The sequence below is a fragment of the Nothobranchius furzeri genome, chromosome 10 (assembly GCF_043380555.1).
Source record: "Nothobranchius furzeri strain GRZ-AD chromosome 10, NfurGRZ-RIMD1, whole genome shotgun sequence".
Lineage (NCBI taxonomy): Eukaryota > Metazoa > Chordata > Actinopteri > Cyprinodontiformes > Nothobranchiidae > Nothobranchius > Nothobranchius furzeri.
Window position 1 is genome coordinate 54,137,988 of NC_091750.1, and position 57,106 is coordinate 54,195,093.

Here is a 57,106-nt window from a genome sequence, read left to right on the forward strand (position 1 = left end):
AAGCAAACAGAGGAGAAATGAGCGGCAACTTCAAAAGCAAGTGCCACCCCGACATCAAACACTCTGATTCTGACCCGATCCTCCCTTTCACTGTCGCATGAGCCTGCATGGAAGCTGTCAGGCCTCGTTAACGTAGAAACGCCTACCGCCAGCCTTTCTGCCGTCCCAACCGTCTGACTGTCTGTCGGTTGGTGCAGCAGCTTTTCTGCGTGACATCTCAAATCTCTGTCTGAATGTCTGTCGCCAGCTCCCTGTTTGTTTGCTCCTTATCCCAAAACAGCTCCCAGAGCCTTCAGAGCAGTGGGGCAAAAGACGCAGATGGGTGTTCCGGACAGGGAGGGCAGAGGGGCAAATAAAAGGGTGAGACAGACAACTGGTCTTGTTGTTTATTTAAAGAGCAGGTTCACTGAAAAACAGTTTATATATATATAATCAGTCACTCTGAACAAGAAAATTGTCTTCTACCCCTATTTCCTGCATTAGCGTCTGATAGAAAATAGACAGGAAAACACTTGGTTCAGGAAAGTCTGACAGATCTACATCACACTGTCAATTAACCTTCATGGGGGGGGGGTTCCACAAAAATAAACAATCAATGATGAACAAGAGTCTGCTTCTAGACCTGCAAAAGGAGAGAAAAAAAGAAAAACAATACACAACAATATAGCAGGAGCAAACAATCACTGTGTCAACCTGATGGGGAAATATAATAATAATAATAATAATAATAATAATAATAATGCATTGAACTTATATAGCACTTTTCTAGACCCCCAAAGACGCTTTCACACACTCTCACATTCACACACTGCTAGTGATGGTAAGCTACTTGTAGCCACAGCCGCCCTGGGGAGGTCTGACAGAGGCGAGGCTGCCATTTGGCACCGTCGGCCCCTCTGACCACCACTAACACAGGCAAGTTGGGTGAAGTGTCTTACCCAAGGACACAACAGCAGGATAACCCTGGTGGGAGCTGGAATTGAACCCATGACCCTCCGATCATGAGGCAACCCGCTCTACCACCTGAGCTACTGCTGCCCCTATAAAATCAACATTGTTTTACTGAACAATCAAACGACAATAAATCACAGTGCATTAAGTGCCAACCACAGCCTTAAGACACGTGTTGAACGTATCCAAGTCCATACTTATGAGAGCACCATGTGAGCACCTGTGTGTAAGGTTTCGCTATAGGAGAGTCCAATAGAGAGTGTGAGGGGCCACAGATCTGCCCCCCAAAGATGTGTAGGAGATGGAAAGAGCTCCAAGTCTCAGAGATCCAGGAGCTGCCCCCGAGCGCAGGGACCCCAGGGAGAATGCAACCAGAAAAGCCCCTGCTCCCCCTCAAGAGGCGCAGAGGATCGCCCCGGGCGGTCACAACCAGCAGCCAGCAGTCCCGGGGATATCAGCGGCAAGTCCACAGGCCTGCCCGCAGCCTCCCACCCCCAAGTCGGCTGAGCCCAGAACTCCGTGACTCGGGACCCAGAGGTGACCAGCCCCGCCGGATACCCAACAGAGCCCAGGGACCCAGATCCCACCAGGCAGCCACCGAGAATAATCAGGCAGACGTCAAAAATATAAAACTTCCTGACCCGGGAGCCGCGAACACTCAGGCAGACCAAGGCACCACACTCCACACCTAGTGTGGCGGGGGAGAGGAGGCGAAGATGTGTAGCAGCAAACAAAAAAAAAAGTCCCAGGAGAGGGGAGGAGTCAAAGGCCCCACCTGACATATACAGACATACACAAACACAGTCACACACTCCCTCCCTCATGCTCTCACATACACATACAACCTAAGACATACAAAAATGCACGCCAGACACCCACTTATGCTACCCATACACACACTATTCACTCTGGTCCCGGTACGGCTGCACAAAGGGTACAAACATCACCGGTTCCCAGAGTTTGACCCTTCCTGCTGAAGTGCTGATGAGCAGGCTCCCCCACCTAACGCCGAGCAAAGCGACCCACCACCTCAGACCCCAGCCATGAGATGTATTCATGGCTGTGGTGAGCGGGCAGTGCAGGTATCGTCTGGTCTACGACAGCTGATGCCACCACACCACCCCTCTTCCACCCACAGTCCTCTGTGTCTAAGTGCAGTTTAAAATTGGAAGTGGGCACCGGCACCTGGGATGAGGCTGAAAGATCCCCTTACCAAATGCCTTTGAATGTGCTCACTCCCAAGGCCCTAAGTGTTTGTTTGCGTGGAATGTTGTTGGTGGAAGTGTTTGATGTGCCAATAAAATTGGGGGGCAGTCTGCCACAGGAATGCAGAAATGGGGTCCATACCCGCACCCCCTGACTTGTCCACCCCCCACGGTCCTATGTGCATGTTTGTGCGATGATGTGAGGGAGCAGGAGGAGAAAATGTGTGTGGGGATGGGAAGGAATGGCTGGTTGGCCTAAGCCATCCAGGGAGCCAGCTCCCCCACTGGCCCCAATAGGCACCTCTTTTGCCAAAATGCCACCCAGGGGATGGAGACCCCAGCCCATCTTGCCAGGGCCCAAAGCAGCAGCATCGCAGACCTCCCCGGAGTCCGAGGGAACCAACGCAGCCCGACCCCAGCAGGTTATCTACTCCCATCCCTGCATTTGCACAGCTTCCAGACCATATAAGACATAGGACATCCAGGTAAGGTTGGGTCCTACCCCTCCTGGACATCCCCTTCCCCGTGATGGGACAGCAGAGGAACCAAGGTCTACCTGAGGCCCCTGAGCCCGGGCCAGGCACTGCCGCATGTTCCCACCTTCTTCCCGGCAGCATACATGTCAGGGCCCGACCGCCAAGGCCCCGCCCAGATCCCCACATGGGGCCGGCCACCCCCACGCCCCGAGCCATGAGCCCCACTCAGACCCACTCAGGGGCAATGCAGCTGCCAGGCAGCAACCCATGGCCGCCGCTAAGACCCCCAAGGGGCCCTACTCACAACCGCCAGTAGTCCACCCCCCAAGGCAACCCAAGCACCTCCAGAGGGGGGCAACGGCCCCCCAGCCCCAGATACCCCCAGTGAACCCACCTCCAGGGAATGTCCGGATACTCCAAACTCAGGCCCTCCACCCCATCACCCACATCATCCCACAGGACAATATCAATGGCCCCCCATCATCGCTATATGATGGAACCAATCAAAAGAGCCCAAAGAGATTGACTTGAAGTGGAAGCAGAGGCTGTATCAAGTGCAATATGATCTAACAAAATATTTCTATACTGGTTAATGCAACGAGTATCTCTATTTTTCCAATTCATGAGGATAGTTTTCTTAGCGATGCATATGTCAGTCAGAACCATGTGAACCAAAGATGTTTTAATCGAGACGTCGTCCAGGTTTCCCAGCAAACTAAGAGAGGGTGAAGTTGGGATATGATATTTCAGACACTTTGACAGGTCTTCACATACTCTACCCCAAAATTCCTGGACAGGTGGACATGACCACAGTGCGTGCATGTAATTGTCAGGAATGTTGTATGTGCAGTGTGTACAGGTGTCAGCCGACACAAACCGCATCCTGAGCATCCAATGACCTGTATAGTGTACTCTGTGTAGAATTTTGTACTGAATTAATTGTAAATTGGGGTGTCTGATCATTTAAAAAGTTTTTAAACAAGTTTGAGACCAGAAGTTCTGGTCATAGTCGACTGATAGATCCACCTCCCATTTCTCACTAGGGAATGCTATTCTATCGTCTATTTTGGACAGTGTCTTATAAATTTTAGACAGTAGTTTGGGGGGTTTCAGATTATAGAAGTCTAATACCCTTGGTGGTGTTTTTAATTCTACTTTATTGAGCTTAAATTTTTGTTTAACTACAGATTTAATTTGGTGATATTCTAAAAAGCTATTCTTATCTATTCCAAATTGGGAGACTATTCTGTTAAATGGGATGAAGTCCAATCCTTCATATATGTGTTCCAGGTATAGGATGCCTTTACGTTTCCAGTCCGAAAGGTTCATCATTTTGTTAGTTTGAAAAATATCAGGATTATTCCAGATAGGTGTGCATCTGCATGGTATTAGTGAAGACTGTCATTTTTAAATACTCCTACCATGCTGCCAGAGAGGTGCTGATATTAATACTTTTGAATCCTTTATGTATTCTTATGCTTGAGCTTATAAATGGTAAGTCTGAAAGCTCTATCGTATTGCAAAGTGTCTGTTCTATTCCTAACCAGGACTCATCTAGTGGGTTATCTTGCAACCATCTTGGTATATATTGCAGCCGGTTGGCTAAAGCCGGGCGTACACTGTGCGACTTTTTCACTTTTTTGAGCTGATTTTCCACTCGTGCGAGAATCCACAACATTGGGGCGAGTTTTGCGCTGAGCGTCGTGTAGTATACAGGGGGTTACGAGAGGCGATTAACACCACGTGGCCAGCAACCGATCAGCAATCGTGAGCTCGCACGGACTTCTGGCATGTTTGATATTTTGCTCGTCCCTCGTGAGGGCATCGCACTGTTGAAGCGGCGCTGCAAGCAGCTGTGACCCAAAAAGTTTCAGAACTGCTCACGGCGCATGCGCAATCATGCATCAACACCACTCACCCGCTATTTCCCTAATAACACACGTTGTTCGTTTTTATTTCTACACGTTTTTTTACTCACAAAGATTGTCAAGAAAGTGTGTTTGTCATGTTCTTGTCAAATTGAACTGATCACAAAACACAGATTTACTTTCTTTATTTCGTTTTCCTCATCCAACCCCCATAAATCCCTGTGTGTCCCCCTGCAGCACTCCCAAAGGACAACAGGCAAGACAAAAAAGTCTGACGTGTTGTGCAAAAACTGCTATTTTTATCAAATTTTTAGGTCCGACGTGTTGCTACCAGACGTACAGTGTGAGCAGTCAGGTCGCATGCAAGAACTGGGTCGTACAGTGTGAGCACATGGCTCGTGAGATCTGCCCTGCGAGGAAGTCGTACAGTTTGAGCTGAAGCTGAGTGCTACGAGTGAAAAAGTCGCACAGTGTCCGCCCAACATAAGAAATAATGATAAAAGTTGGGTAGATACAGTCCTCCTCTATCTTTGGTCTTCTGAAGTGTTTTTAAGCTAATTCGTGGAGGTGTATTATGTCAAAGGAATTATTTATTGATTGAGGAGTCAAGCGATCTAAACCAGTCAGCTGGTGGCTTTTTGGGATCATTGAAAATAAGTAATTTATTCTGGGTAAGACCATCATTTTAATTGTAGCAACCCTCCCCATGAGTGATTTTGGTAAGGATTTCCATCTGGCAAGATCATCTTCCACTTCCTTTAAAAGTGGGATGTAATTTAGTTTGGTTAGATCTGCCAACTTGGGAGAGACATTAATTCCCAGGTGTGTGATATTCCCTGACTCCAATTGTATATTAAGCAAATTGACAAAAGAAAAATTAATTGGTAGAACTGTGGATCTTAACCAGTTTATTGAGTAATTTGAAACTCTTGAAAAAGAGTTTATCAGTTCTATTGAATGGGAGACAGAGGACTGAGAATTCTGGAGAAAGAGTAAAACATCATCTGCATAAAGACTAATCTTATGTTCTATTTTCTTACACTTTATGCTTTTAATACCTGTTGTTTGCCTAATTGCTGCTGCTAGTGGTTTGATAAAGATAGCAAACAGTGAGGGGGAGACTGGGTATCCCTGCCTGGTCCCCCTCTGAAGACAGAAGTTAGATGATATTTGGTCTGTCACGGTCTGCCTTAAACATTCTAACGAGACCGGGCAGCCTCCAGTTTTCTGTTTACAGGTCGGCGTGGCAACGAGCTCCAGCTGATCCTGATCTCACTAATCAGAGGGCCAGGGGATTTAAGGAGTGGTGTGACACAACTCAAGCGCCGGTTGATACTCTCACCAAGGGTAGCTTCCAGCCCAGTATCTTTTCTGAATTCCTGCGAACTTGTCCTGTGAAATCCTGTGTGTTTTTGTCTCTAGTTATCTCGCCTTGCATCTTTAACCACGCCTGGAGTTGTATTCAACGTCCCATCATTCAGGATCCTCTGGCCTCCACTCTCCATCGCCCGCCTGCCTGCTTATCTACACCCTAGATTCTTACCACCATCTCCTGGCTGTCTCCACCTCAACCATCGTTCCTGTCGCCTCCCCTCTACTGGACTTCACCCAGTTCACCACCGTTAAAACCTGGTCTATGACCGTAAGAACTATTTTCCCCAAATAAGATTATTCTCTTGGTTGTCTGGTTCTGGCACATATTCACGATTGCTTATTCTCTTGTTTTAGATTCCGGCTCCTTCCTGTTTTGTTGAGCAGCGCCTTTGGTTTCCCTTATCCTCATTTAATAAATTTTATTATTTTACTTACCTGGTGTTAGCGTGTGGTTCTTCATGTCCTGGGTTAAACAGCTTGCCCACATTATGACATGGCCATTTGTCCTGACACGTGCTGTTGGTGAATTGAATAATGTTTGTAGCCAAATGATGAAGAAGTTCCCAAAACCAAATTTATGTAAAGTTGCAAACAAGAACTTCCAGTTAACTCTGTCAAAGGCCTTTTCTGCATCCAGAGATAATATACTAGTTTCTACTTCAAATTAAGTAATCTACGTGAGTTTGTGGATGACTGTCTACCCTTAATGAAACCAGTTTGGCCAGGGTGTACAATGAAGGGGGTTACATTCCCTAATCTTTTTGCCAGGGCTTTACAAATTTTGAGATCAACATTAATAAGAGAAATTGGGCGATAGCTGGTAGGAAATACAGGGTCTTTGCCTGGTTTTAATAAAAGATTAATATTGGCTGAATTCATGTTTGGCTGTAATCTGCCACTCTCTTCAATTTCCTTCAACATTCTGAAGAATGTTGAAGCCAGAATGATCAAGAATTCTTTGTAGAACTCTGCTGGGAACCTGTCTGGACCTGGAGCTTTCCTATTAGGCATGGATTTAAGGGCTTCCTGGAGCTCAGCTGATGCTAGTAGTGAGTCCAGGACTGTAGCTTGGCTGTTTGTTAATTCAGGAAGAGTTATCCTGCCAAGGAACTCATTGATCTCGTTATCTGATGGGTTTATCTGTGGTGAGTACAAAGTTTGGTAAAAATCTCAAGTGTTTATTCTTTCAGGATCATAAACTATATTCCCAGTTGAATCTTTAACAGCAGATATGGTAGTTTTCTCTTTATTTATTTTTAACTGGTTAGCTAAAAATTTACCTGATTTATTGCAATGTTCAAAGTTTTCTATTTGTAGTCTTTGTGCTAAAAATTGTGTCTTTTTGTCAATAATTCCATGAAGTTCTAATTTAGCTTTACGCAATTTGCTCAGTAACTCTTCTTCTGTGGATGTCTCTAACTCTTCTAACTCCTGAATATGTCTATTTTCAGTTTTTTTTTCTTATGTGATGAGAAAGAGATTATTTTACCTCTCATCACTGCCTTTCCTGCCTCTGAGAGAACAGTTGCTGATGTTTCAGGCAGGTCATTATGTTCTAAATATAAAGCCCACTGCTTTATAAAAAAATCTATGAAACTTTTGTCTTTAAGCAGTGATGTATTAAACCTCCAGTTTTGCTTGGTGGGATTATATTCTTGTTTACTAGAGTTAAAGAAACCAGAGCATGGTCGCTGACAACTGTGGGGTGTATCTCAGTGTCTGAAATGTCAGCCAACAATGAGCTGCTGACTAGAAAATAATCCAAACATGAATGAGAGTGATGGATGTGTGAGAAAAAAGTATACTCTCTATGGTTAGGATGAAGAGATCGCCATGCATCACAAAGTCCATAATCACTCATGTACTGTTTAACTATGTTAGTGGATTGCCAGTTGTGCTGAGTACCAGTTATACTGAACCTGTCAGTTAAAGTATCCATCCAAAAATTTTAATCGCCTCCAAGTGTAAGTGGACAGTCCAAGTGTTCGGAGAGTACAGAGAACAACCTGGCTCTCTTCTTACCCTGATGCACCATCACTCAGGGACAGGGTCCATCTGGACTCATAAGACTAGCTTTTAATCATGTGTTGGACAGTTCTTACCCAATTTGAGTCATTTCTGCAATCTCCTTAGATATTTTCTCTGCTTGATGCATGCAAATGATCTGACCCTTCTCAAACAGACTAATTGTAATTATTTCTAATTGCCTGTTTTTCCTGCTGACACCACTAGGAGGGTTGTGGCCTCCTTACGAGCAGAACATTTAGATTTCCATTCTCCTTCTTGCTATTCGCTCAATCACACCTTTAACTTCCTTCTAGCAGGGAAATGTAAACCTCTTATCCACACAGTGCAGAGAAACTCAAACTATTAAATATGTAGGGGTTTTAAGCTATGTGTCTGATATCCAAAAAGAGAGACACTTTTTAGAACCAAGACAGATTTTTTAAATTTTACTAACCAACTTATCTGTTCACAAAGTGGATTCATTTAGGGTTCACCTTTTTATTTCTAGGTCTGGGGTTTCTTCTTGAATCTTTGCAGAAATAAAAGGTTTAGAAAGCAAAAATACCAGTGAGGCTGAAAAGACCGGAGTAGCTTTCTCCTCTCAGAGTCTAATTCCAGGCTTACAGGTGGCTCAGTCTCACCCCAGGGAGGTGAAAACTCTCCCTCTGAGCATAAGAAGGTGGACAGAGGAGGTTTTTGTCCTGAAGGGAAATGAGAGAAGCTACCGATTATCAGCACCAAAAGCAAAGTATCCCTCCGTTCTTAAAACCCTCCAGCAAGGATCTGAAGCCTAATATGCTCCTTTATCCCTCCTGATTTGAAACACAAAAGCTCTTCATGAGTGTGACTCTGAGGTAGAGCTAAAGATGTGGAGAATAATCTGGAATAGAAAAAACCTAATTACCCTGAATACAGTAATGTAAAGTCCCTTTGTTTATTTAGAGAGGATAAAAGATAAATTCCTGTTGAATCGGAAATAAAGAAACTACGAAGAGCGATTATTATTTACATTCATTCATTGAATAGATTTCAAATTAACTAACTAAAACGAATAACGACAAATTACTTTACACAGTCTGTAAAAGTCTTGAGTTGAATTTTGTGTTTAGAAAAAAATACTTTTTGAACGTTTATTAAAAGGATTTTGAACTTTTTATAAGCCTGTTTTAAGTTTGTCTTTATACTTTTGCTCACTTTTAAACGAGGACCTGAACATTTTTAGAATAATTAGACATTCAAGCTTAAAAGTCTCCTTTGGTGAAATTGTATTTATTGAGAAAAACTTTCAGATTTTAAAGTAACACTAGATAGTTTTTTTTTTTACTTGATAGCTTTGACGTTGAGCTCAGTGATTGTTGCGTTAGAAACTCAATCAGTTTCTGAAGCTGTTTTTATAGGACCATACCGATTTCAAAATGGGATTTGCCGCAGCACACTGGGGAGGATTTTGGCATTTATAGTAGCAAAGCTGAAGCTTGAATATACTGCCATCAGACACCTCTCCAAGCAAAACGGGATATAGGGAGGTCACTGGGTGATGTACAGGGCCGCGCATTCAGCGTCAGACGGAAGACACGTCAGACTGATGAAATTTCTTTTTCAGGACCTTTAGCTTTGATGTGACTTGCTTTTTGTCCCACTTGACGCCCCGCTCAGCCAGTGTTTTCACCACTCTGTCGAACAGCTGGCTATCTCTCACCGTACCCGTGAAAAGGTGACTAATCTGTTCGTCTGCTCGCACGGCCAAAAGCTCCATGGTTTCCGCGTCCGTCCAGCCGGCTTTCCTTCTGGCTGGTACCCGGCGCGCAGTACACATGACTAACGCGACCACCCTCTTTTGCGGGGGGGCCTCCCACAGTCGCTCTAAAGGGATTCGCGGGGCTGACATGCGTTTAGCCGTCAGAGGCGAGGGGCTGATGTGGCAATTTTACTACCAAGCGAGGTGGAACGAATGCCGCAATATTCATGGCGCGTTTATAGACATACCATTGTGATAATATTACGTCGATATGCCTGCATGGTGTGTCCTATAAAAGCACCTATATTTAACTCCACTCTGCAGCCCTCTGCTGTCCAAAAACCACAGTAGATGATTTTGTGGAGCTGGTAGGTCTCCTAGGGGGAGCTCTTTACCTGCTTTATGGCTGTTAGCTGTAATGCTAGTTGTTAGCATTTTCAGTTTGCTGATCGTCAATAAACAGCACAATGAGAAGAAAAAGAATTGTCCTTATCCTGTTGGCGTTAGGGCTGAGCCTGGAAGGTAAAAGAGTAATGTCTATGGAAATGAAGCAAGAAGCTATAACTGGAGTAAACAGCGGTGCAGCCTACACTAGTTTGATGGAGCTAACGGTTAGCGTTTTCAGCTCATTGATCATCAAAAAAAGCACAAGAAGAAGAAAAGGAAGTTTGCTCTTTCTGTTGGCATCATAGTGGAGCCTAGAAGTTAAAGAAAGACAAGTGAAGCAAAGAGCAAAAACTGGAGTAAATAAAGTCATGGCCTACACGTTTTTGAGGGAGCTAAAGGGGGCTACGAAGTCATGGGCTGATGGTGACCTGGCTTTGTTGCTACTGCACTTGCAGGTAATAATATTTTTTGTCCAACAGTTTGGAATTTTTTTACTTCATGGTTTATTTTAGTATTATTTGGCTGGTGTCAGTGTTAGCACATTGTTAGTGCTAGCAGCAGCATGATTGTTTACAAGAGTTGTAATTCCACTTTCAACCATTATGTTTATGTATATGTATTTAGCAGTTGCTTTTGTCCAAAGTGACTTACAAGTAATAATCAGCATGTTGCCCTTGAGGCTAACAACAACAACTTGACATCAGTCATGGAGAGGAGGGAACAAGGAGTGGACAGTAGAGAGGGGGGACAGGTGCAGCGAGGGTGCTAGTTTAGAAGATGCTCTCTGAAGAGCAGGGTCTTCAGGAGTTTCTTGAAAATTGAAAAGGAAGCCCCTGTTCTGGTAGTGCTTGGTAGGTCATTCCACATTTGTGGAACGATGCATGAGAAGAGTCTGGATTGTCCTGAGCGTGGTGAAGGCACTGCTAGCCGACGATCCTGTGATGACCGGAGTGGCCAGGCCAAGACGTAAGCCTTTGCAAGAGGATTCAGGTAGATGGGAGCCGTACCATCTCAGACTTTGTATGCAAGTGTTAGCAATTTGAATTTGATGCATGCTGCTAGCGGTAACCAGTGGAGCTCAATGAACAGAGGGGTGAGGTGTGCTCCTTTTGATTGATTGAAGACCAGACGCGCCACTGCGTTCTGGACCATTTGAAGAGGTCTCACAGTACAGCCTGGAAGACCAGTTAGAAGGGCATTGCAGTAATCGAGGCGGGAGATGACAGTAGATTGCACCAGGAGCTGGGTGGCATGTTGTGTTAAGTATGGTCTGATCTTTCGTATGTTATACAGCACAAAGCGGCATGAACGAGCAACAGAGGCAACATGATCTTTAAAGGTCAGGTGTTCATCAATCACAACACCCAGATTTTGAACTGCCTTTGAAGGAGCCAGAGATAGAAATTCATTTTGGATGGAGATACTCTGCTGTATGGATGGTTTTGCTGGGATGACAAGTAGTTCAGTTTTAGAGAGGTGGAGTTGGAGATGGTGGGATTTCGTCCATTTTGATATGTCAGAGAGACAGTTTGATATTCGTGCAGAGACAGTGTGGTCGTCCGGTGGAAATGACAGATAGAGCTGGGTGTCGTCTGCATAGCAGTGGTAGGAGAAGCCATGTGATTGAATGATCTCACCCAGTGAGGTGGTGTATATGGCGAAGAGAAGAGATCCTAGTACAGAGCCCTAGGGGACTCCTGAGGCAAGATGGTGCAGGTAGAGGATTATCCAAGCCAAGATACACCAAATGATCATCCTGTGAGGTACGATTCAAACCAGGCATGTGCTTTCTCTGTGATGCCCATGCTAGAGTGTGGACAGAAGGAAGCCATGATTGACAGTGTCAAATGCAGCCGATAAGTCGAGCAGGATAAGCACTGAGGATTTGGCAGCCGCTCTAGCTTCTTTTAAGGATTCCGTCACTGCTAACAGAGCAGTTTCAGTGGAGTGGCCCTTTTTGAACCCAGATTGGTAAGGGTCAAGCAGACAGTTTTGTGAGAGGTATTCTGTGATCTGCATGAAAGCCACCCTTTCAATGATTTTGGACAGAAAAGGGAGGAGAGAGACAGGTCGGTAGTACTCCACATGATTTGGAGGAAGAGATGGGGTTTTTTTAGCAGCAGTTTAACCTGAGCATGCTTTGAGAGAGGTGGGAAATGTACCAGATGTCAGAGAAGCGTTGATCACATGTGTGACTGCTGCGGCTACTGTAGGAGTAATAGCTTGGAACAGCTTAGTCGGAACGGGGTCAAGTGGGCATGTAGTAGGGCGGCTGCATGTGAGAAGCTTGGACACACAGTTCTCAGTGAGAGGGGAAAAAGAGGAAAATGAAGCAGTAGGGCTTGAGATGGTTGGGCTAGAAGGAGTTTGTGGTAGCGAATGTTCGGGAGTGGCCAGTTGAGTAAACTGTTTGCTTATAGCTGCCATTAGGTTGGAGGAGTAGGAAACTGCTCACTGTTATTTTAATTGGCCTACCTTTAATTTATTTTTGCAAATTTCATATGTTTCATAAGCAAACTCAACGCAATGTGCCATGATCAGACAGGCAGAAAATCAATAATTAAATCAGACTGTGTAAATTTAAAAAAACACATTTAAATTATTTATTATTATTTTTGCACAACTAACCACGTCCAAAATATCAAGACACACAGAAGAACATTCTTAGATGACATTTATAGTTCCTACTCTCATTTTTATTTCACACACCTGATCACAGAAAAGTGAGGCAGACTAAGAATTTAAAAAGGCATTTTTTTCTATCTTGAAATAATAATAACAAAATATTGTAGTGTTTTTTTTATTTATTTGACGACTTTTGAGTGTTTGAGTCAGGCTTTGTATCTTGGGTGTTTTTCAATTTGGGAAATTATGAAATCTCTTTTCTTGGAACACATCCTCCACCCCCAGGAGAGAGAGAGAGAGAGAGAGAGAGAGAGAGAGAGAGAGAGAGAGAGAGAGAGAGAGAGAGAGAGAGAGAGAGAGAGAGAGAGAGATAGAGAGAGAGAGAGAGAGAGAGAGAGAGAGAGAGAGAGGGGTGGGGGGTGGGGGGGGGGGGTGCTGGAGTAGTGAAGTAGTGAGTGCACATCCACAGTCCATCATCCTGCAAGGTGGGGGAAGGAAGTGACCCGTGGCTCTTTAAACACACAGAGGTCGGCCAAAACAGAGGTGCTGGATTTGGATGGAGCTTTATTTCACCACAGCGTGTTCAGGGTTTCACTGAGCTCTGACCTGCAGCCTCCTGAAAGGAAGCCATTGTGCTTTTTGACTCCAAAGCCCTTCCTTCCATTAACCATTGCTGTTTTCACTTTCATTTAAAGCCATTTGCTTTAAGAGGACAAACAGCTACTGAGAATATGCAAGATCTAAAGATGCCAAAGTATATATTGGAGATATTTTTGTATTTCTCTGTTTGAATAATAACGGCCATCCAACCTTATTCCACATTGTGAGGATCAAAGCCTGGGGGAGGAGGGGGTGCTAGGCAGTGCAGTGTTTCCACATGGGATTCCTCTCTCTGGGAAAGTGCAATAGGTTAGAATATCAATGAGACGTGCCTGAGAGCGTAACCGCTCACCTGTTGTCTGACTGCGGCTTTGGCACTGAGTCTGTGGTCAGGAGGCGGCTCTAACTTCCTCTTGACTCAGCCTGTTTCCAAGCTGATGTTTTGACACTGAATAAATCAGAATGACTGTCCACACTGGTGTGAAGACAATAAGTGGAGCCTGCTTGGTCCATTATGGCCTGTTGGTACAGCGCTGGCACAACATAGTCCCGGCCCTGTTTCATAATGTTTAAACGTTAAATTAATAACAACTCCGAAACAGGTATTGTTTTAAAGAAGTTGTTTAAAATTACGGTGGTCTAGTATGAATGAATGCCTTGTGAGTCATTTTCTGTGGATATAGAAAGCTCTGGCTTTCCTGTTTCAGGAAGTAATAGGATTTGGTGTCTTAGGCCTGGAAAATACTTGCTGCATACCAACGCGTGTTTAAAATGGCTGCCTCGCTTGTGCACGTACCCCAAAATTAATATGACGCATTTGCACGCTGCAATATGCAAGTAACCAGTAGGCGGAGTTGACAAAATGAACGAGACACATTCACCATGGTCACTCAGTCTCTGGTTTAGGGGTCTTTTATATATCTACGTTACTGCTGCAGTCTTTTTTTCTGCCGTGATCTCAAATTTAACTTGTTACTGAGCTCTTCTATTGACGCCATGTTTTTCACGGCCTTAGTCTTTCATATTCGTGATATGTGAAAATCTCACCTCCGACTGGCTAACAGCAATGTGACTTTTCCACTGTCTTTGTTTGGTCTTCCTCCTTGGGCAAAAAATTCAACATTGAGGTGTTATCTCCACAAAACCCACAAGCTCAACCTTGTTCCGCTATGTTATGGAGTCGCTATGCTAATTGTTACCTTTGACTAGCCAACATGCACTCTGCTCTCTCTTGGCCGCTAAATCAACACAGCCTTCTATGATGTGACCCAAGATGGGTAAGTCCGTGAATGCAAATTTTACAGTATGACCCAAGATTTTCCTTGTCTATTTTTTTTTCTGTGGCTAATGCAGGAAATAGAATACAGTGGAAGACTATGTTCTACATAAAGCCATGTGCACATTTTTCATACATTTAAATCATTTTCTTGAACCAGCGTGTGCTAAAATGACCCTTTACAGGGTTAATGAAAAGTCACTCAGACCCCCCACCATCCCCTGTGGCCAGAATGTTGCACTTGCAACTTTAGAGTGGCGGTCCGCCACCTGTTGGACTTAGTAAAAATTGAGTTGACATGCCTGGCACTGCAGCCTGCTTCCAATACGTTTCCTGCATGTTTTAGATCATGAACACAGCTGTTTTGTTTGATTTAGTGATGAACCAATCCTGTAGACATTAATGAAGGCTGGGGAGACATTTGAGCTGTTAGATTAAGGTTTTCAAAAGACAAAAACACAGCAAGGAGATGAGGTTTGCTTTTAGTTCTACTAAATGGACACTAGGGGTTGCATGTGAAACTCAGAGGGGTGGATCACATTTAAAAAGAACAAGTAATACATGGTTTCTTAGTGAAGTTCACCTTTAAATAAAAAATTACTAAATAAATTTCATAGTCACAGTTTACAAAGTTACAAGAAAATGAGGCTTACAATAAATTTGAAAAACTTGCCAGCAGGTGTACCTAAAGCCAGTATCTCACTGGGCGGAGGTTCTCGGTTATAGATTCTGAACAGCATTCGTAAAGGAGTTTCCAAAATTTCCCAAAACTGTTGGAAAGATACTCCGTTTCCTTGTTTGAGTTACAGTCCATTAGAATGTTGGGCACGTTCAAAAAAATCTGAAAGATGGGATATCCTGCCCACATCATAACGAGAGCCTGGAACTCATCTAGATCCATTTTCAATTTAGTTGATGTCATAGAAGGTATAAATTAATGTACTTTTCTCTTGCTTTGAAAATCAGTAGAGGAGGGTGAAGCTGCTGCAGTTCACCTCTTGAACAGTAGGTTCCACTAAAGAGCAGGAATGGCAGCGGAAGAAGTGTACGCATGTGTAATTGCACTTTGGTCAACTTTTCTGCCTTTTTAATGCCTGAAGAAAAAAAATGCTTGCACATGTTTCATCCAACAGTTAAATTGGGGTTTAAATTTTATCAATGCAAAGATGCAACAAGTTAATGAATGTTCCCCCAATTCCTATCCTTATGTTTCAAAGTTTTTACACACGTGTAACATATATGTGGCAGTGTGTGTCCTGTCACAGTGTTCCGATAGATCATGCACCCTGGCTACTTGGCCAAGGAGATGTCCCTTTGGCTGACTGGTTGGAGCATATGACTCTCACCCGGGAGTCTGGGGATTGAATCCCGCCCGGGCCCTCGTTTATCCACCTTGCCACATATACACACATTTTTCAGGTAGACTGAAGCCATCACATCATGAGAGCATTAATAAACTGCAGTCTTGAGGAAGTTAAAACTCCAGTTTCTGCTCAAAGCATTTGACAAATCTGTGACAGGAAACAGAAAACGGAAACATTCAGTTGATCCAGCTGTTTTCTCCCGTTCTCCCCTTCTTCCTCTATTTGTCTCTGTCTCACTCTATCCCCCCATGTCCCTCCCCCTTCCCATGTATCAAGTGTCTGGGAGGGAAGGGGTTGATGGGTGGAGTGGGGGGGGGGGGGACCATTCAAACAGGTGTTTGCTGAAAGTCCCATACAGCTTGGTTGGTTGGTTACAGGTTTTACCTCGTGCACTCAGCTGCTCTCACACACACACACACACACACACACGCACGTACGCGCACACGCACGCACGTATGCACACACACACACACACACAACCACCATTTGTCCATCTGTCACAAGAATTAGATCTAATCCAATGGAATTTTCAGATGTCATGGAAGGGAATTGTGTGTGTGTGTGTGTGTGTGTGTGTGTGTGTGTGTGTGTGTGTGTGTGTGTGTGTGTGTGTGTGTGTGCGTGTGTGCGTGTGTGTGTGTGTGCGTGCTTTCACGATGGCTGTAACGTGACTACACGACCACCTGCAGACGAAACCCTGAGAAAAAGGAAACACACCCATCATTGTTGTCATACATCCCAAACACAACCACCAAAGACACAGTCAGAATATTACATAAGGGCTGTCACACCACTTACAACATCATTAGGATTCAGTCATAGTTAGAGATATGAACTGTGGCTTTCCCAACATTTGCTCTTTGTTAGACTCTTGTTTTGAAATGAACATTTAGTTTAGTGCAGCTCATGTGAAAAACAGTAACTAACTTTACCAAACTACATGAAATATTCATTTGCATTCAAAGTGTTGGCACATTCCAATTATTTCCACAACAGGTGAGGTACGTCACTGGCCAACAACACGGCTTTAAACGTGCACAAAGATCTGGTGGAGCAAGCTAGATGCTGTTGTGAAACAAGGTTTTAAGCATACCGTAATGAGGTGAAGGTGGTTTTCTGTTGGTGGAGTGTGGTTTTGTTTCTGATGGCCCCATGGTGGACCTGCGTGCTGCAGCGTGAACTCATGTCTAGGTTGTGACCTCATCACCTCACTCATGGATTTTCTAGCTTCCAGCAGCATCCTGACAGAGGATGAGACTTTCTAGAAATGATGCCAAAGAGCATCTCGGGGCCTAATCTGATGGAGGTTTAGGGTGTAATAAGGTCATGATTGGCTTCTTTGTGTTCTAACAGGAGTAGTAGGATCTTAAAGGTATCATTCATTAGTTTTTCAACAAATGTGCAGTTGGTCACTATTGTATGAATGAATGCCTCATGATTCCTTTTGTGTGGGGGAAAAAGCTCTTGCGCTCATGTTTCAGTAGGCAGAAGCTGTCTGGGGGGTTGGGGGGGGCAGTACTTGGGACTCTTACTCATTAATATTCATGATAAGCAAACATCTTGCTACTTGTTAGCTACAGCAACACAACTCTTCTGACGTCTCAAGCTCTTCTCTAAATAGCACAAGCATGAACGTGTTCCATGATTTTGTCAAGTTGCTAATGCTAACGTTAGCTCCCACTAGCCAAGACACGCTCTTCTCTCTCCAGGCTGTCAAAACAACAGCGGTCGCTAGCCAAGATGGGTGAGTCCATTAATGCTCATTTTCTCTGTGAAAAGGCTTTTTTTTCCCGACCTGATCGTTTTCTAGTCTACTATCTTTCTGTGGCTAGCTAATCGATGAGGTTGAAGACTGTTTACACATGCAGCATTCTTTTGGAAATACGATTGGTCACTCTGAGTTTCACATGCAGGCAGAACGTGAAAATAGTCTTTTACCCCTTTTTACTGGATTGGCCACCAATAGAAAATAGACGCTCAGATTAGAAAGTCACACAGATCTACGGCACACTGTAAATTAGCTTTCAGGGACTCAATCTTGGCTCATAACAAGGAAGTCTGTTGTTGATTTAGTGGCCATAGAACATCTCAACTAGTAGAAGCTAACTGTTAGCATTATCAACTCCATAATACAGCAGAACTCCTTTAGGCTTGTGTTATTTCTGTAGATAAAACATCAGCGTTGCAAAGCAAACTGTGGTAGAGTTGCATTGCTGTTAGCCAATCAGAGGCTAGATCTCCAAATATTAGGAAATAAAACTCCAATTCCTGTTGTTTGTAGCTCAACTCTTGACTGGCTCACTTCTAGTTCCTGAAACAGGAGCATCAAATCTGTTTTCCTAGAGATCGACTCACAGAGTCACAGTGTGTTTGTTTATACTAAAAAAAACACTAGTCTGGTTACACACAGGCAGAGAAGCACATAATGGATGGGACTAGCCAGCTCAAAAATAACCAATCAGAAAAAAGGCAGAAAGGCCAACTGTACTGCGCAACTTTGTTTTTTAGCTGTAGTCAAAATGGCGTCTGACAACGGCGCAAACATCTTTCTTCAGAAGACGGGCTTTTAGCGCCTCTTCTTGTGGTGTTAAAGACATGTATAAGTCATTTAGAACAGAGCTTGGTTAGAATTCTCAGGGGATGGGGTTATTTACATAGGAGAGTTCCCAGCCCCGGCTGGCCAGACCCAAAAAAAAAAAAAAAACACTGCAAATATATTGAAAAAACTACTGAACTTTGTCTTTAAAGACAATTTTTGACCATTTGAAGTGTGATTCTGCATGAAACATATAAGTAGCGTTTATCCCTCTCTCATTGTCGGCAGCTTTCTGAACAGAATCTTGCTAGAAATATGGAGTTTACAATCAAAATGGGATATGGTAGAAATGGATAGCCGTAACCCTTCAATTGTACCTCTTTTTGATTCTAAAAAAAATATTTTTTTCTCGTTCGTGACATTGAAGCTTTTTCAATGCCTCCTTTTAATAAAAATCATATAAACTTACAACCTCTGTTAAACTCTATTATCTCCTTTATTTTCTCACTTCACCATCTATTCGTAACTAATTTGTAACTAACTTTTTCTGCCTCTTGGCCAGGACTCCCTTGAAAATGAGGTTTTTAATCTCAATGGGACCTTCCTGGTTAATTAAAGAATAAATAAATAATATTTTTATTTTATTCCATATTTCCCTCTCTCATAGCTCCTCAGAAGGATTTGAAAAATAAATGTCTATGGATCATCCTGGTAAACATGTTTACTGGGACAGATACTGCTGCCTTCTCACATCGAAGCATGTAAACAACAAGAGTACATGCAAAATGTGCAACACGACACTTCAGCATGCATCACGCAGTGTTCAGTCATCAGCTGATGGGTCAGTCATGCAGGTGAAAGAACAAACATCAAATAAAATGATGCATTCATGCTGCAGCATCACATGAAAGCAACCCAAAACTTAAAACTAGTTGATTTTTTAAATTAAACAAAAACTGTATTATAATGAAATACTGTGTGATTTGTGCTGCGATTAAGATTTTTTTTTTAAACAGAAAACTTTCTTTTTTGTGTGTTTAATCTGGCAGAATGATTGTTATATTCCAGCCGGTGCAAATTTTTAGCTCTAATTTCTGGCCATGTGACACCAGAAACCTCTGATTGGACGATACAAACATGCTTAAAAAGATTAATGATTTAGAGGATAAAGAAAGCTGCTTCAGCTCATATTTACTTACATCCATTTATGACTAGTTTTTGTAACAATAATGCTACAAATGTAGCTTCTGCTATTGCGTTTGCATTTTTTTTTTCATCTCAATACTCCCTGTGTAGCTCTTGGGGTCCCGATCCCAACTTTGGGATCCACTGTTCTAGACTAATGTTAATATTTAATAAAGGCGTTTAATTATTTTCCTGCTATCTCCAGTCTACTGTAATATCTGGACACAGCTCTGGGCTTTGTGACTGAACTCATGAAGAGTAAGTTCACCACCATGTGGACAGAATAATAAGAGCATTCCTTCCATGATCTTAATAAGTGATTCCCAACATTTTTTCCTTGAGGACCCCCAAAACAGAATACACATATTCAAACATTAAAGGTTATTAATTACAAACATTATACTGACATACTGAGTTTTGGTTATACTATTGGGTGTGTTATTGGGATTTTAAAAATGTATTTTTCATTAAAAAAAAATCTTCGTAACCCCACACCTCTGCAATCTTATTGGTGTAACAGGGTGAGCAACCGGTCACTGTATCCCGATTGATCATGCGCCCTGGCTACTTGGCCACGGATGTCACTTGGGCTGATCTGGTTAAGGTGTATGACTCTCATCCAGGAGTCTAGGGATCGAATCCCGCCCGGGCCCTCCTTTCTCCACCTTGCTATATTTGGCATAGTTGGCAGGATCCAAGTAGCACTGTGAAGTAGGTCCATGAATTTAAAATTTGTGGCATCCTGCGTGGGAGCACTGGGACATGCTTGTGAGGGGGGGGGGGGGGGGGGGGGCTGACAGGGTAAGTGTCCTGTCACTGTATCCCGATTGATCGTGCGCCCTGGCTACTTGGCCAAGGGGATATCCCTATGGCTGACTGGTTAGCACACATGGCTATCACCTGGGGATCGAATCCTGCCCAGGCCCTCGTTTCTTCACCTTGCCACATTGGGACCCCGATGGGGTTCATGGACCCAAGATTGGGAACCACTGATCTAAATAAAAACTTGCTGCTATAAAAGCTTCCACTGTCTTCATTGGGCTTTCTACAATCTACTAAACATTTAGTCTCAAAATCATCACTTTTTGTTGGATCAAACTTGGACGGTTGTCTTTACCCTCAGCAGGACAAACACTTCACGTGAAGAATCTCCTCTGAACATGTCGATGTGTTCAAGCAACAGTTTTTATGTCTCAAGTCTTAAAATCTGAATGGATTTTAACGAAAGTCAGATATGAGTCATTAGATGTTTGTTGACATCTGATTAACTTTTGGAGTCAGACCCATTCAAGATGGCTGCCATAGATTAAAAAAAGACCATTTTCCAAAAAGATCAAGAACAGAACAATAAAAAATGAATACAAGTGGACGGGGCTGTAAAAGCTACTTTGTAATTTGCTTAGCCTGAGTCACACATGTTGTACTTAAGTTTAAATGAAAATAAATTATGCAGGTTTTGACTATGTACTTTCAGATTTGTTGCCATTTTCTACTTCGTCCTGTTTGATGACATCAATATGGTGAGACGAACATTTGTAGTTCTATGTCTTTTCACACAAAACAGAATATAATTTTTGCTGTCATTTAAAAAACTGGCACTTTCTCTGCATCAAAATGTGTCTAATTCAGACATCGTATGTGAAATCCATGGCACACACAGTGGCACACCAAAGGGGTGCCCAGGGCCACACCTATGAAATTGCTGGCCACCCCACTAGTCATACCAGAGGGGACCAATGTTCAATCATATTAATGTTCACACAAACTACATATACACATATTTAATCACACAGAAAGATAAATCCAATAAAAAATACAATTAAGAGTAAATAATAACTTGCATTCATTTTTTTTTTATTTCTAGGGACCCATGGTCCAGAAGTAGATGGGCGTGGCTTAGGTTCCCTATCGGGTTATTCTGAGATGTTATGGCTTTATAATGAATGTTATTTATTTACAGCTAACTGCTTCTGAAGAGAACAATTTTCTTTCATTCAAGTTTATTTATATAGCGCCAAATCAGGACCAGAGTCACCTCAAGGCACTTCACACAGTAAACATTCTAATACAGGTCAGTTCATTAAACCAATCAGTAAAATGTTTCCTATATAAGGAACCCAGCAAATTGCATCGAGTCACTGACTAGTATCAGTGACTTTACAGCAATCCTCATACTAAGCAAGCATTTTGTGACAGTGGAGAGGAAAACTCCCTTTTAACAGGAAGAAACCTCCAGAGGATCCTGGCCATCCACCACGACTCACTGGGGATGAAGAAGACAGCGCAGACACACACACACACGGAGGCATGTTGGAGGCAGGGCAAGGGAGAGCAGTCTTTACAGACTGTATTCTCCACCCTGTGCAGATCTGGGCTATCAGATTTTAACCATAGGCCCTATCAAATAAAAATGTTTTAAGCCATGTCTGCCTCATGGACTAAAGTTGGGAGCTGGTTTAGAAACCATGTAGGATTTCAGTTTTGATTTAGCTGAAATTGTTTAGATTTGACTCATTAAGCTTAACATTCATTTTTTCTCCAGAATAATCTGATTCTCACCCAGTGATTGTGACCATTTGTATGTTTTAAAGGAGACATAACATGAAAAACCCACTTTTTTATCCATTAACACAGTGTGTTTCACATTTTAAGTGTCTAAGTGAGCAAAAAGGCTTATATTATTCACTGGAGTTGCTATTTAGATATTTAATAATTAAGTTTTGGGCATATTTGTCCACCCGTTCAGTTTTTACATTATCCATTACGTCAGTAATTAATTTAGTCAGGATAACTACCAAATATGGTAATGGCCCTCGGCTAAACACAGAGCCAATCCGCCATTTTTTCTTCTCGCTAAGATTTTTTGTAGTCCTATTGGAAAAATGCAGAATGTCTGGTTATTTTAGCCACACACAGCTCAAAACTGTTCCTCGTTTTAAGGAAGGGTGGTGTGGCAGTATTTAAACCCAGGAGCTGATGACACTACTGCTAAAAAACACAGAAGAAAAAGTAGTGTGTTTGTGTTTGTGTGTGTGTGTGTGTGTGTGCGCGCGCGCGCGTGGTTCGTTCGTTCCTGTCTCCAGGCTAGTAAGTACTGAGGGCTTCATCTATCTAAAAGGAGTCATTTGCATCTGAATGTGGCAGCACCGGGACACAGCAGCAGAGCGGTAAGCTTCATATCACTCTAAAATGTCGACAAACTTTACTTTAGATTTACGGGCATTAGCAGCACTAAAGCGTTAGCATCCGGCTTGCTATCGCTAGCACAGTATGCTAGTAAAGTTAGCACCCAGATCAATGTGGATTTGGCTGATTTTCGTGGAATAAAACGTGATTTCTGATCAACGCCTTCTTTTACACCAGATGATAACCTCCCACTGATTGTAGCAGCAGAGAGCCTGTGTGTTATTCTACATGAGTGTGATGTAATCTTAGCATCCAGTAAAGTCCCATATCAGCTAAAATGCAGCGTGACAAAGTCATTAAAGTGCGTCAACACAGTGGATTTAATAGTTTTAAAGAACAATCTCTGAGTGGAGTGAGGTTAGTTTTTTGTCTCACTGCAGATATAAAAACTAACTATCAGTCAGACGCAGCAAAGCTCACCGTCTGTATGAGCGTGAGCGTCGGAAAGCTGATAAAATCGGCTGTAAAATAATTAAAATAAAAGTAGAAATGTTCCTTTGCTTTTTAGAGTCAACATCCAGAAGACTGGAGCCGTGTTTCACTGACAGGCTGTCAGACTAAAGCCCTGATGAGCTCAGCTGGGACAAACTGGTCTGATGTTTAGGTAAGTGAAGATCTGCTTCTCCGAGATGCTAGTAAAAAATAATTTAGCCAGCTTGCTAATGTTACTTTTCTTCTCCTCTAAGGAACACAGAACGTTCAGATGTTGGCATTTCACGTCACCTACTGAGGAAGGAGACCCACCAGTAAAGAGACGGTCTGGACCAGACCAAAGTGAGTGATGACACACCTCAGCCACCCTCATCATTAAGAACACCTCACCCCCTGAATCACTCCGTCTGATGACAGCAGAGTGATTTATTTGATGTTTTACTTGTTTAATCTGTTTAGAAATTATTGAATTACATTATTTTCTGTAATCGACCATCTGATCTGGATGTGTGCAGAATAACTTTCCCCAAATTCAGCAGCAGCTGGCCTGTAAAAACAGCTGCAGCATGTAGTAAGTCTGTCTGCACTGCTCTCTAATGAGCTTCCTTTCATAAGGAATCATTTGTATAATTTTAGTGTCACTATTTTATTACATTTGTAAGAATATGAAGTCACTGCAGCAAAGTGAACTTGTGAACAAACACAAACGTGACTATAAACATGAAAGCTAAAGAAACAACTTTCCTAAAGCTGCTTGTAAACAAAATATGTCATTAAAGTTATCGTCTATCATTGCAGAATATGGCGATGACATCATGGAACTGGTCTTTGGATAAGTTTTCCCTGAACCAACTCCGTTTCTAGATGAGGTAGAGAAGATCTGCATCTCACTAACCCTCTGGTCTCAGTATTCAGACAACGGAGGTCTCCCACTGTTATCCAGGACCAGTTTGAAGCCCACATACTGCCCCTCCCTCATCATCAGGAAACATCAATCCGTATCCTGAGGACAACAGAAGACGGCAGGAGGACAGGAACTCTGAGACCTAGACACCAGCACCGAGACACAAAGCACCTGTGTGCACAACGCCTGTTTAACTACTAAAGCCTGTTTATTATATTGTTCTACTTATTTGCTGTGAGGTTAATACTTAGAACATTTGTATATTAATGTAAACAATTTAAAAAAATCACTGATTGTATGTTTTCTTTTAGATGTAATGGTCCAAACTCAGCCTTGTAGACATTTATTGCATCCTGTAGGTAAATACACAGAACAGGCTCAGATCCAGGATGACCCAGCATGCTCTTCTTCCATTCTGGCTGTTAGGGATTGTATCAATAACTCAATGCCTATTGATGTTTTCACCTAACGGTATTTATTTAGAATGCAGGTAAGATTTAACTATATTTGTTAGCAAAGCAGACTGATCCTGGGAATTTCACTGCAGCACTGATGTCCACCTCTCTGTACACATTAGAGAGAATTACCACTTTTCAGCTAAACACATTTAATAAAGATATAGGCTACGCATTGCAGACAATAAAAACAAAGTTGTAAGCATTAGAATTATAATGATCACATTAAAGAACATTTGGAGGAATGTTCTTTATTTTTGACTCGAATCTCAAATCTTTAAATTAAAATGTAACTGCTTTTTAACCATTTTCAGCCATTAAGACACCCAATATAAAATAAGACTACTTATAAAATTATTTATAATTATATGTATGTATATATATAGATAGAGATCTTAATAAAATGTATTCTTTTAATGGTGTTTTAATGAGCTGTATCATTTTTTAAAACATTTTTTAAAGAAATAAATAAGCAAGCAGCATTCCTTGTGTGTGTGTGTGTGTGTGCGCGCGCGCGCGCACGTGCCTGCTAGCTGGTCCCTCCGTCGGCAGTGACGGGTGTGTGTGTGTGACTACAGACAAATGCATGAGAGAGTTAGCAGCCTTGAAACAGCTTGATGAACTACCCTCCCCACATGTTTTAAAAATGCTAATATGCTATGCTAAATCTGCTATGCTAAATAATGATTTCTCTATAGAACTACAAAGTCCGACTGGGGGAGGAGAGTACAGGTCTGCACTATGGAGGAGGGGGCGGAGTTTACAGCTCCTCCTCCAGTTTAAAGAGACAGTACCCAAAAACGGCTCGTTCTCAAGACTCTCCTCAGAACAGGGGTAGATGAGGGTCTGTAGAGCAACAATAATGAGGAAATCAGACCAAAGAACTGCAGTTCCACTGTATTTAGACCCCCAACTGAATGATTTAGATGTAAAAAGGAATAACTTAAAAGCATGTTATGTCTCCTTTAAGACATTTAGTTTTTAAATAATTTTTTTTACAAATTGTGACAAAGGCTGATAGCTCTTCCGCACTGCTTTAAGTAATTTCCTTTTCATTTCTAAATGAACAAGCGCTCAATTTAAATCTACAATGTGTAGGTCTTAGTTAATCTCTGAAAATATCCATTCAATTGTTGAAAATTATTGGCAGCTTTGCAACATAAAACCATAAAAATCTGGTCTAAAATCCATGGGAAAGGGTCCAAGTCTCCGGGCGACGCCATGTTTCCTTCTACAGAAGCCCGTGAGAACAAAATGCATTTACTGATTTGTTACAAGTGGTTACAAAACTTTCACCATTCATAAATGTTGTTTTACACATTTACTTCTTTACTCGTTGCCAGTGATAAAAGGAAGTTTGATGTGTTAGTCATTTTGCTGGAGGTTGTGCTCCCAGAGATATTGACCCTAATGGCCATCCATTGGTAAGGTCTTACTTGAACACAAAAATACCACTTGATTGTAATGATTTTGGTTTGTACTGCCCCCTATCGCCAGGAGAAAAAAAAACACAACGTCACTTTAACCTACACTGCTTCACACATCTGTGTTTTTGTAATTAGTTTTAAAAAGTTTCTCTGAAAAACTAAAGTGTTTGTTTAAACTGCCTTCATTCATTCATGAGCAGATTGTTCACACGGAAATTTTTATTTCACTTTCTGAACATGACTCCATTTTTAACAAAAGAACAAAATGATGCTTTAAACCAAGTTTCCAGTTTATGCACATCTTTGCAGGATTTTTTTAAAACAACCTATATCGAAAGTAAATAATTGATCACAAAACATCAAACACACAATGGGGAGAACAAAAACGTCATTTGATTCCTAGATGAGCTATACAGCACGCTGCTCCAACCCTGTGTAAAAATCGCTCTTAAAAAAGACGTTATTTTGACAGAAATCACATTTTCAAAACTTAAAAAACTGTTATATGCTTTGACATCACTGTTTCTTTCCACTGTGTGGCAAATAATGTGACCTTGACGACTGACAGCAGCTCAGGAAATTGAAGAGAATAAAAATTGGGAAAATAAATTTTTTTCTATTCAGAGGTAAAAAAAAAAAAAAAACTCATGCCAGGAGGTTCAGCTCCTTTCCCATCACAAATCCTATTTTTCTTCTGCAAAAAAAAAACAAAAAAAAAAACACCATTAATAAAAACAAATGACCAAACAACATTTTGTAAAGATCTGGAGATGGAAGCATCACACAATCTAGTTTAAACTCAACTTACCGAGAGGATTTTAGGGATGGCATGAACATTAGAAGGGTTTACAGTAAAAATCTGTAGATGACAGCAAAAAAAGCAAACCGGAGCATACAAACCAAAAACATATCCGAGCTTCTAGTGTCTGACTGTTTGCAGAACCAGGAAACATTTCTATATTTCACTCCAAAAGAAAAAATGTAAACAGAGGAGAAATTCACCTATGAAGGTTAAATTCAACAAAGTGGGTCAGATGTGTTGGCAGATAGCCTCGCTTTGACTGGGAGACAGGAAACCAGCTAAAGCACCCTCCTGGTTTAGATCGACTCATTTGTTCTCAGGATAAAATCGGTGCACGTCCTCTTTTCTAATCGTTTCCATGCGAAAGTTGTGGCCAAAGAAAAGCAGCGTACTGTGGCTGGGAAAGATGGAGAAACAGAGCTACAGGAGAAATGTTTGAGGAACTACGCTGTGACTAAACATCAAAGCAACTGCTGACATTCAAATAGAAAGGTTGTCTCTGCTTTCGTTATATGATGAGTTTGAGGTCCATTAAAAAGTTGGAAAATCCTGCGCCGGGATACAGAGCAAAAGGGGCATTGTCTTTAAAGCAATAGTTCAAATTGTGAGTTTTTGTAAAACAGTTACAAATATAAATATGAACAGCATCTGTTTGGGGAAATAGAGATTACCAATAGCCAGACTGATAAGCTAATGGCTAGGCGAAGCTGGGCCAAAAGCAAAATAGATTTTGATAATCTTAATAGAACTTTTGAGGTGTAATAGGTCCAGCTTTTACTTTTTACAAGCATGATCTAAGCATGTTTAGTTTTTCTGTCTGCTAAAATATTTTTTAAAAACTAGACAAAATTTAGTTTGAACCAGTTGTCATTTAGCAAACTTACAGAAATGTGTTTCCGTTTTTAGATTTGGAGGGGAATGGATGATCTTTTCTCTACTGAAGGAAGATATTAATTTGTCTAATTGTTGTAATACTTCACATAACCCAGCCTTGGTGTACACCCATCGCTGTGTTGGTTCAGAACAGAAGCAAAGCCAAACAGGCATTCCTTTGAGCGTGCAGCTGCATCACCACTGGACCTCTACTAACATCTGTATTTCACTGATTACAAAGCTTGCTTCTTTAAAGAAAAATAAAACACAAGCCAAAAAGTTCAGCTGCAAACTGAGGAGATGCTCCAGGGTCCAGGTGTACATGACGGCTACACTGAGGAGAGTCAGACAGGAGCTGAAGGTAGATGAGTGCTGATGAATCATTAATGTGTTAAAGGGGGGCTGGTTGGAGAGAGCCGAGCCAAGTCCTGACTCAAGCCTCTGTAGTCCAATCTGGTCCAGCCTCAAGTGTACTGGAACTGCTCTGAAAACTCAGTGTACTCTGGAGCGTACTGGTCGTTGCTTTCAAACTGGCCTTCTTCAGCTCCATACTGGGAATCCTCTGGTGCATACTGGTCTTCTTCTGCTGCATACTGCTCATCTGCAGCAGTGTACTGGTCCTCCACAGGCATGAACTGGTTCTCATCACCTTGTGATTGTTCTGCTGGTTGCTGGTTCTCTGAGGTCTTCACGAATGATTTCTTTGCTCTGAAAAACAAGTTTTAAAGTATTTTGTGTTTTAAATTGTAATAAAAAGTTGAACATATTGAAAATTCATTGGTAAATAACAGCATGAATATAAAAATCCTGTTAAAGTGGCTAAATTGTTTTTTTTTCTCAGATGACACCATCTAGGGGAAAAAAATTATATATACCGTATTTTCCGGACTATAAGTCGCCCCTTTTTCATAGTCTGGCTGGTCCTGCGACTTATACTACGGAGCGACTTATATACCAAATTATGTATACTGCGCTGCTGCGGACTGGCTCTGGACCAAGAATAAGCTCCTCTGCCCCGCCATCACCTGCTGGAGACCGTGGTGAGTAGAGCTGAAACAACTACCGTAAATCCTCTAATACAGGCCCGGGCCTGTATTTGACTCAAGCTAATCAAGCTCCAGGCCTTTATTGGAAGGAGGGCCAGAATTAGAGGCAGGCCTCTATTTCTATTTGAGCAAAATGAACTAATGGTTCGCTGGAGTTTTTGACAATTAAAATTGCGCCCACATTTTCAAAGTTAAACACATTTCTTTTAACAACGGTAGTTTCTGCTTCAGCCCTCTCCCCCCTCCCCCTGCGCAGCGGCCGCAAACTCACTGATGCGCCTGCAGCCTCTTGGAGTTCCTGCTGCTCTAAACATTAAAATAATTATTTCATTTTCTGTTCCTCACTTCTGATTACCTTCAATGGTGTCTGTTTGTTGCAACCACCAGGTACAAAAACTAACTTGTTTTTATTTGACTATTTTTCTGTCCTGCCTGTTAATTATCTTCCTGCATCTCCTCTCAATCCTAAAGAAAAACTGCTACTTGGGTTCATATATATTCACCTTCCTTATGAGTTACCTTTGAACTGCAGTTCTAAAAGATCTACCGACCGCAAAAACAGCGGAGTGCCGCTGCTCGCCGGCCGACTACAATGGGAGCGTTTTTGCTGCGGAGTTCGTGCCGGAGCGGAGATAGTGGAATTTTGGGGGTGCGTCACCGGAGGACAAAACAGGTGATGCGCCTCGCTCCGCAGCAGCGAAACGCATCAGGCACAAATAACTGACAGAAAACATTAAAGGAAATGAGCCGACATGAACGATCGCGTGTTTAATTTGTTTTTGAGGTGGAGACACCTGATTTGGCGGTGCTCAGGACGCAGATGTCTGGAGCGCGTCAACGATCAGAGCTTTGCATGCGCAAACTGGTTAAGATTAGGATGGGAGTGAGGGGAAGGTAAAATTGCAAGAGGGAAAAGGTCACAGTTTGGTTAAATGTCCGTTTTACCGCCAGTGTCAGTGCCGACGCTCTGGCACAGCGCGTCGCCTCCGCCTCCCGATGCGCAGGGGCTCATCACCTGCTGTCTTTTCCGTGGACTGCATCTTGTCAGTCATTATCACCTGACAGCGACTAGTCGATGACAGGCATAAAAAGTCACTACAGAGCCATGAAGTCGACTAGTCGACTAGTTCATACAACCCCTAATGCCAACAAACCAGAATTAGTTATGTAATAAGCCTAAGGATTTGGCAATTTTACCTTTTATGTAACTAATATGTGATTTCCATGTCAAGTCTTCATCAATAAAAACTCCACGACATTTAGTTTCTTTTACTCTTTGAATTTCAATCCCATCTATTTCCAATGAGTTTTGATGCCTTCAGTGAGAATCTCCCAATGTAAATGGTCATGAAAATAAAGACAACACATTGAATGAGACAGGTGTGTGTGTGTGTGTGTATATATATATATATATATATATATATATATATATATATATATATAATTTTTTAAAAGACTTAATTGTTTGTAGGAAATGTTCCCCACTCAGCATCGGTCTAGGTACTTTCTCAAACACTCATGTCTGCTCTGTGATTGACATCTGTACGTTAGCTGATGTCCAACACTGTTGGTTAATGCTTAGCGGCACTCAGTTCAAATTGCATGGGGCTCTAGAGGATGGGGGACGAGCTTAGCAAAAATAAAAATGACGTAATGCCTGCATTACATCGTGGTATAGGGTAAGACTATAAATTATGGATTTTCAAATCAAAATTAGATATACAGTGCATCCAGCCTTTAATAAATTTGCAACAACTTCAAAGACACTTTTTTCCACATTATCATTATGGGTGTTGTGTGTTGAATTTTATGGGCAAAATGACTTTAATCCTTTTTGGAATGAGGGTGTAACATAAAGAAAAAAGTGGAATACTTTCCGGATGCACTGTAATTAGTGAAAATGTTTATGTTATGTTTATTTATTTGGCAGACGCTTTTATCCAAAGCGACTTACAATTTATAACCTATAGGGCATGTTGTGATCTGTGGGGAAAACCGGAGTACCCGGAGGAAACCCACGCATGCATGGGGAGAACACGCAACTCCACGCAGAAAGGCCGCAGCCGAGTTTCGAACCTGCAACCTTCGTGCTGCGAGGCAACAGTGCTAACCACTGCGTCACCATGCAGCGAAAAGGGGGAAACTCTGAATTGCTGCTTTAACCATCCTGGGTTTACTCACTGGTTCTTGTGCCGAGCCCCACTGATGTGAGACTGGTACTGCTCCACAGAGTTCAGCACGATGTTACAGATGGTGCACGGGTAGCCGTTTAGCGTCGAAGCTACAAAAGCATAGACAATAGAAGGTTAAGCTGTGGTAAAGACTATGATCATTAACCTGTAAATTTGTGAAAAGTTTTTTTATTAATCAGGTAAACATATAATTAACCACATTTAAACGGATAAGATGAGACCATTAGCACCGACCTGGTGCGGTGGAGGGTCCGTATGTCTCAATCAGTTTAAGCCGAGTCATTTGTTTTTTATGCTTCTTGCCCACATAGTGCTGCTGGGCCATGAGCGGGTTGTTGAAGGAGGCCTTGCAGATAGAGCAGAAGCGGTCCGGGTTGTTGTTGTTGTCTGTGTTGGTGACCTCGCTCGACTTGTCAACAGGTTTCTCCTTCGGCTGTGCTGCCTGAGATGCCTCTGTTAGAAATAATTCATAAAAAACACAGTTTTGATACAAAAAGTGTGTGGAGTTCAAGAAAAACCCAGAATGAAAACAAAGAGGATGTTAATATTGCTAACAAACAAACCTGGAGTTTGAGTTTCAGCCATTTGCATTCTCAGCCTCTTGGCGTGAGTTTTTCCTTGATAGTGAGACTCGGCCATTACTGAAGATGTGAAAGTCATTGTACATAAATGACATGCCTTATACCGGTCCGTGTCCCCGTTGTTGCAATCCTAGTGGAACAAACACACATGACCTTATAAAATCCACATTTAAACGCTTTTCATAAGACACTTACTGGATAAAAAAACCATAAAACCAACATCGTAAATTGTGCTTCGTTTTTAAGATCTGCTCTTAATAAATTAACCATATAATTTAAAGTAGAGATGGACCGATATTGTTTTTTCTATTGCCAACACTGATATGTAGGAGATATGTTCAAGCAATGGCCGACATGTTATGCCGATTTTTATGGCCGATATCCAGATGTTGTCCACCTTATTTCCATACTAAAATGTCACTAATAACATCAGTTGATGCCCGAAGTTTCTGAAGCTGAATCAGTTTTTAAACTTTGAATTTAACTAACTGTTAAATCTTAACTTTGTGCACTCAGACACCTAAATAAAGTTAATTTAGAGGATTTTCTATGCAGATGTTTTTAGTGAACATAAAAATACATTCAAATTGAAATCTGCAACAGCACCAAGCTGTCCGAGGATGTGCCTGACTTTAAATCGGATTTACTAAGAACAAATATCTACCGATGCCAATTTCCATCCATCCATTTTCATCCGCTTATCCGGAGTCGGGTCGCGGGGGCAGTAGCTTAAGGCGAGAGGCCCAGACTTCCCTCTCCCCAGCCACTTGGGCCAGCTCCTCCGGGGGAATCCCAAGGCATTCCCTGGCCAGGTGAGAGACATAGTCCCTCCACCGTGTCCTGGGTCTACCTTTAGGTCTCCTCCCGGTTGGACGTGCTCGGAAAACCTCACCAGGGAGGCGTCCAGGAGGCATCCTCGACTGGCTCCTCTCAATGTGGAGGAGCAGCAGGTCTACTCCGAACCCCTCCTGAATGGCCGAGCTTCTCACCCTATCTCTAAGGGAGATACCAGCCACTCTTCGGCGAAAACTCAGTTCGGCCGCTTGTATCCGCGATCTCGTTCTTTCGGTCACTACCCAAAGCTCATGACCATAGGTGAGGGTAGGAACGTAGATCGACCGGTAAATCGAGAGCTTCGGCTTCTAACTCAGCTCTCTCTTCACCACGACAGACCGGTACAACGCCCGCATCACTGCAGATGCAGCACCAATCCGCCTATCGAACTCACGCTCCAGTTTTCCCTCACTCGTGAACAAGACCACAAGATACTTAAACTCCTCCACTTGGGGCAGGACCTCATCCCTGACCCGGAGAAGGCATTCTACCCTTTTCTGAATCAAGACCATGGTCTCAGATTTTGAGGAGCTGATTCTCATCCCAGCTGCTTCAAACTCGGCTGCGAACTGCTCCAGCGAAAGCTGAAGATCACGTTCTGATGAAGCCAACAGGACCCCATCACCTGCAAAAAGCAGAGACCTGATCCTCAGGCCACCAAAATGGATGCTCTCCACACCTTGGCTGCGCTTAGAAATCCTGTCCATAAAGGTTATGAACAGAATCAGTGACAAAGGGCAGCCTTGGCGGAGTCCAACTCTCACTGGGAACGAGCCCGACTTACTGCCGGTGTCGGTACAAGATCGGCTCGGGGTCCTTCGACTGCCGATGACGTCAAAGTACGGCAAACCCACTCGGACAAAATACACTACACATCTTTATGCTGTTGGAAAGAATTTAGCAGTTTCGTTATTAAAATACTGTTTCTTAAGACGTAAGTTTGTGTTTATAATGGTATTTGTAAAATAAAACACTATATTTTATTCATAATGTTGAACTCCTCTTTGAGCACATCCCTTGAAGGATCATAGGTATTAGCAACACCTGTGAAATTGTATTTGCAGGAAAGAAGTGTGTCCCGTTTATTGAAGTATTTTGTGTTTAGTTTTGACATCTTGTCCATGCGTAGTTCAGTTACGCTCATAGCTGCTAGCCAAAACCCTGGAGTTAAAAGTTTTCTGGCTTTACTAAAATACCTGTCTGTACTTATTTGATTGATGGTAGTTTTACTTTCTATTAGACTCCAAATGTAATCATTTGGCATGTTTCTAATTCATAATTTGTAAGAATGTAATCGGTGATATTAGCATTAGCATTCCTATGGGTTTTCCACGTATATTAGCATTGCGCTAACCACTCGCTGTCAAATTGCAGCCTTTGCGATTAGAAAATCTCCTTTTGTCACATCGCAATTTAATTGCACATGCAGTTAATCGTTCAGCCCTAATATACATGCAGCTCTATGCTAAAAGTGTATTTTAAAAGAGGTAATGATGGATTTCTTTGTAAAAGTTGTCCATCTTTCCAACAGAAAGATTTGCCTGGACCAGCGTAACGTGATTACGTAATTCCGTAAGGTTCATGTTCAGCCAATCAACTACTTTGACGTCATCGGCAGTCGACGGACCCCGAGCCGATCTTGCACCCGAGCAGATCCTGTACAGACATCGGAAATGCGGATCAAGCTCTGACACCGGTCATACAGGGACCTAACAGCCCGTATCAGAGGGCCTGGTAACCCATACTCCCGGAGTACCCCCCAAAGGGCCCCCCGAGGGACGCGGTCAAACGTCTTCTCTAAATCCACAAAACACATGTAGACTGGTTGGGCAAATTCCCACGCACCCTCCAGGATCCCCCTAAGGGTATAGAGCTGGTCCAGTGTTCCACGGCCAGGACGAAAACCACATTTGCTCCTCCTGAATCTGAGGTTAAACAATCCGACGGACCCTCCTCTCCAGAACCTCTGAATAGACCTTACCAGGAAGGCTCAGGAGTGCGATCCCCCTGTAGTTGGAAAACACCCTGCGGTCCCACTTTTTAAATAAGGGGACCACCACGCCGGTCTGCCAGCCTTAGGTGTGCAACAAAACAGGTAACGAAACCGGTTCTGTGTTTTAAAAAGAACGACAGCATGGGACATTTTAAAATTGCTAGCGAAACATTTTTTCTCTCTATCCTTTGCAAAACATGATTAGAAAACAGTTCAATAGCATGAAAAACAAGCCATCACCTAAATATAACCATAATTAAACTACGATCAGTTAAATTTTATCTATTTCATTAACATGTTCAGCTACTGAAAATGCTAATAACATTTAATTTCTGCTGCTAAAAATGTAATGGTGACATACCTATAATGTAAAGGTTACAAATAATCCAGTTTAAATTATGTTAACAGATTGTCATGTTTGTGAATTACATGCTACAGTGGCTTGCCATAATCCTGCAGCGGTGCTGAGCAGAGCAGACTGAGCTGACTCCGTAGCGCTGCAGACAGCTCATAAACAGGATAATGGGGACGTTTCTTTCGCTTGTAGAGTTTAGATATTCTTAGTTTCAAGACCATTGTGTTTTTTTGGAACCCACTTGATCGTGAGCCTGCTACCTGATAGCATTAGCAAATCTGCCCGTAGTTACACTTTTGATCCCCAACTTTGGATCGTTTCTGCCTTTGTGTTTTTGCTGGTTTCTGTTTTCCTTCACAGCACCTAGATTAGTACATTGTGCGCCAGTAAAAAGCATCTTCTTTACACAATAACAACTAACTTTCCTTTGTTCAATAAAGTTCTGGGGAAAAAAAGTAACTTGACAAGATGTTTCATGAGTGCAAAGAGTGACAACGAGTCAGAAATTTCAATAACGATAAATTTTTGATTTATTGCCCAGCCCTACCTCCAAAAGAAAAAAAAGAGAGCAAGGTCTTTAAATACTTATTTTAATTTTTTTCCTCTCATTCATTTACTCTAAATTCTGGCAGGATGGGTGCTTCAAATCTAAAAGAAATGTAAATTTTCTCTTTGATAAACCATAAAATAACTAATTTACTAAAACGGAAACAGATGAAACATGTATTTCTGCCACCGAATGAATCATGATGTGAAACCACAGTACTTCAATTTAGCAATATACAGTCCTGAGTAAAAAAAAATATTACTACATTATCACCTATCCCATTTTATGATACTTTCAATAATTTTTTATTTTATTTTTTTTCTTCTTGTGAAGCGCCTCGTGATTTTTATCTTGAGATATAAAAGATAATTTCTTCTTCTTCTATGAAAATGCCCACCCTTAACGTCTATTGAATGTTTCAATTTAACTCACATTGTCAGATGTCTTTTGCTTCTTAGTTGGACTGCCACTGTCCTCTTTCTCATTCTGAAGGGAAATGTAACGCCGCACCTTGTTGGCATGTTTCTTGCTCTGAAAGTGGGAAAAGAAAATCTTTGATAAGAACAAACATCCACAAAAATGGACAAATAATCTCATAATCTGGATAAATTTTAATTTGTCTTGTCAAAAATGTCTTCACGACCCATAAACTAGACTGATGCACGTCTTTACGGCACCCTCGAACGTGAGCGCGGCCCCTTGAGAGTAGGACTGCATCAGGGAATTCAGCGAACTGACCTGATAATGAGTCAACTTCTGAGATTCAGAAATTAGGGCAGCATTGCAGACATTGCACTTGGAGTCAGAAAACAGGTCACCATGCTCTTTTATCATCTTATTTACTGCAGAAAGAGAAAAGGAGAAAACAACAGATTGCATCTTCTGGGGGGAAATATCCTTATAACAAATGGTTTAAGAGCTATCTAAGAAAACACTGCATCTTACAAATGTATGGTCTTAAAACCACTTTAATTAAAATCACCCTGGAGAACCAGTTTCATCAGCAGGACCAAAAGCCTCCTGGATGCTTTTGCAGACATTTGCAATGCAAACACTTGCCAAAACACAGAAGCACATTTTTAGGCCCATCTGTGAGTCACAACTCTTGGATCATTTAATGCGAGAATATTTCTTCACCTTGATGCATCAAGTCCAAGGTGTGACACAGAAAACAGGTGGTGTTTTATAAAAATAGCCAGGATTCAGACGGCTTGGCTAAGGGTTTGTAAGAGCGTGAGACTTTTGTCCTGCAGAATGATCTCTAATAAAATAAAGAGCCCCTGCTTCTACAGGTTGAGATGCAGATGTGCACAAAATGTAAGTCTCGAACGCTGCTAGAGGTGTTAATAAGAATAGTTTAAGATTCAAATGTTTGATGTACTTCATGCAAAGTTTAGTTGCAATCCATCCTCAGAGAAGATCAAGCGTGACATGTCTGTCTCGTCTGAGAAGCTGATTTTACGCACACCAAAATAACAGAAAAACACCGCCGTCCAACGACAGAACACAAGCTATAAACTGACCACAATCTAATTGTGCTTCTTCCAGACTCTATTAAGTCACAAAGCAAGAGAGCAGGAATCAGAAGGAGTCAGTAAAAACATCGGATGAAGAACTGCTCTCCTCGACCTTGGAGCAAAAGCGGCTATCGCTAGGTTAGCTTAGCACATTTTAGCAAACCGGCTAAATTTAGCTCAGGCGAAGCTAACAACAACGCTGGCTTTTAACGCCACAAACTCCAAGACTGCTGCTTTGATGCACTGACGTGATTCTATGTTAACATTTATATGAAATGAGTAAGGCAGAAGTCCTACCCTCAGCCAGCCCTGTAGGTAAGTATGGAAAATCATCGGTTTGCATCGCATCCGCCATGATTTCAACGCACACTAGTGGTGTTCGAGTGCGCATGCGCAGCTGATCAGCTCCCAGATGGAAGTGTTTTGGATTCGAAACTCTTGTTTCCGATTCCCGGTTTCCAGAAAGGATGCACAAAACTAAAATCAGAGGTGTGACCAAGTCACTGCTTTGCAAGTCACGAGTAAGTCACAAGTCTTTCCAGTCATTTCCAGAAATTTCAAGTCATAATCAAGTCATCTGTCTCTGTTCATTGATTTAAAAAATATTTTGTTTTATGTTCAAATAATGATAATAATAATGCATTGAACTTATATAGCGCTTTTCAAGACGCTTTCACACACTCACATTCACACACTGCTAGTGATAGTAAGCTACTTGTAGCCACAGCTGCCCTGGGGCGGTCTGACAGAGGCGAAGCTGCCATTTGGTGCCGTCGGCCCCTCTGACCACCACCAACACAGGCAAGTTGAGTGAAGTGTCTTGCCCAAGGACACAACAGCAGGATACCCCTGGCGGGAGCTGGAATCAAACCCATGACCCTCCGATCATGAGGCAACCCGCTCTACCACCTGAGCTACTGCTGCCCCAAATAAATGTTTCAATCAATCAATCGATCAATCAGTCAATCAGTCAAGTCTCGAGTCAAGTCAAAAACAACCAAGTCCAAGTTGAGTCCAAAGTCAATGTTGTGGAAGTCCAAGTCAAGTCCAAGTCCTTAACTTAGAATTTTCAAGTCATAATCAAGTCATCTGTCCAACTTCAATTTAATGACAATGATAATAAATACATTCTAGTAATAAATCTTCTTAAAGCTTAATTTATTTGCTCAAACAAGCAGAAAGTGCAACTGAAACTGATTCTAAACAAAGTAATGCTGCATTTTACAGTACAAGATCAAACTCAGAACCAAGAAGGATTTATGATTTTTGTCCATGTCGTGCCCCCCGCGACCCTACGTGGTCATTTCACTCCCCTCCGGCAAAGCTAAATTATGGGGCACTCCAGAATTGCAAAGGGACTCTGACATCTGTTACTCATACGAACAGGTGGTGTTTTATAAAAATAGCCAGGATTCAGACGGCTTGGGTTTTTGGTCCTGTCCTTCCTGGGTGTGAGGCAGCAAGGGGTCTTTTGAAATTAAAACAAAGGCCGGAGACGAGTGGCAGAGTACATCATTGATTTTCATACATGTGCTGCTGACAGTAACTGGAATGATGATGCTTTGTGTGACGTCTTTTATCAAGGTCTGAGCGAGGAGATTAAGGATGAACTCTCCTCTAGGGATGTCCCCGAAAGCCTGGAAGAACTAGGAGTTACGGCTCCATGAAAGGAGGAGTGAATGGTTAAAGACATTTTCACTACCCCGCAGAGACGGTGGGTACAGACCATTAACATCTTCATTTCCTGCTGCCCCAATCTCCCCACCAATCCCAGAGGGATCTGAGCCAATGCAGATTGGCTGGAGCAGGCTGTCAGAGAAGGAACGTGAGGAGGTCAAAGGATGACCTCTGTTTTTATTGTGGCAAAGAGGGACACCAAGCCCAAGCTTGCCCATTAAAAGACCAAGCTCATTAGGAGGTAAGAGGCTTCTTCTGAGCCATCAGTGCACTACTAAACCCTCTTTTCTGCCACCACTACAGGCTATCCTCCAACTTCAAGGACAGGAACACAAACTGCCGGTTTTTGTGGATTCAGGGGCTGATGCAGACTTAATTGACATGACCCTCGTTTCTGCTCTCAAGATAAGCCTTGCACCCCTTGGACGTGTTCAGGAGGTCCGAGCCATCGATCGTCACCTGCTCCACAAGGTTACTCACACCACAGAACCCATTAAAGTCACGGTTGGGGGTAACCATCATGAAAGTATCAAGTTTCTGGTTATCAGAACACCTGAGTTACCAATGATTCTTGGCGCACCGTGGCCACAATCCTCATCTGGACTGGACAACGGGAGAAATTCTTGGGTGGGGCAAAGACTGTCCTGCCATGTATCTGTCCCATGCTGAGGCCCCTCGCCCCTTTTCTGATGGAATCCAAGAGACTTATCCCGATCTGAGCAAAGTACCCCCTGAATACCATGATCTCAAGGAAGCTTTCAATAAACACAAAGCCACGGCTCTTCCACCTCACAGTCGTCACGACTGTGTTATAGACACAGGTGGCACCTCCCCACCACGGGGATGTCTGTACTCCCTCTCAGGGCCTGAGAACAAAGCCATGCAGGGGTACATCAGTGACTCTCTTAAAGGTGGTCTTATTCGCCCTTCTTCCTCACCTGCTGGTGCAGGATTTTTTTTTTTTTTTTGTGGGGAAGAATGATGGCTCTCTACACCCCTGTATTGATTACAGGGGGCTTAATGACATCACTATAAAGAATCGGTACCCTCTTCCCCTTATGAATACTGCATTTGAGTTGCTGCAAGGGGCCAAGGTGTTTACTAAGTTGGACTTAAGTAATGATGCTTACCACTTAGTTAGGATCAGAGAGGGAGATGAGTGGAAAACTGCCTTCAACACACCCACAGGCCATTACGAGTATTTGGTCATGCTTTTCGGCCTCACCAATTCTCCCGCTGTCTTTCAAGCTCTGCTCAATGATGTGCTCAGAGACATGGTCGGGCATTATGTATTTGTGTACCTTGACGATATTCTTGTTTTCTCCAAGGACCTAACCTGTCACAGGAAGCATGTACGTTTTGTCATCCTCAGGCTCCTGCAGAACAACCTTTTCATCAAGGCAGAAAAGAGTGAATTTCACAAGACCACAGTCTCCTTCCTCGGATTTATCATAGCCCCTAATCAGGTTTCCATGGACCCTGCCAAGGTGTCCACAGTCCAAGATTGGCCCAAACTCAAGAACTGAAAACAGTTGCAGAGGTTTTTGGGTTTTGCCAACTTTTACCACCGCTTCATAAAGAACTACAGCTCTGTTGCAGTACCCCTCCATGCTCTCACATCTTCCAAGGTATCGTTCATGTGGTCTGGTAAAGCCAACCTCTCATTCACCCACCTCAAAACACTATTCACATCTGCTCCAGTTCTCTGCTCCCCTGATCCGGCTCTCCAGTTCATTGTGGAGGTTGATGCCTCCAATACAGGGGTAGGTGCTGTGTTAAGTCAATGTAATCCCTCTGATAATAAGGTCCACCCCTGTGCTTATTTCTCCAGGTGTCTGTCTTCATCTGAGCAAAACTATGACGTGGGTGACCGAGAATTGCTGGTGGTTAAACTGGCACTGGAGGAGTGGTGTCATTGGCTGGAGGGAGCAGAGCTCCTGTTCATTGTCTGGATGGACCATAGGAACCTTGAATACATTTAAAACGGCCAAGAGGCTAAATCCCAGACAGGCAAGGTGGGCCCTCTTCTTCAGTCGTTTTGCCTTCTCCCTCTCCTATCGACCAGGGTCCAAGAACAGTAAGCCTGATGCTTTATCCTGGATGCATGAGCAAACAGGGTCAACCCAAGCCTGTGGTGATGAAGATTACATTCTCCTTCAGTCTGTGAGGTTGGCAGTTTCTTGTCTGAGTCTGGAGAAGAAGATTGAGGAGGCACATCGTGACAATCCTGTTCCCAGAGAATGCCCAGCCAGCCGCCTTTTCGTTCCAGACCACCTAATCACTGAGGTACTGCTTTTCTGTCATTCCTCACGACTTTTCTGTCACCCGGGTATTACTAGGACCCCTGTTAGCATGTGCAATTCTGTAAAAAAAAAAGAGGTAAACTTAAAATGAGTTCCCCCTCTATCTGCAGAATAAATGTTTTATTCTCATTATCATGTAATGCCGTTCCAACTAAAATGGCTTTAATTTCATATTTTGTCTGGCAATAAATTCCCAGAATGTCACATAATTCTATGTTACTGTAATAAAAAAATTTCCATTTTGTGATAGATACAAACATTTTAGCATTTCTCATTTCAGTTCATTCCACATAACATTTACAAATGTTTATTCTATTGTCAACATTTTTAATCAAACATCAAAAACTTTTTTTGTTTCTCAGTTTAAGATTAAACAAAATGAAAAATACAAAAATTTCGATTGCAGAAAAGACTAAATGTAATATTTTCAGATATGTACTGATTATAATTTTGTTTAATTATAAACTGTTGATCCTGTGAGATGTTCTAGATTAGTGGTGACTGAAATGTTGGGAATGCCACATATTTCCTCTGATTTGGTAACACCAGGAGGGCCTCTCCATTTTTGGTTTCATCTTTCACGATTTCCAGGAGGCTCTCGGCTACATCAGACGTACTAAATCAGAAAAGCACAGAAAACTCAATAATTTTATAAGTACAGACCAACAGAAGAACTCAATCAATAACATGAGGAAATACATGTGAAATAAAATGTTATGCCTACTATAGAAGCAGCATTTAGAATAAAAGTATCTTCTGGTACTGAGAAAATTAAGAAACAAGCAAACTCACGTTAAAATACCAATCTTTTCCATCATGACTCCCGTGGATTCACCAAGTTCACTGAATTGTCCCAGTCTATCTGGGATACCAGCCAAGAGGTCAGTCTGCACAAAACCTGGACAAATGGCATTGAACCGTATGCCATAACCCAGTTGATCAGAAGCACCCTGAAAGAGAAGAAATACACTTTATAAACTGTTTTCATTCAAAGAAGCTTAAAACATTCAGTTTTAAATTCTGTAGAACAATCTGTTCTAAGGAAAGAGCATTTCATTTATAATCTGCATCACTAGGATTAAAATCTGTCAAGGCATTCTGAACCTGTGTGACATTTTAGAGTCTGTGCTATAGGAGTCCCACAAGGTTCAGTTCTAGGGTTGCAGTTTTTCAGCTTTTACATCAATGATCATCAACTGTTGGGTGATGATGGTAAAGTCTCATTATACACAGATGACACTGTCATTTATACGTACAAAAATAAATCCGAGTGAGATTCAGACAAATTTTCATTTTGGCTTAAATCTCTATGTTTCGCCACAAAGAATAACAAAAAAATTTTCCTAATGGTTTCTGGCTGAAAGAGCAGCACCATAAAAACATATTGTTTGAACCCTTCTCCGTCTAAAATATAACATCACAAAGATGACTAATACACTGAATGAGAATGGAGCAGGGGGCTCCCACATGCGCACAGGGGACACACCCGGTGGGGTATATGCTGGATTCCTGGAGGGAATGGAAGATCATATGCCTCTCCCAGCTGTCCATTGAGGATGTCGAAGACTTGTTGATATTCAGCCTGATGATCACTGGATTTCTCCTGATTGGAGTGGGAGGATATCTGGTTTTCTGGAAATTTGGGAAGATGGGAGCAATTGGAGGGCGACCCACACCCATGGAAAGCACTGTCCGTGTGGAGACTTCACAGACTGGGACGTTACTTGAGGTGAATCGTAAGCTGGACACTGTTCTAGCTGCGATACCGGTATTAGTGCGCAAAATGGATGTCATCTCGGAGAGGGTCACCGGACGGTATGGACAAGTTTAAAAACCCAAATTGGCTTCACTGACGGACTGGAATGATCAGTTTAAAGACTGAAGGCAGAGTGGAAAATTATCTCAGTCTGACCCAAAGTCTTGTTATCCAAATCTGACGCCCTAGTAGCCTTGAGCGGCTCCACCCCCCATGAAGGAATGCTGACAGATGCTGTGAACCCCCCCCCCCCCCCCCCCCCCCGCCTTCGGATTGGTGGACTTCAGCCTGGCGAGGTCATCAACCTGCAGGAGACAATGTGCTCTGCGCTTCTCCCAAAATCTCCCTCCCACCTGTGACTACAGTGGCTGAGCGCCATAGATGGCTGGGGGAAACAGGATCCCAGCCCCCCCCCCCCCCTTCCTACTGGAGTCTCATGTTATGTTGTGTTGTGTGAAGTCTGTGTGAAGTCTGTTGCATATCTGTTGAGGTGTTTTTTTGCAGAGCAAAGCTGCCCTCCTGGTGGGAGGGTAGCTGTGAAGTGCCTTTTTTTCCCACCTCCCGAATCAATTCCTCATGTTACCCTTTCTCTCTATTAAGGTAGCGCGACTCGGGTTGCGAATGACCACAGTCACCAATTCCTGTCATGTGTCTTGCCCATGTATGTCTGATCTCTGAATTGTGTGTACTGAAACTAATTTCCCTCCGGGATTAATAAAGTGTTGATTGATTTGATTGATTGAAAAATAAAGAAAAATCAGAAATGACCTTACTACTGAAAGAATCTGTAGTATATTTGAATGCTTTTGATCTAATCTCTGATCTAATATTGCATATTTGAAGAGTCGGGTAACTTTAAACAAGGAAAATTGGTTCAACCTTCAAACACTAAGCTATCATACCACGTTTGGGACTTGAGTCGTGTTTAAGTCATTAAAAACAAAGACTCACAAGTTCAACTGGATCCATCAGGGACACCTGACTTGACCCGAGCCTCATTGACTTGGACTTGTCCATCACTTTAGACTTGACTAGGACTTGCACCTCAGAGACTTGAATTTTGACTTACCATCAAAAGACCCTAGACTGACTTGGAACTGTACCTCAGACACTTGAGACTTGACTTAGACTTCCACCCCAGAGACTTGGAGTGTTTTAACGCTCTAAAAACTCAAGACTTGACTTGGACTCTTGTGAACTTGAGACTTGAAATGCACCAACCAAAAAAATTCCAGAATGGACTTGGACTCTTGGCATCTACAGACTCAAGACCTGACATAAAAAACCTGAGAACATCTCTGATTGGCCTTCACTCAGGAGCCAATTTAGGGCAACCAGTTAACATGAAGTACAGACTCTTGTTTCTTTTGCAGCCTTATTCTTTCTGAGTTCAAACACACAATTTCTCACAAAGAACGTCTAGAGTCTGTCTAAACACAAGTGACGTTTAAACACGCTACTGGAAAAGACATCAGAGACAACCTCTTCTTGTTGGCTTCCTGACTTACATTTCACCACACTTCATGGTAAAAACAAGATTAATCATGTGACACATTTAATGAAGTCGTAATTTTCTCAAGTTTTCTGTAAAGATTTGATCTTTGTGAGTTTCTTTACCCCCATGGCTCGAGTGAATCCGATCACTCCGAACTTGGTAGCTGTATAAGTGGGACAGGTCACAAATGGGCTGATACCTGAAAAACAGAAACCAAAGTCAGTCAGTGAAATTCATTGTTTACATTGACCACCTTCATTCTGGCGGAATAAGATCTTGTGATAACACTGGATGTGTTTACGACACGTCTCACCTGAGTATTCTAATAAAGTTTGTTGTAAAAAATTGCCAGTCTGACTTTTAGTATCGCAATATCACACATCACACACATTTACACTTCTGAGATGATTACCATTGATGTCACATGACTAAAGCATTTTGCATTATTACCCCACAAACCATCGGAAACACATCCATAAACGGCAACAAGTTGGAAAAAATACCAGTTAACATCGGCCCAGTTTTATTTATACCGATAGGTTAGAAAATGACTAAATGACTAACATCGGCCAATACCGATATTGATGCCGATGCTTCGTGCATCTCAAGACTGAAATCATGAGAAAGGTCCCACATGATCTGTTTTCAGTGGTGCACCAGTTGTTGCAACCGTAGGCTGCAAAAAAACGGGCATAGTTGCTCAATCTGCATTGACTCTGGTTTGGAGAGTGAGGAACCCACCCAATATGGTGACAACACTGTTACGCTTTTCAGAGCCCAAGTGCGTGTCTATGCATTCATGTCACTGCCATACCTGCCATGGATGCCGTGTTGACGATGACCCCTCCTTGACCTCCCTTCAGCTTGCTCATGTGCTCCACAGCGATGTAAGCCACTCTGATGACACTCGTCTGGAACACAGAGGTCATGTCAAACAAAACATACATTTGCTTTTAAAAATTAACTTTCTGGTTGTCAAATAACATCTGGTTTAAGTGAAGTTTGTGGATCTTTCAGAGTATTTATTACAAGGTTTATGGAGACGGTTTTCTCCCACGAAGCCTCATTCAAGATGCCGGCATTGTTGCACAAGATGTCGATTCCTCCCAAAGTTTCTTTGGTTTTCTGAAAGGCAGCTTCGTAAAACAAAATAACAGCGCAGGGTTATAACTCAACCAAGCTTCATTTCATCCATCCACCAGATGGCATCAGTTGCCCTCTTTTACATAAGCAGCCACTAAAAGGTCTGTTGGTTTTCTGATTAAATTTAATATCTGCCTGAGCTTTTTTTCTTAGTTTCTAAAGAGCATGAAAGAAAAAAAGAACAGAGCAGAGAGTGTGTTACTTCTCTAACCTGCTTCTCGGGTAAATGTGCACACTCGATCTTGTTTTACAACAAATGCATGTAAATTCTCTGCAGGGCTTTATGGTGCATGAGGGGAAAAAAAGGCAAACAGAAAATAATAGAGACCAGCTGGCAGCTGCAACCAGCTTGGATGCATAAACAAATACTGATGTTGTAATGCACTTTTCTTTTCTTGAGAATTCATTGTCTTATTAATTTAATTACCTGAACAGGGTGCGGAGTATACCTTTCTACTCAGGAATAAATACAACTTGATTCGTACATTTTGTTTGCAGTCATTTGTTTGTTTTTGACCTTTGTAGCATCTGTAAAGAGAACAGAAATCTTCTGTTCGGACAGGGTGGAACTAAAGTGTTTCACGAGTTTCCAGGCATGTTTACTTCAGGAAAATAACACCCAGAGCTCTGTGATTTCATCGCTGTCAGTTTCAGCCAAACTTTTCGTGTGTGTGTGTGTGTGTGTGTGTGTGTGTGTGTGTGTGTGTGTGTGTGTAGGTACCTTTGATCTGCTCCTCTGACTCCACATCACATTTCATGAACAGAGTTTTTGCTCCATACGTTTTTTTCAGTGACTCCATTAAAGTCTCCCCTGCGGTCTCATTTATGTCTAAGAGGGCGACCTGTACAAGTGAGACATGGATCAGTATCATAAGAGACCAAATCCTACAATTAGTCAGTGATGGAGTGTACCGACTGTACTGAAGTACATAATTTCTGTATCTGTACTGTAAGTAATGTTCTGAAGGCCTACTTTTTAATTTCACTCCACTACATTTTCTGAAAAGTTTCAAAAGTTCTACTTTAATTTGCATTTTGTTCAACCCCCATCCCACCCCCACCCCCGGTCCGATGGAGACCTGGCAACACACCCTTGTCCCCGTTTTGCTACTCCCCTCTGGTTTCTACACACACTACACTTTTTTACTTTTACGTACTTTTGAAAAAGCATACTTTAATACTTTTACTTCAGTCAAAAATTAGTGGATACTATCGCTTTTACTTAAGTAAGTATTACACTCTTTTATCTGTACTTTTATTTACTTTAGTAAATGAATCAAGTACTTCTCTGATCTAATCTGATGTTAGCCTAGATCTGGACAAGTGGGGGAGTCGAGGGAGGTGGAGTGTACAGTCGATAAAGACGGCTCTCCCTTGCCCTGCCTACATCTAAAAGGTTATCCAGAGTTATCTCTGTAGTTATGCTGCTATAGGCTTAGACTGCTGGTGGGCACACTGATCACTTTCCACTCACTTTCTTCTACAATCTGCTCTTTAACTGTATTATTCCTTGCTTTTTCAGCTGTTAATTTTATTTTTTCTCTAAGTGTTTTTCTCCCCAGAAGAAGCTGCAATGTTCTGCTGAGCTGTGGTGGCCTCATGGAGGGGGCCATCGGCTTGAACACGGTTGCTAACCATTTACAATCATTCTCCCTTTCCTGATAATAACATTTTACTTTTCTGACATTGAATGTGCTACTACTAGTTTACCCGTTTAATTATAGATTCACTAGGATAAATTCAATAACGTTTATCTCTCACTAAATACAATATTTAATAAGACATCACAATGTAGCCATAGATACAGTACTTGGTGTGTGTGTGTACGTGTGCGTGTGTGTGTGCGTGCGTGCATGCGTGCTCTGTCTTCTCGATCCCCAGTGAGTCATGGCGGATGACTTCTTATAATGAGCCAGGATCCTTTGGAGGTTTCATCCTGTTAAAAGGGAGTTTTCCTCTCCACTGTCGCTAAATGCTTCCTTAGTATGAGGATTGCTGTAAAGACACTGACATCAATCAGTGACTTGATACAATTTGCTGGGTTCCTTAGATAGGAAACGTTTTACTGATTGGCTTAATGAACTAATCTGTATTAGAATGTTTACCATGTGAAGTGCTTTGAGACAACTCTTGTCGTGATTTGGCACTATATAAATAAACTTGAATTTAATTTAATTTAATTCTCCCATGACTGCAATTACTATTCTCCATTTGCAAAAGTTAAGATTCCTTCCAGAAACACACTTCAGAACGTGTAATCAGTTTTTATGATTTCTTAAAAATGTAGAAAACTGAACATAAACATCAAAAGTGCCAGATGAAACAGAAGATATGCCTTTAATGTGAAAAACAAATCCATTAAAGCTATAAAACTGGATCAAAGAGCAGGGGCGTGTCCAGGGAGTGGCCTGGGGTAGCACATGCCACCCTTAGAATCTGATTGGCCACCCCAGGTGCCACCCCACTAAGTTCCAGTTTAAATTGACTTTACATTGTCGACAAAAGGCTTGGGTTGTTAACTCCAAAATAGTGTGTGGTTGCATGCACCTTTCACCTTGTTTTCTAGCCCAGGTATGTAGTATTACTATTATTTAATATTTTTTCATATTCACATACATAGTATTTAGAGTCCCAATCAACTCCAGTTGGTGGCAGTGATGCAACAAGAAGTGACTTGCTAACCACCACAAAAGTAGAAGATGAAGAGGAAAAGAAAATGGTGATTGTGCAATGTGAAACTCAAAAATTAATTAGAAAGTAAGTAAATAAATAAATAAACGATTTGTGTAAATAAATAAATAAGCATAACCATTGGTGCCACCCATGAATAAACAAGTGCCCCACTTGGGCCACCCCATTTTAAAAGTCCTGGACACGGCTCTGTCAAAGAGACTCTTGGTCTTCTGCAGTGGTGTACAATCCTGAGAGCCACTATCCTGTATTGCTTAGATGTTTATCTGCCCAAAACACCTGATTTAATCATTGATTTGAAGTTCTGCAGAAATCTGTTATTGACTTGTTGGATTTACCCAAACTTGCTGGAGGAGGGAAACATCTTTATATCTTTAGTTTTTGTTTATTTTTATAGATAAAAACAAGACAAAAAAATTCCAGACAACGTTCTAAAATCTCTCTAAAGATAAGTAAAGCAGAAAAACTGGAAATGCTGATCTTGATGGGGAGGAAACTGAAACATTTCAGAACTGTTGCTTAAGAGACTTAAAAAAAAAGATCCAAACCTTCATGTTTTTGTTACGGATTCTGCATTTTACAAACAGCTCATTAAAGTCTGCTTTCAGACAACTTGTAGTGTTGACAGTGGTGGCAGAATAGTTTTTGCAAATTTTACAGCTTAATTAAAGGGCAGCGTATTTCAAAATGAGCCAGTGCATGTAAACATACCGTATGCATAAGACAATTTTTTTGGGAGACACAGACAGAATTGTTTGTGTGTACGGCAAAAAGTCAGTTTCTGTCAAAAAGTCCCCAAAATGTGTTATTTTCCTGTGCCCCTTTCTGTGGCCTCTGCTGTAACAGGAGCCTGTGATTGAACCCAAACATCTGGGATGAAGAACAACTGTACCTTGGCTCCATTCTGCAGAAGAATCTCCGTCATGGCTTTCCCTATGCCCATGGCTGCTCCCGTCACCACCGCAGTTTTACCTTCCAGAGCCATTTCAGCTGCAGCTACAACAAAACACAGGATGACAAGTTGAGGAAGTCTGCAGGAAATCTGAAGTGCTGATTCCAGAGAGGTCGGGTTTTAACTGTTGATGCTCACAGCTGTGGCCGCCCTCGGCCGTAACCGCCCACAGCGTCACACACGGGTTCAAACATGCTGGTGGATGGGACAGAGACAATTGTCTCACCTGGAAATTTCTTCACAGTCTGTAAAAAACACACTCAAATAATCCTTTCAAGCTAATAAGTAGCTCAAACCTGCTTGAAGGGACATTTACTGGAGTGGCATTGATTGAAGCTTTAAGGTGTTTTTCAAGGTCAAATTCCAAGATGTGGCCCCAGATCCTAAACTTTAACCAGAACTGTTTGGAAGCTAACTCCAGACAAGTGATCCTCTAAGTCCAGTCAGATTGGGAGACTGATCCCTTAGTGCCCCTTCCTGCTACGTTTATGACCTGTTTGGGTAAATCAGTACGGAATAAAGTTGCCAGCAATAAAGATCTACTGATTAACATGTGTGCTTGTTGGTCAGAGGTTGTGTATGACTAGAAATGTGTGAACTGTTAGAGCTGGTAGAAGAGAATGTCTCTATTAAACAACATTGTTAAACCACTTCTTTCATTTGATTAACTCAATAAATAATTGTGTCTAAAAAACGGAAAGCACACTACTAAAGGTCTAGTTCATTTGTTTGGTCTATTTTCAGTGGTTTCTAGTAGGAATGAGTGCCTTGTAAGTCACACTCGGGGAGGGGGATAACTCAGCATGTTGGGTTGTGAGGGGAAATGATGACTACATTGAGGATAAATAACTCATCCCTAATCATGTTCAAACACATACTTTGAATTAGTTCCAGTGTTGCGCCTGCTGCCTCTTGGTATTCCCAGTTCAGTAAATAAAATGACCCAATCAGTGCTTCAGCAAAGGTGTTGTCTTTGACCAGTTCAATGATTACACATCCTTCTGCGCTCACCATCCAGCAGGGGGCAGTCAAAACCCTCACCTAAATTGATAAAAGCAACACTTTTTCATTCTGCAACATAGTCATTACAAAACCTTTTCCATGTTAGTTATTCTTTATTACCAGTAGCTAAGTAGCGGGGTACCTGCAGTGACTATGGATCAGTGAAAGAACCATCAGCCTGCAACACAGAGGTTGTGAGAAATTCTGTTCTGAAATATTCGGTTTCCCCTAATAGCTTTGGCAAATCAACAGCAAATATTTCCAGATTCGCAAGACTTATTGATCTTTATGAGGGGACTAAACAACTCCATTTGTGCTGGAAAAGAGTTCTTTGTGGCTGATCAGGATAAGATGAACATCTGACACAAGTTGGAAAAGACAAGATTTTAAAAAACAAAGAACTGCAAAAAACAAACCTAACAACTCAAAAATGTTCTCTACCGTACTTTTAAAATTGTTTTTAGAAAGAAATGTAGATGAAAAAAATCAAGATCACAAGCATGACATTATTATATTTAGTCATTTTACAGAAAAGGTTGATGCCAAATGGTGTGAAGAAAGCCTGAGGTGTGGCCTCTCGACACGGGGGATGGTTATTTCTGGGAAACTGAATTTTTCATAATGGATTCAGTTCCAGCTTCCTACCTACCAGGAAACAATGACTGCAAAAATAACAGCTCTTTGAGCACGCTAATGTACAACAGTTGCAGCTGGAAATAAATTGCCTTTTTGTCAGGTAAAATATTTTTTGGGAAAATTAACCTATATGCAGGCCCTGTCCCAATTCTTACACTTCCACCCTTGGGCCCCTCAACTGCATGTTCCCATCCAGGGTTGCGAGATGCGCACTTACACGATGTGAGTCGTGCAAGTTTTGTCGAGCATTATGCGTGTCCTCGTGGACAGGACGTGTGTTTTTTACGGTTGCTTTTTTGTCACCTTTGTCCTTCCATACTTAGGGTGTCCCAATTCTGAGTTGCGGATTTGGCTACTAATGAGACTGCTGAACTCTGTAGGATCTTTGTAGCCCCTAGTTTAATTTTTATGAAGGCGAGGTTTAACTTGTATTTATTACTACTTTATTGTGTCTTTGCCCTGTAACCAGGACCAGGGAAACAAATTTCATTCCTCCTGTTGTTTGACATATGTTGTTGAAATGACAAATAAATAATCCTTGAATTCTTCTCCTCTGCAGTAAGAGCATCTGGCCACTAGAAGACAGCAGATTGCTATATTTTTATTTTTTTGGTTCAGTTTGGACTAACTAGTCTGTTTCCCGTTATAATGATTCATCTTCTTTCTTTTCTGTGTGATTTATTTGATAAACGTTATAACCAAGTTGTTTGAAGACATCAAAGAAATTATGCTGTACTTGGAGTTGTAGTCAAGACTGCACCACCAGAAACCAAGACATTATCAGAGACCAAAAGGGTCAGACTACAGTGAAGACCAGCACAGGCTCACACAACTGGTCACAAGTACAGGCCACTTCCTGGCGCCAGCATGACAGTCCAACACGAGATGTGCCTTCTCACATGTGAGTGTCCCTCACCTCAATGGTTTTATTCTTTCCCCCAGTTCAAGACTTTTCTCTTTTGCTTTTCCATTTATTTGGCAACTCCTTGTGTTCTCTCAGCTCCCTTACTTTCCTTTAATTGGTATTAGAATTGTTTTGTTCAGCTTTTGAGTTGCGACCACGAACCCTAACCAGTTAGGCTTGGTTTAGTCTTCATTGCCTCTACTTTTCTCTTGTATGTATTTCTGTTCACATAATTTTTTTTTAATTCAGATTGTAACATTTATTTATTTGATGCAATTTGGATCACCTTCAAAGCTCAATCCCACACCCAGGGCCGTTTCAAGGCATTTTGGGGGCCAAGGCCAAAATAGAACACCCCACCCCTGTCTCATTGGGCTCCACTGGGATCTTCTGTGTAATTGCCAGCCTGAAAACATCATCTCATAAAAACACAACAGAGGAATAACTTCATTTATTTATTTAACTTATCTAATTGATTCAGAAAAACAGAGCTTTTTAAGTGAGTGTAAGTGATTCTGTAAAAATGAAAACAAAGAAAACATTAAAGATGCACTAGGTAACCATTTCAACTGTTTAAATCATTTGCCTGAGCCAGTAGGTGCTAAAATACCATACCATGCCATTTTATCTATAAAATCGCTTTCAACAAGGCATTACAACCAACTAAAGCACTGTACAAAATAAAAGAACAAAAGCACAAAATAGTTGAGTCATAAAATCAATTAAAAATGATACAACAAAGAAGGGTTCCAAACAAAAACAATAAAAACATTAAAAGTAATCAGACCACAGATTTAAGATGGGAAAACCACTATGGAAGGAGGTACGACTAATTGTTGATGCTAAGAATCGAAGGCCATGGAGACGTAATGCGTTTTCAACCTCAATTTAAAGATGGGAAGCAATGGTGCTTGTCTAACCGGAAGAGGCAGTGAATTCCAAAGTTTTGCGGCACAGATACAAAATGCCCTTTCCCCGCGAGTCCTCAAACGTGCCTTAGGGACAGTGAGGAGGAGTATATCTGCAGACCTAAGAGCACGAGAAGGGTGGTAGAAATGGATGAGTTACCTTAGACAGGGAGGGGCCTGACTGTTCAAACATTTGAATAGAGCTCCGGGAGTAGACGTCACTTCTCCCGGCATGCAAGAGTTCAAATCGAAACGGCGCCATATTGGCAGGCAGAAGCCTGCAGTTGGACTATTTGTTATTGTCAGAAAACTCAGTCAAATGGGAAATATGGTAGATTCCTGTTGTGCCCTAGGATGCCAGAACAGACACGGACGACATAAGGGATGAGCCATCTACAGGATTCCCCAAGATCTGGAGCACCGCAAACGTTGGATCATTGTAATAAAACGCGCTAGTGACCGGGCTAAAATGAAACTGTGGGATCCCGAGGGTAAAGGTTTTCGCTTATGCAGCGACCACTTCATATCAGGTACTTAAACCAACGTTTCCTCAACTGTGTATGGTGTTTATTTTAAATGCTTTTATTACGTTTCTTAGTGGGCTTCCTAAACTTATTTTGGCGTGGCTTTTTCGGTCTTATTACTCATAGCAACAAGTAAACGTCACATAAAACGTTGCCTCGTGATTTCTGCGTGCTGCCGTTTACGTGTTTTATGATCACAGCAATTAACCGGCTAAGCTGTATTTAATTTTTAAGCAATGGTTGATCAATTGCCAGATCACACATAAAAAGCACTTTGGATTGCTATTATCTGTCTCACCGAGACAGATCTCAGACAGATCCTGAGACGCTCCTGCCTGACATATTTATTTTATTCACGGAAAAAAATCAGACTAGTGATTTCTCTTGGCATTCAGTTTATACATTCAAACAGCACAGCACTCTACTTCTTACATGTAAATCTATGTTATTTGTCCATCCGCTTATCCGGAGTCGGGTTGCGGGGGCAGTAGCCTTGGTCGAGAGGCCCAGACTTCCCTCTCCCCAGCCACTTGGGCCAGCTCCTCCAGGGAAATCCCAAGGCGTTCCCTGGCCAGTTCCGGTAAGAAGTCCGCTCGGACAGCTTCTGGCGTTTTAAAACGTATCCCAGGGCCACGGTAAGGGTCAGAGATGTTTAGTCTATTTAATTTCTGACTTTATAAAACGATTTCTTCGGGTTTAAAGTGTGAAGTAAATTCCCGACAAAGTAAAATCCGATCCCGTTCATTTTGTTTACCTTTGTTGCCTGCCAGCATGGCTTCTACTCTCTGAGAGTCACGTGACGTCCGGAGCTCTATACAAGTAGCATGATTGTGAAGTTAATCCTGAACTGAATGGGCAGCCAATGCAGTGTTTTCAGAATGGGTGTGATGTGCTGTCTTCTGTCAGCTCCAGTCATAAACCGTGCTGCCGAATTCTGGACGAGCTGAAGTCTGGACAGAGCAGCTTTGCTGATACCGTATAAACAGGAGTTGGAGTAGTCTAGCCGGGATGTGATGAAGGCGTGAATCACTGACTCTGGAAAACGGACACTCAGGATGGGATTTAATTTAAAAATTCGCTTAAGCTGGTAGAAACAGGACTTGATTGACCCTATCCAGGGTGAATGAATGCTCGCTCAGCCGACTCCACTCTGTGGACATGCAGAATACCGCAGTCAGAACTTGAGCACATATCGCAAAGTCACGTATCTCACGGGAATCAGTAACACTTTACAGCAATCCATGTTCACACATCAGAAAAATGAGCCAACTCCACCTACGCACACACACATACACACACCTGTCACCAATCATCTACTCATCCTTCAACCTACCGAAGTGCTTTCCTCTCACCTGTCAAACGCTCAGTCATTGACACTTTCTCTGTCCGAGCTCCTCGTATCCTCACACACCACCGATTTCTTGCATATGAGTCTTGAAACTCTCATCACCACACAGAAAAACAGTAAAACCATCTTTGTTTTCAGTCTCGCTGAAGCTAGTCACTCTGCCAGCCGTTCCTGTCGCAGCTGCTTGTAGCTTCTATCGAGTAAAATGCCATTATCACCCAGTGCTCTAAATTCCATGTTTGGGTTTACCGACACGCCAAGGCTTTTCCCTGTGGTCACACGATTCCTCCTCTTTCTTCAGTGTTGGTCAATTTATTTACCAGGAACTCTGTTATTCAATAGCAAAGTGGCTAGCCCATAGACATGTATATGCAGACACCTCATTCCGCACTGATCACCCCAGCGCGTAATGAGGCGTCTACATATACATGTCTACGGGCTAGCCAACATACTAGCAGCAGAGTCTGCTTCCAGCACATGATTTCGGCATGTTTTAGATATTAAACACAGCTGATTTGTTTTATTTAGTGAATATCAGCTCCTGTAGAAACTAATCATCATCATCATCCTCATCATCATCCTCCTCCGCCTCCTCCTCCTCATCATCATCATTTATTTCCAACATGCCAATAACATCACAATTAATAACAGGATATGAATCAATAACAAACCTCACAAGATAAATCAATAATAAATCAAGTTGACATTGCATGTTCGAAAGGGAGTGGGCGGAAGCCAAGCTTATTCAAGCCCACCCCTATTTTTCACTAATAGTTTAACATTCAATATGTAGAAAAAACTCAAATTCAACAACCTTTTGACCAAAGAAAATCACAACAATAATAATAATGGTAGTCTAGACTATTTAACAATTGTGATCAATATCATTAATTATATATTTCCATACACCTTTACTCACATCATTGCCCATTCTCATTTGTAATGTATTTTAACCAAACCATTCTTCTGTAGTGTGCTTTAAAAATCTGAATATTTTGACATTGTTTGTGATCAGTCTTTAAGTTATTCCATGTTTTTATCCCACACGCAGACACACAAAAGCTTTTATGTGTTGTTCGTGCCAGTGGTAATTTAAATATTTTATCCCTCCTTAGACTATGTGACAGCACTTTAATTATAAATAGCTTTTGTAAATTATTTGGTAGACGTTTATTAAATGCTTAGAAAAGAATTTGAACTAATTGATATTTACTTATCCTGTAATTTTAATAATTTTGATTGTAAAAAAAAGAGTTGATTTGTGTCTTCTAAGAATCCAGCCTTATTTATGATAGGGACCGCTCTTTTTTGCAATATATAAAGAGGCTGTAAGGAGCATTGATAATTATTCTCCCATACCTCAGCACCATAAGTGAAAAAAGGGAGAACTAAGGAGCGATACAATACACGAAGTGTGTTGCAATCAAGAAATGACTTGGCTTTATTTATTATCGATAGACTTTTTGAGATTTTTTGTTTTGTGTCTGATGTGAGGTTTCCATGACAGTTTACTGTCTATTGTGATTCCCAAAAATATGCTTTCTTGTACCATTCAGGATCGAAAACCATCTATATTTATTGGCAACTCAAACTTTGTTTCTTGATTACCAAATTGTATTGCTTTAGTCTTGTTTAAATTTAATGACAACTTACTGCTGTCCATCCATCTTTTACAACGGTCAATTCTTCATTTATTTTTTAATAAGATTTGGATAATTGTCACTGCTATAAAATATATTTGTATTATCTGCAAATAAAATAAATTTTAGTAATGTAGATGTTTCAAAAATATCATTAATGTACAAATTGAACAAACTAGGTCCCAGTACTGATCCCTGGGGTACACCACAAACAATGTCAAGATTTTTTGACTTTTTCTGTCCAATATTAATATACTGTACCCTTCCATTTAAATAACTTCTTACCCAGTTCAATGCCACTCCTCTAATTCCATATCTTTCCAATTTGTCAAGCAGAATTGAGTGATTAATTGTATCAAAAGCTTTTTTGAAGCCAATAAAAATTCCAGTTGCATATTTTTTGTTGTCAAGTGCACTGGTTATTTCTTCTACGGCATCTATTATAGCCATAGAAGTTGTTCTTTTATTTCTGAAGCCATATTGCTCATCATTAACTATGTGATGTTTATCAATGAAATTTTCTAGTCGTGTATTAAAGAGTTTTTCCAAAATTTTTGAAAACTGAGGCAACAATGAGATCAGTCTATAGTTGGTAAACATGTGTTTATCATTATTTTTGTAGATTGGTATGACTTTACCAATTTTCATTTGAAAATGAAGGTGGAGGAAACATTTCAGCAGTTAGATTAAGGTGTGAAAACACAAACGAACACAGAGGGGGAGAGTACTATTCTTGTATTATGACAGTGATTTAAAACAAACACTAGGGAATGTTAAAGCACTCCAAAACTTACTTAATATGCCCTTAAATTAAAATGTTTAAACTGCTTAAAATAGTTTTTGCTATTACTGGATGAGCATTTGACAAGCTTCCAGAATCTGCTGAAAATATTCAACCCAGCGCATTTTATCTTTGCCTATTTATGATTGCACTGCCATGGCACGAGATGATCTGCCTTTGTCTTATTCACTGAGTATCAAAGAAATGTGACTTTTTTTGTGGTGATCAATCAAGAATCAGCTGTTAAAGTCAGACTCAAATTTCACTCTTTATATTTATTGTCTTCTTTAAGAGCTTAATGTGATTATACACTCTTTACCTAATTTGACTTCATTTGTAAATCCTCGATTTTTAATTCAGCATATTTCAGTAACTTTTAAAGTTTGTAGACGTGCTTGTTTGACATTTGCAGCAGCTGTATCTGCAGACTCTTAACCAAGGGAATAGTTAAACCTGCACTCAGCTTACTGTGTGCAGCTTGTGTGTAAGTTAATGACAGATATTGCTCAAAAGCCTTTTCATATGCATGCTAGTCAAGCTGGTGCATGTTGCTGGAATTCAGCCAAGATGTGTCACAACCTAAATGTAAAGAGAGCTGCTGCAGAAACAT

The 57,106-nt window shown here is 41.7% G+C and overlaps 2 protein-coding genes and 1 long non-coding RNA gene across 6 annotated transcripts; 1 reads left to right on the forward strand and 2 right to left on the reverse strand.

The window, feature by feature from the left end:
- The first annotated feature begins 22,185 nt into the window (after positions 1–22,185).
- On the forward strand, positions 22,186–24,986 carry LOC139072102 (uncharacterized). Its single transcript, XR_011521705.1, has 4 exons — positions 22,186–22,759; positions 23,287–23,382; positions 23,465–23,552; positions 24,009–24,986. It is a non-coding gene; the product is annotated as an uncharacterized lncRNA (long non-coding RNA).
- Positions 24,987–26,197: 1,211 nt separating this feature from the next.
- On the reverse strand, positions 26,198–40,226 carry znf346 (zinc finger protein 346). Of its 3 annotated transcripts, none has more exons than XM_015961249.3 (7): positions 40,087–40,226; positions 35,958–36,061; positions 35,652–35,750; positions 31,473–31,620; positions 31,144–31,362; positions 30,899–30,998; positions 26,198–28,379 (listed from the first exon to the last, which is right to left on the reverse strand). In XM_015961249.3, the coding sequence occupies exons 2-7, from the start codon at positions 36,051–36,053 to the stop codon at positions 28,136–28,138; spliced, it is 906 nt and encodes a 301-aa protein (XP_015816735.3). In that variant the 5' UTR covers positions 36,054–36,061; positions 40,087–40,226; the 3' UTR covers positions 26,198–28,135. The 3 variants fall into 3 exon arrangements, with proteins under 3 accessions (XP_015816735.3, XP_015816734.3, XP_015816733.3); XM_015961248.3 differs by lacking the exon at positions 40,087–40,226 and adding an exon at positions 39,544–39,647; XM_015961247.3 differs by lacking the exon at positions 40,087–40,226 and adding an exon at positions 37,034–37,651.
- Positions 37,878–49,843, reverse strand: LOC107386695 (15-hydroxyprostaglandin dehydrogenase [NAD(+)]). Of its 2 annotated transcripts, none has more exons than XM_054730692.2 (9): positions 49,070–49,843; positions 48,892–48,998; positions 48,694–48,797; positions 45,832–45,952; positions 44,997–45,103; positions 44,782–44,878; positions 44,090–44,166; positions 41,509–41,666; positions 37,878–41,332 (listed from the first exon to the last, which is right to left on the reverse strand). In XM_054730692.2, the coding sequence occupies exons 3-9, from the start codon at positions 48,784–48,786 to the stop codon at positions 41,203–41,205; spliced, it is 783 nt and encodes a 260-aa protein (XP_054586667.2). In that variant the 5' UTR covers positions 48,787–48,797; positions 48,892–48,998; positions 49,070–49,843; the 3' UTR covers positions 37,878–41,202. The 2 variants fall into 2 exon arrangements, with proteins under 2 accessions (XP_054586667.2, XP_054586666.2); XM_054730691.2 differs by having other exon boundaries at positions 48,892–48,948; positions 49,050–49,843.
- Positions 49,844–57,106: the final 7,263 nt, after the last annotated feature.

Excerpts from the sequence above, each read along its gene's own strand:
- znf346 (XM_015961247.3), bottom strand. The coding sequence starts at position 37,127 with ATGCGCACTCGAACACCACTAGTGTGCGTTGAAATCATGGCGGATGCG. Across the intron at positions 36,062-37,033 it reads ACCTACAGGGCTGGCTGAGG|TAAATAAGATGATAAAAGAG; the intron begins GTAGGACTTCTG and ends CTCTTTCTGCAG. Across the intron at positions 28,380-30,898 it reads GGGGCTCGGCACAAGAACCA|AGCAAAGAAATCATTCGTGA; the intron begins GTGAGTAAACCC and ends CTTGTTTTTCAG.
- LOC107386695 (XM_054730691.2), bottom strand. Across the intron at positions 45,953-48,693 it reads TTCTGCAGAATGGAGCCAAG|GTCGCCCTCTTAGACATAAA; the intron begins GTACAGTTGTTC and ends TCACTTGTACAG. Across the intron at positions 41,667-44,089 it reads GATTCACTCGAGCCATGGGG|GGTGCTTCTGATCAACTGGG; the intron begins GTAAAGAAACTC and ends CTTCTCTTTCAG.